The following is a 72,089-nucleotide window of genomic DNA, read 5'->3' on the forward strand; positions in this document are numbered from 1 at the left end:
AACTTTTAAACCCTAAATAGTAAATACAAGCTAAACAAATTACCATGGTGACCACCCCTCTTTTTCTGCGAGAATCAGAGGAGAATGTTAAGGATGGATTGAGCGATGCAGGACGGATTTTCTGACCACAGAAATCTCCAGAAACGCTCCCGCCGACGAAGGGAACAACGAGATTGCTGGTTAGAGATCTGACAGAAACCCCACCTGAGCAATTTAGGGTTCGTTTTGAATTTCTACTCCGTGGATGAGGAGATGACACCATTCTAGTGTGAAGGAAGAAATGTGAAGACACGGTGGCAACTTCCATTGAGAGCAACAGAGAGAGATGGCTATAGGCTATAGCATCAGTTAAAGGAAAGAAGAAGCGGGGAGAAAGTGAAGGATTTGAAACTGCAGAAGCCACGAGCTGTGTGCTGTGTTTGTTCGTGTTCCTCCTCTCTCACTGTTTGTCGATGGGCAACCACACCACTCAGCCACCGACTGACGAGCAAAAATTGAGTTGGAAAATGGAAAAGGAAAATTCCACTTTAGTATCCTGTAGTGTGAAGTAGTACAAGTTGGTCCCTGTTAATAGATCGTCAGTTATGTACAATCAAGTTCTAAATATTTGATACAGGTTTTTGATGTATTGATATCATGTTTTATTTTTTTTTTTTTAAAACTAATTCAGAAGGGTCGATTTAAATGCCAGCTGCCTTCTAAACCACAAAGGCTCCGAATCTCCGATGCAATATGTATTAATTGATACATAAAACTTCATGTACAACTTTAAATTTTTGTAAATATCAAAACTACCCTTAAAAAAAAGATATTATTCATTATTTTTCCGTCTTAAAACTAAACCGGTGAAGGTGATTGAGAACCAAATCAGGCCAATCCCCACCTTACTTTTGTTTCCTGTTATGGTAGTTGGTTCAGTTCATAACAAGCTCATGGACACCCAATGTAGCGCTCCTCTCACCCCTCTCTCTTCTGCAGGTTCTTTTATTTGGCTTCTCCTCAAAAGTCCAGTCTCGTTGATCTTCTCCTCAATTCTCACCAAGATTCATTTCTCGGAGAAGTGGAATTGCAAATGGCATTTATGTCTAGAATAGAGCCAAATCTATGAAATTGAAATGAACTCTTTTCCCGTAAAATATGCGCTAAATAAGACAGACAGAGAATCGGTATAATAAAAAATCACTTTAAAAGATTTAAGATTAATGATAAAAGAATAAATAAATAAAGCAATATAATAATATTGATAAATTAAATTAATTAATCATTTTGTACTGTAGTGGTTGAAGTTTGGGAATTCTCCAATTGAAAAGGTGAGAAAACGTCTCAATAAAAAAAAATCACTCAAATTACGGGGGCTTGGGGCTATCTTCTACGGGTTACGGCCATTCCGCCAATAGCCACCCACCCTGCTCGTCCGTCGTCCCCCCGCCCGACCACACTTGACACTATTATGTTCTGTGTGAAAGAGCGGAGCCACCCACCCTAATCTTTGGCGCAGTTGAGAGCGGAACCTGATCCTGGATTCGTGTTTCAGCTTGATGGAGAGTCGGAGTGCAGTCCTCAGGTTTTCCAGATCCGAGGCAACATTCGACAGCCGTCGATGCCTCTGCAACAGCATTCACTAGCCATTACAATGGCCGGAGAGCTGCTGGAAAATGAACTGCCTCTGCTATCATGTCGTTGGCTAGGGTTTCATATTTTAGAGCTTTTAGAACCCTGCTTTACCGGTGATCTGAGAGCGAGAATTGTTTGATTGACTGGAAGAAAAGATTCTGGGAGAAACTTTTGAATTGTTTCTTTTTCCGGCGGTGTTGGACGGTGATTCTGAGCATGGCTGCAGGAAAAGGGAATTTGGAGAGAACTCGGAGAGGCATTCGGACAATTTTCTTCATGTTGACGATGGTAGCGGCACTTCTGCCCTTCTTGGCGCCTCTTCTCGTCGCAATAAGAGACATCTTAGTGCCATCTATATTGGTTTCAAGTTTTACGCCTGTAAGATGCTATAGCTATATTGATAGAGCATTTGATGGTTACTGGTTAGATACCAATCAAAAGAAAATGAGATAATAGGTAAAGGGCATTTTTGTCTTTTAATATAAATACTTAATGTCAATTAACGGTTTTGGACTAATTTGACATTTTTTGAAAGTTTGGATCCTCAAAGTTCAAGTCCAGGGTACTAAAGTGAAATTTTCCCAGATAGAAAATACCACCAAAACTGTGTTGAGTTTGAGCCGTTTGATTCGTGGACAGGAACGAAATCACCTATTATTGACATCCAATTGGTTCAATCAGGAATCAAAATTGGATTTCAATTGTTGTTGTTTGATTCATTTGAAGTTGGATCAGAATTAACTAAAAATTTTTTATTTTCAATTAGTCTATTTATTATTTTATTAATTTATGATTAATACATTATTACTTTAATAATATTATTATTATATTGTTTTTGTTTTGTTATTTTATAATTAATTTATTATTATTTAATAATAATATCTTTTTATTATTAATTTATTAATATTTTATTGTAGTATTATTATTTTATTAATATTTTAATATTATTTTAATTATCAATATATTCTTATCTTATTATTACTTTCATAATATTTTATTATATAATTGTAAATTTTTATTATTATTTCATGAATTGTTTATTAATATTGCATTTGTTATTTTATTATTGCTTTAACTATATTGTATTAATATTTTATTTATACTTTATTATTATTTAATAATAATATCTTTGTTTGTTATTATTAATTTATTAATTTCTATAGTATTATTATTTTGTTAATAGTTTATTATTATCATTATCTTATTATTATTTTAATAATACTATTATTTTATTAATATTAGGGTTTTGGGGTTTTTTTATTATGAATTCTTTACTTCTTAGCAGACTTTAGAATGGAAATGGCATTCCCCCATTATGTAAGAATCCTATTCCACCAAAAATGGGAATCGAAATCTCATTCCAACCAAACAAACGGTTGTAATTGGAATGAGCCATTCCGGAACTAAACAAACCCTGACTGATAAGTCATTATGATCATAAGGTTTTAACCTTTGGGGTGTGAGGTTGAGGGTTTATCATTTCTAGCCTAACCGGCAATTATAGATATAGAGGTGCATGAGTTTAAAAACCCAGAACATGATGAAGCTATGTTTGGTAAAAATAAAATCCAAAAATTGAAAATAGACTTATACGAGTTGTAAAATCAATTTTTCTAAGCCAACTAAGAACCTTTATCTCCATTTCCTAATTAGCTCAATATATTTTACAAAATCTCTCTTTCTTTACACCTTAAGTTTCTCACTCTCTCTACCCAAATAACTATTCTCCTAAACTCATCTCTCTCTCTCTCTCTCTCTCCTAAGAGCATTCCTGTCCTATTGAGACGTCTCCTTAATAAAAAACAATTCTAAAATTCCTCTTTATCCCCTCTCTCCTAAAACCTCTCCGCACTCCTAATTTATTGTTATTCATAAAGTCCTAATTCCTAAAACCTCTCCTTATTCCTAAAATACTGCTCATAACAAATCCCCACTTCCTCAAAGACATCTCTCTCTCTCTCTCTCGGTTGCCAATAGTCCGGCCCATTTACTTTGAATAGTATACTACCTATTGCTTATAATTAATAATTTCATTTTATTATAACCCATACCAAAATGAATTAATTGTTTTCGTTATTAATTAAAAAATCCCAAAGAATATTACTATTTTTAATAATTAATAATTTTCACTTTAGTAACATTTTTTGGATTAATTACTAATATTGTCAACAATTTAATAATACCTTACCAAAATTAATTAATTCTTTTTAGGATTAATTGAAAAACACTAAAATTCACTTAAAATCTATTATTTATATCCATGATTTATTAAAAATTGCCAAAAATTAATACCAAAATATATTACTATTTTTAATATTTAATATTAGTGATATATTAATAATTCATGATCAATTAATTAGTTATATATTACCAACAAATTAATTAATTACCAATAATAATTATTTTTTTATTAATATTAAAATTTAAAAATTAATAAATATTTCATTAATAATTAAATTAACTATTATTAATGTTAATAATAGTAATATTTTATAAATTAATAATTATAAAATTTATTAATTCATAATTTAGAATTATTAATTATAATTATAAAATTATTAATATTTTTTTAAATATTAATTATAAAAATTAAAAAATATGTATTAACTATTTTTTTGAGTAAATAAAAAATACCATAAAATATTACTTTTATTAGTAATTAATATTACTATTAGTAACTATAAATTAAAATTAATGTTATTAATTACTAGTGGGGACCCTGCGATGCATGAGTTTTGTTAAAAGAATTTGAGGCAAAAGGAGATAGGGGTGTACCTTGGGTTGGGTGGGCCTAATTCGAGCCCAACCTAGTTCAACCCAAGCTTTTGCACAAGCTGAGCTTGAGTTTTTGAACTTCAAGTTGGGTTTAGGCCAAGAAAATTAAGGCTCACCTAAACTCAGGTTGGCTTTGGGTTGAGCCCTCGAGTAATTTAAGTGTGACCCAGTTCAATTTGAGCCTATGCCAACATTTTAAGATATACATATCTGTATATTATCAATATATTCTACTTGTAAATTGGGTTATAAAGCTCAATACACCCAAGCCCAAGTCTAGCCCAAGATGTTAGGTTAAGTTTGGGTTGGGCCTAAGTTGGTAAACTCGGGCCTGGGTTAGTAAATTATCAGTTATTATTGAAAATTATCACTAATTTTTCTCTTACCAATTTAGGCCTAACCCGACCTTTAACCCAACATCTTGAGCTAGCCTTGGGATTGGACCTGTTGAGCTTTGTAGCCAAATTTATAGGCAGAATATATTTATAATATGTAGATATGTATATTACAAAATGTTGGGCAGGTTCAAATTGGTCGAATTAGGCTTGGGCTATTCAAACCCAACCTAAATTTAGGTTAGGCTTGAGTTAAGCCCAACTTGAAGTTGAAAACTCAAACCCAACCTATACAAAATCTTTAATAGAGTTGGATCGGGTTAAGACTACTCAAGCTGCACCCCTAATTTCTTTTCCCTCAAGTTCTTTTAACAAAGCCCATACATCACATGGGTCCCCACTAGTACTAAATATAATGTATTCAATGGCATAGGATGAAAGGCCTAAAACTCGACCCAGCCCAGGTCCAATTAGAGATCACCATGGATGCTTTGTTTATGTGAGAAGAGCTAACTACTCACTCCCAGCTCAGATCTTTGTCGAAGGGCTTCGTTCTAGGACTTCCGTTCCGTCTGGCCTTGTATATAATATCCCCAGTTTTCTATCTAGGAATTTGTAACTGAGTTTGATGGTGAATGGAATTTGCCTTGTAGTGTTTTTAAAATAATTTTTTTAAGGTTGGAAAAATGTTGAATTAAATTGGTTGACATGGTTAAATCATGCTTGGTTTTTGTAGTAGATGATCCTCGTCCATTGGTGCAGTGAGACCCAAAATGTCAACAGATGGAGAGCTAAAAGAGACAACCTTAATCAACCATGTTTAGTTTAAGCCCTCAAAGCCTAAATAACATGGGAAGAGTGAGTGGTAAGTAGAGTCTGGCAGCCAGGTCTGGTCTAGTACATATTTGTTGGCAGTTAGGCACTACTAGGCACCACATAAGTGGACCAGTAAATAAACACTTTTGTGTTAGGGTAATCATTAAAATGAAGCTTCCCCCAACGGTTGATTGGTGTTTATTTATTGCTCCACTTATATGGCGTCTAGCTATCAACAAATACCAGAAAAATGTTTATCAATCATTTTTTCTTAATTTTGAAAACAAATCAAGTACAAATGTTTATTTAATAAATGCCCACAGAATCAAACATATGCTTGGTCTGGCTGGATTGGCGCTGCATAGTCTTACCTAATTGGTAAGGTATCCTACTGATAGTAACCAAGACTTAGGATCAAATCCCGCCTGCACCAAGGTTAGGATGAACACAGGTCTGCCTGAACCAAATCCAAACTCGATCAAACTCCAAAATAGAGACCAGCCCAACCTTAGAGGTCTGGACAGGGAAATTCTGGCCCAATATATACAAGCTACGGTCCAAGCAAGATTGCTAGATATGAACTCTTTGGTTATATGGGTTTAATGGGTTCAATGCTACATAACACAACTAATGTTTTTGTTTAGCAAAACTACATAATTAATGCTTGATTGTGAGTAAAGCAGGCTTTCCTACGTGTCAACTAATTAACAGAATCAGAAACATCAAAATTTGAAGTGAAGTATTTTCTGACGACCCAGAACTAGTTCTCAAACCTTAGCATCTAGAGCACATATATAAAGCTCAATCAGGCCTTCTCATGTGTACTAGCTATGATAAATCACTTTCCCTCAATTTCAGAAGATGTCTCCTCCATTTGTTGATTCAGAGCCCGTCTCCATGTCTCCTCCATTTGTTGTTTTTGGTATGAGCTTTTTGGCCTCCTTTATCCTTCCCCATAGAAAAGCATAGAGCCCAACTATAATCATAAACATGCCAATTAACCTGCAAATTACATCAAATCCTGTGGTCAGAGACTTCAAGTGTTAGAGAAAAGAAACTATAGATGGATTAGGGTTGTATCAAATTGCAGGAGGGAGAGATACTGACGTCCCAATACTAATAGCCTGGCCGAAGAAAAGGAACTCAGAGAAAGCCACAAAGATGAGGCATAACGGACCGAACATGGGGGGATAAGTTGGTCCCTGATTGGTAATTACCCAGGAGACAATGCAGAACTTGGCACCTGTGCCCAGTGCTCCCTGTGGCATTAATCAACATTAGAGTGAGAATTGCATTAAGCATCTTTTAGGTTTAGTTTGGGAAGACTACAAATACATACAAAATAATATAGAATACAAAGTTTTGCGCTTCACATATTTGTATTTGCACTCCTTCCAAACTGAGTCTTAAGAAAAAGAGATTTGTTGCAACTTGAAAGGGTAGATAAAATGGACATGGATTGAAGTAGTAAGAAATGATTTAGAGGGTGTTTGACAACGTGGTCGCTAGGTGTGGATTTGAGCCAAGCCGAGCCGAATACTTGGCTATTCGAGCTTGGCTTGCTGAAACTGTGTTAAATAAAAAAAACATACATATAAAAATTGTTTTTATTTTACATACAAAAAATAAGAATTATAAAAATTATTTACTATTACACATAAAAAATAAAAATATTATATATAAAATGTTATTATATAAAATAAAAATTATATATATATATATATATATATATATATATTATACTAGGCTCGTGAGCCTTACGAACCGAGCTTCACTAGGCTCGAACTCGGTTTAAACCAAGCCAAGCTTTTTACAAGACGAAATTGAATAACTCGTGAAAAGCTCGACTCATGGCCACCCCTAATGGTCGCATAAATCAAACACCCCCTTAAACTCTAATAATTTGATAATGGAAAAACAGTGAACAGAATGGAATGATGAAACAGGATTTATTCCAATTTTAAAACGCGGCCACAAATCATTTATACACACTTGTCATATGAAAATAGGTCATTTCATTGCATGTTTGTTTCAAAGTATCAATTCTCTGGAACTCGCAAAAATCCTGTATCCAGAGTTTTTAACATACAATACTCTTTTCTTTTTTCAGTTTGATAAATTCACAAATATATTAAGATAGATATTAACAATATTTAAACCTATTTAAAGGCCCTAACTTAGTGTCTCAATGACCCTGAAAACCGATATGTATTGATACTTGGAAGCATAATTGCATAATAAAATCCAAAAAGCAAAGTAAATCTGTTAATTCTGAAGAGAATAAATGGAGATTAAGAGGATGCATGCATTTACTTTATCATATCAGAACCAAATAAAGTATTTGATTCTGTGGCTTCCAAAAGCTCCAACATTAGTTGACTATATGATTTTGATCTGGCTTTACCAAAAAAAAATCAAAGGAAGGAATCATATATATACCGAGTAAATTATTGTAAGTAGCTCCAAATTCCATCTTAACTCCCATGCAGCCTTGCTTCTATTTATCAACAATCCTACCACAGTCGATTGCAAGCACCCTACAGCGCAAGTTAGCGTTGTTGCCCAATATTTTGAGGGGTATACTTTGAACAGTCTTACCTGTACAACAAATACAAATTAAACATAAATTATATTAATCTAAATACGATATATCGTTATAAAAATTTGATGTAGGTCATAAAAATTAAATTTAAATATTATATATCGTTAATATTTACTTGTATATATGTATAATACGTACTCTTAGACTAGTTACATTAATGGTGTTTCTAATGCTACAAGTTAATTAAATAACATCTACTAGTGAAACATTTATAGCCTAAACTCATGTTTCAAAAGTATTGATACAGATGATATATGCAAAAAATTCCATGTCACACGGTTCTAAACATCTATATGAGATGAAAACTAAAATCTTTCAGAATGATTTTTTGATTTCTACATTTTATTTTTTTTTTTCAAATATGCAGTATTTCGTGTATCGCCCACCCCGTAAACAATATGTATTTATACTTTGAACCATGGTTCAGAATCAAGAAATTAGCCTTGGAGTGAAGAAGAAAAATAAAAACTAAAGGGATTCAACTAGATGAATTCTTGCAAAAGAATGAAATGGAACAATTGGGAACCATAGTCTCTACTAGACTGAAGAGATCAATATGATAGAGTAGTCTCATACCTGTAATACATACCAAAAAGAGACGCTCAACAAACTGCCAAGGAGCATGAGTGAACCACGAGCCCAACTGTTGCTGTAAGCTTTGATGATGGGGTGGTTCTGGGAAAGAGATGGGCGAATGTGAAATGTCTTTCCCTTGTAAAGACTGAAAACTAATGCTCCACCAACACAAAGTATCACTCCTCCTATCTTCAACCTCCCTTCTTTGCTTCTCAATCCCAATTTCTCTATCCTTTTTGCACCAAACAAGCCATAAAAGAAATTAGCAGTAGATGCTAGATAGTTTCGTCAACATGCGTAACTATGAAAGAGTGGTTTGATCAGCTGAGAACCTTCCATTTTTCTCTTTATTGACCAAAAATACCCTTGACCCAGTTCATGAATTGGTGTGGTTTTTGACTTGTTTTAGGAATTTTGTTTCACATAATAGTGAAAAGGATATCCTTGTTTGCCCCAAAAGAAATTACCAGTAGATAATGACAACATGCATACTGCTAATCAAAATGGCAAATGTAATGGGAAGAGTGGTTTGGTCAGTTGAGAGCTTTCCATTTTTCCCTTTATTGACCAAAATACCCTCGACCCAGTTCCTGAATTCTTGTGGTTTTTGACTTGTTTTGAGAATGAGGTTACGGTTTACTTACCCAGCTGTCACAGACATGGCGAAGGTGACGATAGGAGCCATATTGAGGAAACTAACGCTATATGTGGCCGAGGTAGCTGCCAGCCCATAGTAGTACAACCCCATTCCAATTGTCACCCTATGGAAAAACACAAAATGGGCCCATCGAGATGGCCCTACTACGTAAGAAGGAATGAATTGTGGACATAGGTTAGCACAAAGTAGGCCCATTTGAGGGGGTCTTAAACGTCAAATCGGACCCATTTCATCATTTACCCGCATAAGGCGTTGGTGAAAATCCAAAACGAAGCAGCCCAACTGATCCTTCTTTCCATACCTCTATTCAGAATTTGAAATTAAAACAGTGAAAAGAGAAGAAACAATCACATACTCAGATAGAAAATGAATATATGAAAGAAAGGAATGAAGAAACAAAGAATAAGGGAGGGGACGAGAGTACTTCTCCATGAAGAAGGCAAATGGAGCAACGAAAATGGCTGCAACCAAATGCCTGTAAGCAATCACAGCAAAAACGAAAGACCCTTGACTCAGTATCACACGCGACAACAGTTGCAGCCCCGTCAGCGCCACCTCTACAAACACCATGCCCAGCGCCCACTGTGATTTCTGAAGCCAACCCTTACTACCCATCTTCTCTCTCCCTCTCTCTCCACCGAAACCAAAGGACTTAAATAGCAGAAATGAGAGAGAGAGAGAGAGAGAGAGATGGGCAAAGTTTTAAGCATAAAAATGGCAGAATTTTAAGCAAAGAAGTTAAGAAGGTGAGGGTGAGTTAATGTGGTCATTGAGAAAAGAATCGTGAACTTCTAGTATAGATGTCGACAGCTATGGAATTCAATATCATTCTTTTCCTTTTTCATTTGGAATGCACAAATGGGAATATTATACAACATTCTGAAAGAAGGGTTGTTATTGCAGCAGAAAAGGTATTTACCCAATTGGGTGGATCTACTGTTACTCCACTTTTTGCTGTTGCCACTACTGTGGCCCCATTTTGTTAATAAGATCATTCCACTGACATCCATGGCAGCTCCTAAATTCTATTATTTTTTATCTATTAATTTGGTGGCAGAATTGCAGTCATTTAATGATTTGCCCAACTTAAACAAAGTCAGTATAATCATCACTACTCACTAGGGAAGGGGGTTCAAGTTGATTTGGGTGGAAAGGGATCCAATGTAACATAAAAACCCTTCTCCTTAACCTGATGTGGTGGTGGGCACACTCTCACAAAAGCCCTCCTTCCAAATTTCAAGTGTTCCCCTTGCATCTCCAATGCCAAACACCCCCCATCAACCCACTCAATCTGTGACCGATGGCCATGTAGTTGAGATAGTCACTCCACATCCCTCCCAAAATGGAGGCATGGGACCTAACCTGTATAATGGCAGTCTCATTGTGGTAGGGCTAATAGACCTCATGTGCACCCTTCTCTGCCCCCTCCTGAATCCCCAATTATGTAATACCACAAAAACAAAAAAAGAAAGAAATTCAATCTCTCACTTTGTGTTCATGGATGGGATGGTGTAGAGCATATTATTGGTTGGGCAAACATCCTATTGAGCCAATCCAAATTCAACAAAGTAATCGATGGGTGAAGACAGGAGTGGTAATTCTAATACTTCACTCAGTTACATTTCTGCCATCCTTTTCAAAGGCGCATCATGCATCATGCATTATGATATGCATATATTTGACATTCTTTCTATTGGTATACTATTCAAATCAAAAGTGAAGAGATATAATTATTTTGGGGCCACCAAATAAGATTTCAAGTCAGACCTGATGGATACTCATTAGCGGAATCCATTGTTGGGATCTCAATTGGAGAGTACCTTCGTGTTTGTTTGTAAGTACAGACAACTCTAAATGCAGCATGTGGTCTGTTTTTTTGGTAGAAAGCAAAGCAAAGGCCATACGACATGATAAATATATATGGCTCCCCTCCAACCAAATGCATACATATTAATTTTAAAGTTTCGGGTAGGAGCCAAGTAATGTGAGTTGGGATTTCCTGCACTTGGTTTCGTGTATGCCAGGGAGCACTGTGGTTCACATGAACATCTGGCTCACATGTGTCATAAAAATCCTAGCTCCACCTACTGAACTAAAAAAAACCCCTAAAATTAAATAGAAAATTTGCCGCGTTTTATTTTTGAGAACTAAAAAATATGTGAATTCATCTTCTTCCCCAACTCGACAACTGGAGAGTGATGGCTGGTTTTACACCCACTATTCCTCTCCTCTCTCGCCCTCTTCCTATCTATTGTTTCCGTTTAATTTGGATTCAGCCACGGTGACCGGAGGAGCAGCAGATCCCCCTTCATATTCTAATTTCCCTAATAATCGGCTTAGACTAGGGAGCTAAGACGGTAATGGTAGTAGACTTGCCATTTTGGAGAGCGAAGCGTGTTGTTCTGATGTGCTGCCGGATTGCACCTCCGGCTGTACTGTGAAGTTGCAGTTGTTGATAATAGATAATGTCTTTAATAATACCCCTGTAGAAACTGAAGCAAAATAAAACAAAGAATATAATCCAAATCGAGAAATGAAATATGCGCAGAGTCGTCGTTGACACAGGTTCTTATACTGCATTACTTGAAACAAGCGCAGTAAGAATAACACAAGGCAAGAAAAAACACAAAGAACGTTAAGCTAGGCCAATAGGCTGTTTTAAATTGTCAACAACCATACAAGATTTTGAAACTTAAATGAAGATTCAATCTACCCAAGCGGTTACTTCCCCATTAGGCACTAGCTCTTTTTTTCTTCAGAGTATTTGTCAATGTTGTTTGATGCCATAGTGAATGATCAAATAAGAGAAAGTGATCTTCTGAGTACCAACTTCTGTTACCCAGAGATGGAAAAGAATTGAAGGGTGTATCCGTGAAGCTGGCCACCGCTCTTTGGCACATGTGAGACGGGTGTGCATGTGAACCACGACGACGTGTTAAAATCCGATTGGAAGTACACCCCAGCATACACCAAACCAAGTGCAGGAATTCGTGTGGGGATGCTGCTTTTTCTTATTTGGAATCCAACAAAACATCTCCCCGCCCGTGCATAAAGAGATTAATAACATGTAGGAGGATGAGATGTTCCCCAGGATGTTAATCCCGACTTTCTTATCCCTGCTGTGCTCTTTTATTTTTGAATCAATTATTTCAAAATAAGAAAAAACCAAGATGCTGGTCAAGTAGCCCAATGTAGTAATATAATAATATTTGCTGGTAGCCCATCCAGAGATTGAATAAACCTGTGGTAGCACATCAGTCTTTGTTTCTCCTTTGATGACATGGTAAATTGGTAACATTGTAACACATCAATCAGTCAAGAAACAGGGATAGGGTTTGACACTGACACAACAACAACAACATCAAAATCCAAAAGCTAAACTAGCATCTGATCCGGTTATTCAAAACTTTAACCCGATTCTCTTTCAAAATTCGTTCAGTATGCATATTTATGTATGTTGTGTTATATTTAGTGAAATTAGACTCTTAACCGGATTAAAAAGGTTAGATGCAAACCCAGAAACCCTAGTACCCAACTTTTGTCATCGCACTACCAAAACTAACATTACCCCACGCAATAGAGGAAAACGAAAACCCCTGGGAAAGCAGTACTGTTTACAAATAGCCAAGCTTCACCGGTAAGCTTGCGGTCATCCACACAATTATTGCTCCTATACAGGTCGATACGATACTGTATAGTGTGGAAGTATCGCAAATACGGTACCCAGAATCTCAATAAGAACAACAACATTTACGGAAAGATATCATGTTGAATAACATCGCCTAAAGCTAAACCGCTACTTAATTCCATTTATTTTACTTCATTTTCGTGTTCTAGTCCAATAACAATAACAATTTTTTATTGGACTTCACCTCTACAGTAATGAATTGTTAATTCAATATATTTTACAGAAGTGGCGTTATGCATTTAAAATTTACATGAACTTTTACTAAAGATGACAATGAACCCCATCCCCCTAGTAAGAATGTAATTTTGATCAGAGAAGTTGATACATTTTTACATTGGTCATCATCCATCAATATATTAAAAAAATAAAATAAATATGGGCAACCATACCATTTCCTAGTATGCAAAGCAATCCCTCACAAGGACTTGTACTGCTCAATCAAATGGGAGGCATGGAGACGCGATGTAGGGACTATAGTGCACCCTAAATTCTGAAGATAAGCTATCTGCAATCAAAAATGATAGTTGAAAACACACAAGACTAGAAATGGTGCTAGAAAAAGAGAGGACCACCAATAGTTGGAAACCAAATGCAGACTTAGATAACATGAACACGTCAAAATAATGAATGGATATGGGAATTGAAAGAAAAATCAAGTCCTATTAGCAAACTATGCTATGATCCGCCATATCAACTAATGTCAGGACGATTTGAAAAACAACTTCTTAAATACTCTTTTTCATTAATCTTATTTCATCCGTAACTACTATAAACAAGCATGGCAAAATCCAAAGACTTTCTTGTACTCACAAGACTCATCAAATAAGAAAAATCTTTTCCTTCTCCAACATACAGCATATCCCTCTAGAAAAGATAATCCGTAGTTCTGTATACATTTATGACGATATTGTAGAATGTAGAGATAGTCGTTCACAAAAATGCTTCAGGATAAAAGATCAGATTGAATGCCAGATCAGCAATAATGTCTACAAAGTATAAACCAAATAAGGGATTTGTTATAAATCGTATTTGGTCCTCAAAGCCTTTGCAGCCGAGCATTGGAAACATCTCCTTGTATATATTTTTTTTTCATGGGGAGATATTCTCATTGCACGGTTGCAAGGGACTGCGAGGACTGTGTGAGGACCAGATCCGATTTACATTTCATGATTGCTTTTCAAAAGCAGTGTATTTTAATGAGTAGACAAAAGGAGTACAAGGTTGGAGAAACAAATAAAAGCAGTGCATTGATGGGTAAGTTAAACGAAAGCTTTTTGGACAGAACCATGGATTAGAGATCAACCTCTAAATGAACATTGTCTAAGTCTGTATTTGCTGGCTCAGAACAAGGAAGATCCTATGAACGAGTATTATGCAAGGCTGGGGAATGAAGGAGTTTTAATGTGAAGGAATCTAAAGTGACTAGGAAAGCTCAAGACCTCCAATGAGTCCTGCTCACATTAGGAGTTTTCTTCAAGGGAGACTGCATCCTGAACCAGAAAACAGAATTAAGAGGGGGGGGTGGGTGGGTGGGGGGGCTTCTCTATGATTTCATTACTCCCAACCTTACATTTCAGTTACATTACAAGTACTGCTGTTTGAGAGGACCCTGACTATGCACAAACCCGACGGGCCAGGCTCGGTTTGAACCATCCTTCTTAACAACCTCATATATCTGCTAGAAGTGCTGCAACGGACCAATTGATCCATCTACTCAAGACAGCATGAGATGAAAGTTAGAAACATGAGGAATATTCACTGTGAAATCCTTCTTCAGATTCTTGATTCCATTTAACATAGAGAAAGTCCGATGGTAAGATATTTAGCCTACTGCATATGGTCCCATTTCTTGCAGTTCTTCAGGCAGTTTACAGCATTTCCTCGAGAGTTGGAAAGCCTTATTGCAACCTGACCTGGCTAAGATATTTAGCAGTAGAAGAAACAAGTTGTGGTCCTTGACTCCTGACACCAAATTCTGGGTTATCTGGTTATAAAGGAAAAACAGAATATTCTGCCAGTCAGGTTTAGAGGTTGATAGTTTGACTGCAAAGGTGGACAAATAACTACTTGATTGGGCAAGAGTGAATTCAAGGGCTTGAAGCAGTAACAGTTTCCTAATCAGTGGAATAGAATTCTTTTTGGGGATGATGTAAATGAGCGACCAACAGATGTTTTTTGTTTAGTTAGTAATACTTTTTGTTTATCATTCAACTTTGTACAGTGGCTTGGTACACCAAGGCTCTGATGTGTATCTTGATTCTTCTTCAGTTAATACAATACAATTTGTACTTTTCAAAAAAAAAGTCATCAGTTCATATTCGTAAAGAGAAGAAATGCAAAAATAAGAAGATTGAACTTAAATGCCCAACAAACTGAAGATCCCTAACCTGTTTAGATGTAGCTTCCGACGACCCCATTGCATTCTCAATTCTCAGTTTCTGGAAATGTTCCTAATAGCAAGTAAATACTACATAGAATAAGGATCGTGCAAGAGCATGCATACATTTGACAGGAATTGAAATAAACCTACTTATTTATCTCCGTGTATCTCAAATTCTATACCAGAAGCACCCTGATATTTCCATGTAAAGCATCCAAGCCTATTTGAATCATGTCAAAATGAAACCACCACATCTTATAAGCCAATATATTTGCCATTCTTTAATATATGCCTACAGAACCACTACCCAGTGATGGTCCTGATTATCCAGGGTCCTGGGAGGAATAGACTGGATATAGACCTAAAATTTGGATTTTTTTCCCTTTTTCTTCTTCGTTTGCAGAGTGGCTGTCCTTTAGACAAGAAATGCCTAGATGACAAGGCATCCATGAAAGGTTGTTTCACTTAAGCACCTAACTATTTTATGCACAGTGCTATGAAATATTCTTATATTCTTTTTCTGAGGCTACAATAAAAAATAGGCATTATTAAACTAAGTTATTCATTTTGTGGGATTATCACTAGATTCCTTTTATTATTTTCTTATTTGTTAAGGTTCAATAAACAAAAGTGTTGGTGTAGGCAGTCTTCAACCCTCAAAGATTTCAAAAACTAAACCGATAAGGAAAAACTTAACTATGTTGATTTACTATGTTTCAGATGAAGTTTACACTTTTATGAAGATTATAGATAATTACTTGTGAAAAATGGTCGGTGGTGATATTGAACCTAGGGAATTACCATAGGATTAATTGTTACTAAAAAAAAACATCACCTAGGCGACACCTTGGCACCTTGAATACTATGTTCCCATACTTGTATCCAAGATTTTACCATTTTCAAAGCAGTGGCCCCTATTTGTTTAAACATTTGTGTACACATTGCAAATAAAAGAAATCCTTATCTATATAAATAATAACATCAATCTCTGTGAAAACTTGCTTCCTTCGGTCTGAACACATGGTTGACAAAACAACCACCGCACATTTTCTTTCTTATTGTAATTTATATGACTACAGGATCAATTAGAAATAGAAACTTATATTCATGCAAAAAGGCTACTCTTTCCATCTTACTTTCGCTTTAGAATCAGTGTTTTAAAAGCGCAAGGCACAAAAAATGAGCAGGGGTCAATTTGCGCCTGAGGCACAAGGCGCAAGGTGAGGCACACGCCTTTTGAAGCAAGGCACAAAAATACAAAAAAAAAGCTAAAAAATAAAAAAAAATGTCTGAAAATTCAAAAAAATGTCAAAAATGCCAAAAAATTAAAAATATATATATTAAACATAATATTACTAAAAAATATAAAGTTAAATTTTAAGATAATGTTTTAAAAAACCTATTATCTAAAATTAAAATAAATAAACATAAGATGTAAAGCATATTCAAATGAAAATTTAAAAATAAAATCAAAGATATAAAACATATTACAATCCTGATTCTACGAGCCGCCTTTGTGCCGCTCCCCTTGAGGCAAGCCCAAACAAGTCCACATTAGGTCTTAAATTCTTAGTTTTCACGCAAAAAATAACGATTTTATAGTTTTAACTGCTTTTTAAGAAGACATTTTATTAGGATGAATGAATGAACAACATTACCAAATCGGGGGTTCTCGGACCTTTGGTGAGCGAGCAAAGCGAGTGAATTTCTTTTTATTATTTTATTACAAAATAGACATTATTAAAGAAAAATATTCATTTTAGTGTTTATAAACACATTTCTTCCATAAGGGAAGAACTTAAAATTTTGTCTAATCAACACATTTCTTCCACATCATCATCATCTTCTTCTTTTCCTATAACAAAAATAGGGGTTCAGCCCTATATTTTTTGAATTTTCTTTCCTTCCTTCTTTTTCTTCTTTTTCTTCTCATAAACATGAAGTTTATAATTTTCTTATGAAAATTATGGATAGTCATTAAAGAAAGTTGGTTATGGAACCTAGGGAACTACCCTAGGATATGTGATTTTTACTTAAAACAATCCATCGCTTAGGCAACTAGGCAACAAAGCGCCCCATTGTTGCCTAGCCTCACCTTGGTGCCTTGAAAACTATACACCAAAATTTTCTGTTATAATAAATTGGAAATCTTCAGGCTTCTTCAAAAGTTCAAGAGGCATTCGATAGGGTGATCCCTTGTCTGCTCTCCTCTTCCTTTGTATAATGGAGGTCCTGACCCAATTCATCAATAATGCAGGGCAGGCAGGTCTCTGGGAAGGTTTTGAAATTATTCCAGGGGGGTGAAAGGGTCAATGTACTCCACTTTGTGGATGATACACTTTGTTTCATTAATGCTTTGATCTCTCAATTAGAAACACTAGTGGGAATCTTCTCTTGGTTTGAAGTGGTAACAGGGCTGATGTTGAACTTGGGGAAATCTTCTCACATTCCAATGGACAGGGTTGAGGACAATGATCTATGGGCAGAAACTCTTCGATGTAAGGTGAATAATCTTCTTACCACCTATCTTGGTTTGCCTTTGGGTGCAAAGTTTTTTTCTACAACAATTTGCGAGCCAGTGATGGAAAGACTAGAAAGGAAACTTACATCTTGGAAGGCAAAATATTTATCAAAAGGGGGAAGAATGACCTTTATCAGAAGTACTCTCGCAAATCTACCAACGTACTACCTCTCCTTCTTCCTTAAACCAAGCTCAATAGCTAAGAGAATAGAAAAATTGCAAAAGAACTTCCTATGGAAAGCATGGGAAGATGAGAAGAAAATTCACATGATATCTTGGGATAAAATTTGCACTCCACAGGATTCAGGTGGTCTGGGTCTAAGAAGAATTAAAACTTTCAGCACAGCCTTAAAAGGAGTGGGATTCCAGTTAGGAGATGGGGGTGGAGCTCGTTTTTGGAAGAACAAATGGCAAAACGATGTATCTTTGGAAGAGAGATTCCCCCTTTTGTTCTCAGTGGCTGACTCTTTCAAGTTAGTTCGAGATGAAGTGGTGTGGAAGCCTAAATTCTGAAGGGATTTTCAAGACTGGGAAGTGGCTGAAGTTGTGAACCTGCTGAGTAGCCTAAATAGTTTCTCCTTCCACCCCCAGTCAAGAGACCAATGGACCTGGACCTGGACAGCTGATGGAAATTTCTCAATCAGATCTTTCGCATGAGCTGACTAGGGGTGAGCATTATTCGGTTAAAACCAAATAATTGAACCAAAAATTTCGGTTTCGGCTTTTTGGGTTTGGCTTTTTCGGTTTTTGGTTAAATCGGTTCCGTTTTTCGGCTTTTGGCTATTTCGGTTTTCGGTTTCGGTTTTTGAAATTAGAATTCCAGTTAACTGAATTAACCAAACTTTTTATTATTATATGTAATATGTAACATATTATATATTTATATATTAATATATAATATACTGAAACTTGATTTCATAATATATATTTTATAATATATAATAGAGTATATATTATTAAAATTCGGTTTTAACTGAAATAACCGAACTGAAAATTTTGGTTTCGGTTATTTCGGTTATTCTAAATTTCGGTTCGGTTTTTTATTTTTTTTAATTTTGGTTTATTCGGTTCGGTTTTTAACTGAATAAACCAAATGCTCACCCCTAGAGCTGACTGGCAATAGGAATGCAGACTTCCCTTGTAAGCAAATCTAGATCCCTTCATCTCCATCTAAAATCAATTTCTTGATCTGGACCTCAGCACTAGGAAAATGCCTAACAAGAAGCAGCCTGGCTAAGAAGGGATTCAGTTTAGAGGACCTAAGTTGTGGAATTTGTGGTCTGGTCCAGGAATCCATGGACCACCTCTGCATTCATTGCAAGCTTTCTTGGAAAATATGATCCCATTTCCTCTCTGCTGTGGGTGTTTTCTGGGTAATGCCGAGCACAGTAAAGGATCTGTTACAAAGCTGGCACCTCCTGGGCTATCAAAGAAAGACAATTACATTTGGAGATCTATCCAGCAGCAGTAATCAGCACTTTATGGTCAGAGAGAAATGACAAAATTTATAGAAAATAGAAGAGCCCTAAGTGTTGATGCAATTTATTTTGGGCTGCGCTCTGTAATCAGAACTCAGCTCTTGGTTATCAGTCCTACCCGAGTTCTGTAATCAGAATATGTTTCTGATTCTTCATTTAGTTAATTCAAGGGATCTCTGATCTTTTCCTGAGGGGGGATCTGGTTTATGGTTCTTCCCTCTTTGTATGACTATTTTTCTCATTAGGCTCAGTTTGGAAGGAGTACAAATACAAATATGTAGAGTGCAAAACTATGTATTTTGTATGTATTTGTACTGTACATATTTGTATTTCTACTCCTTCCAAACTGAGCCTTAATAGAATTTACCTTCCAAACTGGGGGACCACACAATAAACGACAAATAAGCACTTTTACGCACTTGGCAAAAAAGGAGTGAATAAGTGCATATTTTCAAAATAAATACTTAAAAGCAACCCAGTGGATGCTTAAGTTAAAAGCACTTATTCCAATTTTTTTGGACAAAACTGTCCCCATCGTTATTTGAAAATCCCATCAAGCATCTTCTCCACTTGAGCTCCAACACAAACCAGGGCTGGCAGCAAGCTACTCCAGGCTGAGATATTGTTCCAGGTGCGTGGATATCCTCTCTTTTTCTCCATTTTGTGCGCCGTTTTGGGCAACTCTTCCTGGCTATAATTGTCAATTCCACAAATATAAGTACTTATTGGTTATGTGGCTCACCAAACACTGTAACCCAAATAAGTACTAATGAACTTATTTCTCAAACCACTTATTTACCAAACATAGCTTGGGTCCACCTGACTGAACCAATTATGTCAGTTCTTGTTCTGTGATTTTGTCCCGAATAATAATTGGATTGGAACTGGTTCTTAAGGTTCTGAACCGATGTGTACCGAAACCAATTATATAGTTAATGATATATAAAGATCTCTTGTTTTTCTTTTTTCAACTTTCTATTATATTTTATATCTAAAAGAGTAAATGTCATAAACGGTAAATATGATGATTGTGGTTAAAAACATATATTTTATCAACATATAAACAGTTTAGTATTTTAGTCTCAGTTTCATTAAGGTTTTTTTTATCAAGGAAAAGTTGTATATCAAGAATTCTTTTTTTTTCAACGAAGGTGGCAATAGCAGGACTGGAAGCCGCATTTCCACTGGGACTACCCAGCTAACATACCAACCGAGTCACCACTCAGTTTTATTAAGGTTATATTATGAAAATGATGTTCTAAACTGTTATTATCATGGGTAATTATAAGTGCCAAGTATAGTTGGGTCCAATCAGGTCAAACCTGATTCTCCTGATTAATAATCAGTTCGGTTCTGGGTCCTTCATACTGTCCCGATTAGTACCTGCAATGGGGCTGGTACACCATGTCCCAAACCAGACACAACCCATTGACAGCCCTACCTAAGAGCGCCCAAAGTGTGCCTTCAAAAAAATTGATTCATCCACTACATTCCAAGAATGAAAGGCATTGCAATCCATGAAATGGAAGACTACCTGTTTTTCTCTCATTAAATGAGCACGCTTATCAGCAGGAATTTGCTCCCAGCTTAAGACCTGTTCAATAAAAGCATGTCAACAAATTGATCAGTAAGTTTACTTCACAACAGATGCAAATATTTGACCCAAAGAAGCAAAGTTACAGCCCCAATTGCAACTAATATGAAGTTGTAAAGAGCTTCACAATCAGATCCGTAACACTTCTTATTGGTAAATAAAACTTAAATTTTGAAAATGTCAATTAGCATACATATTCAGCATAATGAAATGCTTCTTCACACTTCAAGGAAGACTTCAGCGCACGTAAAACATCCTGAAGAAAAACTGCTAGTCAGAATAATACAGGCACTAAAAAGGACAAAAACTAAAAACCGTGGGTAATACAAATTTAATTATATATGTAAAAATTAAAAAAAAAACAATTTAAAAAATGAAGGTAATCTGAAGAAAAACCAGTTATCATTTTTTCTTCAGAGAAGGTCCAAAAGAAGCTACACTAAAACTACAGATTAAATGCAACAACCAGTTATATGGCTTTTGATGCATTATTAAAATCTAAACCCAATGAAACTAAGGCATAAAAATCAAGTACTGAACCTTATGACTTATTCTCAGAGCTGTAGCAACAGTATCTGGCTATTTCCAAAGTAGTGCGACCAAATACAAAGAAGCTGTGAGAGTTTCAGACCAAAAACACAAAAGCTAGACAAAATTGGCCAAAAATATATCCAAATATATCTTGGAAATGCTATTCCCAAAACAGCGAGATAAAATCAGTAAGCAAATTAAGAAACAACCTTCTTGAATATCATCAAATTTTCTCAATAAGAAATAAACAAATAAGTCCTTTGTTCCATTAACCATCTCCCTGTTTTCAAACCATGCATTTCCCTAACCGCCTCAAAGAGATACCCATGTTACAAGATGAAGCAAATAAGGATAATTTAAGATGTTGGTGAAGTTCTTGATCTTCAAATCTTAATTCCACTTAGACAAGGATAGAAATTCACTTGTGTGCATGCTATGGGAGGTTAAGCAATGAATGGCAATTGTTAAAGTAATTACAAGTTAAGAGCACAATGAACTAGTAAATTTGTTGCAAAATGGGGACAAACCTTGTTTTTGCATGTCTTTATTCTAAGCCGTTCATCAATTACAAAGCCAACCTGAACCATACATTAAAAAAGTAAATAATAATCGAAGAAAAGCGTCATCAGATGCATATATCCTAGTATTAAACTAAAAAAATAAGCATGGAAATAATGTCACCATGGCATTATGGCATTTTAACCATATTAGTTTTTTTTTTCAAGTATGATAACGTCATTATGGAATTGTGCATTGGCATTTTAACCCAGACAGTTGACCTGCTGCTAAACCATTAATTTCCAGCTCTAATGGATGTTCATCCACTATTGTATTCTTGATCAGTATTAATGATACTGGTTTCCCAGCATCAATACTGGATTGAAATTTCTATGCCAACCATTTCCAAAAAGGAACAACGATGCAGCAGCTGCACACTTTTGAGGAGATAAAGAGCAGACGTAAGAAATAACAATAAGATTCCTTATCAGTGTGGTCAACTGATAAAGAGCACAGTCCAAAGTACTGTGCTGCACACCACAAATATCAGAGGTTCAACTGTGGTCAAAAAAGAGGTCAAACTGTGCTGGCATATATATGTACATATATATTGCAAGTTACATAAATACTATATCCGATATATTCTACAAATGTTATTGCACTTGAATGTGATGGATAAATGGCTAAAACCTTAGTTTTTTAAAGCAAATGACCAAGATCCAAGACTCAACTCACATTTTCTTTAAAAGAACGTGTGTATTAAAGCAAAATATACATCAAAGAGGCATAAATCAACACAATTTTTTTTCACAATTGAAGAGGAATTTTATTAAGACAATATGAGAACTGTTACAATCACCTTACTGAGAGGCATGAGGTGCGATCTCCCTTAAAGAGTGAAAATGAAAACAAATTAAGAGATGAATTTGTTAGACAATGTATGCCCTTAGGCCTTAGCTCCAATCAGATTGATGTACATAAACATTTACCTGTAAATGAATAAAGTACATTATTGTTTCATGTTAATGATGGTATGTTTTCTGTGAATTACCCCTTAAAATGGACACTTATGAGACTCATGTTAGTTTAGAATGTTCTCAGCCATTGGGTAAACTTGGGGAGTTTATCCTGACAAGGCTAACACTGGCGTGCTCCAAATAGTTAGAGCAGCATGTCTCGGTTGGAAGGGTTAGACCCCAAGCACAAGCAATAACGGGTGTTTGAAAGAAACATTGAACCCAGACCAATTTTCCAGTTATTAAGGGTGGATTCGAACTGAGCTGAGCCGAATACTTGGCTATTCGAGCTCAGCTTGCAAAAACAATGTTAGGCTTGAGCTTGAGCTCGACTTGGTTAAAAAGATCGCAAGTTTGAGCTCAACTACAAGCCAATCTTTTCTAGAAAATAAAAATTATACATATAAAAATATTTTCTATTTTACATACAAAAAATTAAGAATTATAAAAATTATTTACTATTGCACATAAAAAAATAAAAGTATTATTATACATAATAAATTTTTTTTATTATAATATATAATATAAGAACTATTTAATTATTATACTAGGCTCACAAGCCTCACTAGCCAAGCTTCATTGGGCTCGATTAGCAAACAAGCCTATATATCGAGCTTGAGCTCAGCTCGAAGCTTGGTTTCAACCAACCCGAGTCGAGCTCGAATAGCACGCAAGAAGCTCGGCTTGTGGCCACCCCTACCAGTTATACCCTGGATTTGGAGATAGATGGGCAAAAATGAAAAGTTACACATAACCCCAGACTTGATTTTGATACTACACTAAGTAGTGGACCGGGCTGCCTTTGATGTGCCAAGCAGTGAGATCAATCATGTGTCAAAATATTTAGGCATGTTGGGATAGTTTGGGATATTACTTGAGTGGGTGATCATAGTGATAGGATTGACCCATTTGTCAGACAAAGTGAATACAAGGCTTTGACTCTCTCTAATGGAAACCCAAACTGTCAGCAGTGGATTTCATTTGTGTTTGAAATTCGGTTTTGCAAAATACATTTATATATTATTATACCACTATTTTATGAAAAAGGTTTGCAAAAGATTTTACTCCCGGGATCCATTCGAGCAGAGAATGTAACATTATATCTTGCAAGGGAGATGTCCTTCCTTGTGTGTAATGTTTTAATGATTATTGGCTGAGAGATTGTGTAAGAGACCATTACAGGGATGATTACCTGATGGGCTTTATCTCACATAAGTCCATTATCCTTGAGACTTTATAGGGTGGTTGAATCCAATGATCATTTAGGTGTAAATGTTGGGTCTAGACTGAGCCCATGCCGATTGGCTCAAGGGTTCATTGCCCTGAGTAGTGAATTCAGCCTAACCTCTTTCAGAGGTGGGGCCGAACCCTCATGGACTTGTGTGAGCCCTTTGTGGGGTCCCACGCCATACAATATCAGGCTCAAAGTGGTCATGCAAAACCTAACCTAGGGACATGAGTCATTAAAGAAAATGGGCCAAAGGCCATATACGAGGGTTAAGAGGAAGAAGGCGAATAGAACTTGCCTTCCTCCTCTCTTGCTCTCTCCTCTCCAGAAACCTTAGTTCAACCTAAGCATTGATAGAACTGATTTTTATCAGTTTTTCGAGTACATTTTTGCAAGAAAAACGTTGGGGAAATCAGGCTTACAAAACCTCGTCGATCCAAGGAAGTTGGATAGCAGTTTTGCAGAAAATAGTGTCGGTGAAACAGCTTCTCATTCACTGCGCCATCTTCAATCGGAGGCCAATTTTTTGGACTGATTTTGGGTGTGAACTACCACTCTGGGAGCTGCGATTTGTGGACTCGGCATCAGGTACAATTAGTGTTAATTTTGGCTTCAAATCTGGTCTATTTCAGTGCAAAGATCGATCAAGAAATTTCAGATTTCAAAATCTCCCGGAAACTGGTTCCCGGGTTGGGTTAGAACATTTTTGAAATTCAGCCAGCCATTAAACCTAGTTTGGCCATCCATATTCTGGATTCTAACTCATCCAACAGAATTAATAGTAACAAGACAATACACAATTAAAAGGCAATGGGTTCAAGTCCTGCCACCAACATTTTGAAACTTCCATTCATTTGATGGCCATGCGGTTTTATAAAACCGGGTCTGATTCACCTATTTTGTGGTTAAACTAGATGGTTGGCCAGTTTTTCATGAATTAGGGTATTCAGCAAATGACTGAACTAACAAAGGCATCAGGTCACGATTCAACCAGTCTGATGAGCCAGTTCAATCTAGTTTTCTACACAATCATTCTAGGTATAGATTACCTTCCCTCAAATCATGAAAGAAAAGGCTTTACAAAACACGTTAACATCGGCATATGAACTATCTCATGACAATATTTACCATATGAAGCATTGTAAGTGGTAATTGTAAAACAATAGGTCTCGATCATTTTCTACCGTTATAGATACCCATGCATTGTATAATAGAATTCCTCTATGGTACTTGTAGCCCCAAATGGAAAAACTTTTTGAGACCAAAGAGGGCCAATGCAAAGACAAAAAATAACAGTAAGCAGAATCAAGAACAAAAAATCATGACAATGAGGCATCAAGAACACCTTGTCCAGTAACCGCTTAGGATTTTGGAATGCTTGCTTTTTTGCCCATTGATGAAATAAATGGGAAATTATTGATCGGTCCTCCAAATTGAATCTGTCAAATATGGATAGATCAAATGACATTGAGCAGTGGAAGAGCAAAAAAAAACAGAAAATAACAAGAAATGATTGCAGGATTTAGTCAATAATCCTATTTTAAATAAATACCTTCTTAAAAAGTTATTGCCATTTGACCCCAACAACAGTTCTGGTGGAACATTAAAAACTTCACCACCTAGAGTATTGGAAGTGTCAGTTTCCCCCACATCTGCCTTCAGAAACTGTTCATGTTCTGCTGCAGCAACAGAAAATTGAGATTTTCCTTCTGAAAGCTCCCGAGGTATTTTTTGCAAATCTTTTCTAACCAATTCGCCCTGCAAGGAAATAAATTTGGCAACTAAATAAAACCAACAAAGAACAATAAAATTGTAGAGGAAAAGGATAATCCTCAACTACCATGAATGGAACTGCCCAAATCTCTGATATATGTTCACTTCAAAATGTGTATCCCATCTTTGATGAAGCAGGTAATAACTAAAGACCCTCAAACTCTTAAGATAAAAATTGATTATGAACTGATGGTTTGTAATGATAAGTGATATTATATACGGTCAAATAGATATTAATCTCAACTTCTTGTTGTTTGTGTTGAGTTATGGCTCTACAATTAATTTGTTTTGTTACATAGGTACCACTTAACAGCTATTTAATAATGGTAAAATGGAGTAATCCGAGGACTTATCAATTTGTCTTTTAGCAAACAAGTTATCAAGGATGTTGTGATCTCCTTAATGACTGAAGCTAAAATAGGGCTGAATGACGATCTACCTGTAGGGAGAAATCTGGAGCCAAAAGTAGTAAGAAACAATCTAGGGCTGTTAAGATCAATGGCAAAGAACCAAGTAGATATCAACACCAATAGCTTATGTGTGCAGTTTCTCGTCATGTTGTTATTAAAGCCAGGACTAATAGTGATATGCATCATTATTCATGCAACCAGGCTGCAATAAGTATTTCTCACAAATCCAGAAGGCAGGGTCAAAAAACACACAATGGGATTGCAATACATTGTCAAAACTTGAATAGAGAAGTTTTAACATCTCATCAGATCTGACTACCCATACAAACTTCAGTTCACCAACATATTAACTTAGGGAGTTCATATAGTTTGGGCGCAAGATAATTTGACCTAGTCATGAAGGATTGAAACTTTCCTCATAAATGAGGGGAATTGGTGATGAATAGATTGACTATTGTCTGTGCATTACTTACTATATTTGTGGATGGTGAGGACAATATTAAACTTGATAAATGAAGAGAAAAATAAGAAGAAAGCAAAAGATATAGGTTAAGTCAGAAGAGAAAAGAGATTGATCAAAGAGAAAGGTGAGAAGAGAAGAGAAGATTTTAAAAGGAAAAATCCTTTTAATAATTATGCATGTGGAGTGGTCCCAATACAATAACCCAAAAGAAAAAGACCACAATACCCTGCTCTCAGTACACCAATAAAATAACAAGGAAAAAACAAGAAACCAGCAAGACAAAAGACTAAAGACTAAAAATTGCAACTACAGGGCTGTCCAAATACATACATCATCTAAGCCTTATCCCAATTATATGCCAAGTATATGAGGTTGGCTACACGAATTGTGTTTCACCATTCCATTCTGTTTACTGTCATATCCATTGGGCTGTTCCAATACAATTATAACTCAAGAAAAAAGACCATAATACCCCTGTTGCCAGAACAGCAACAAATAACAAGGAAAAAACAATAAAATAACAAGATAAAGGGCAATAAATTGTTACTTAAAACTGTCATCGATTAACATAATTATGCTATCACTTGTGATTTCATATTTACAGGTCAACAATTGACTAATCAGTATGCACTAATTAGTCAATCATATGAAAAAAGCACATATTAGTGGTGGAATTAACACATGCTGCTAAAATTGCTAACTGTGTCCCAATATAATAAGAACAACTTTCAAGTTCTCCAATCAGGACCAAAATTTGGTAATTTCAAAGTCAACGCGATATAGAAGTTTCAGAAAAGAATAGCATATCAAAGAAATAAAAGGCAACACTCCACCCTGCTGCAAGCTAATATTAGATGCAAATATCAAGCAATTATTATAGACATGGCAACCCCAATTAAAAAGACTGCTCATGATATTAATAGCACAACTTTTCTGGCCGGCAGAATCAAAATTACTACACTCACAACTGTACATACCTGTACCTCCAAGAGGTGATCTGGAATTTCTTTTAGAAATCGTGAAGGCCGGAGCAACTGAAAGGCCCAGGTATATCAATTATAAATGAAGTAAGAAATACGGAAGCAAATAATAGATAATAGATAAGTAAAATTGACCTGCCAATTTGAATCCATAACAACATACAAGATGTAAAGTTTCTTTCTTGCACGAGTCATTGCGACATACAATAAACGCCTCTCCTCCTGAGAAAATATGCCAAAATATCAGGATACTATGAAAAACAAACAAATGAAGTAACACACACACACACACATGAAAAACAAACATCTGTTGAAATGCACGCTTACCTCAAGAGAGGTTCCACTTTCATTCACAACACCATTATATTCATGCAACAAAGGGATCTCAGATTCATTTGCCTGTGACAATAGATCAAAGAATCACTAAGCATAATAAATTCAAATGGAAACGAACACCCTCATTTAACATGACCTAGCAAAAGAATTATATGTAATTGTTGAAGTGATCTATTAGGCCCTATGGTTTGTTTTTCTTTTTTCAAATAAGCTGTATTAAGGGGCATGTAGTTAAGGGTAAACTTGTAATTTCCTCATTTCAGTATAAATAACAATTATTAGAGTGTGAGATCCAATTTAGACTAGCAGCCCACTTTCTATTTTCTCTCTTTCTTCCTTTCTTTTCTTCTTTTCTGTTCAAACCAGATTCTAATAACAAGGAACAGTGTTCAAGTCAATAAGCCATATATCAAATGAGCAAACACAAAACTAAAAGCCAAACTATCAAAGGACATAGTATCAAATTCCATCTACATACCTTGACAATGAAAACAGTGTCCCATTCCAATCCTTTTGACTGCACTAGCAACGAATCAAAAAGGGGAAAAGCAAGAAAGAAAATGCCTGTGAGATTCCAAAACCTCAACACAACTGGCTTTAGCAAGAAACTAAAGTTAACTCAGTAAGAATACATTTGCCTGTGAAACACCTGATGAATTGTGGTCAATGTGACAGAATCCTCATTATCTCGTCTCCTAGCCCGAAAGTTTTCTACCTCCCTGGCAGATATATAGTCAACAAATGCCTTGAGTACTTTGATACAGCCTTTCTTTTCTAATACACAGTCTCCTTCCACGTCAGTATTACTAAAATGTGTTGATAAGAAATCAGAGACATCATCCAGTAGGTACTGAAGGACCTGCATTGTGATATGTCCTCTAAACTTAGGTTAAACTTCCAGAGTGCAATCCTATTGTTACAATTGTGAAGATGTTTCCATGCAGATTTAGGGTTACATCATCTAGCTCTTGAGCCCATCTTTAGAGAATATGATGAAACAGATACACCCTCAATAATAGAAACCAGTAAGGAATAATGTTTGATAAGGGTAAAAAAAAAGAGAGGAGAATGGATCAAATACACTTAATACTCTAAATAAATTAATTAGAACTTACAGATCTTATGTCATTATCCTCATTCAATAATTTCCCACTATCAACATCAACAACAGCTCGCTGCTCAAGAAGGTATTTCTACAACATGGAAATGATAATAATTGTGTAGTATCAATTTAAGCAAAAAAGCATGTACTACTCAACATAAGAAATGTTGTCACTAAAGAGAATCCTTCACATCTAAGACATCATATTATTGCATTCTAAGTAATAGCACAAGAGAAGTCACTAGTACTTATGGCATTTTGGACAGGGAAGTAGATGAACATTACCAATGCCACCAAACCATCAACTAGTCAACCAACTAGTCAGTTGAGGGCCAAACTAACTACATCACATCACTAACTAGTTGGTCAAAAGTCATAACGCAGTTCCCTAGAATGACAAATGACAAGCAAACCTAGTCAACCAAACGGTCATTTTGAAGCTTTATTTGTTTGCTTCAATATCTAATTACTTGAAATGATATAGACTATGTTTTTTACATTTTATTAATTCATGATTGCTGCCTTAAAATGTTTTCTTCCAATCAGTAGTTTGTTCATATGGATTTTCCACAAAGAAGGGGCTCATCTAATGGTCAAGATGGCACCCTTCTTTGGAAAATAAAGGCTGCGATTCCCTACCCTACTCTATCCATCCCAGTGATTTAAAAGGCACGCCTAGGCGCTCAGGCGAGGCACATTTTAGGGTAGGCACCTCGCCCAGGTCCTAGGCGCAGCCCATTCAAAAGGCACATGCCTAGTGCGCCTTGCGCCATAGCCCAAGCGTGCGCCTTTTGAAAATTTGCTGCTTTTTCCCTTTTTTGAGTCTGGCCGTTGGGTAATGTTGTCCATTCATTCATTTTTAATAAAATATCTTCTTAAAAGCAATTTAAACTATAAAATTATTATTTTTTGTGTGAAATCTAAGAATTTAAGACCTTAACATGGACTTGTTTGGGCTTGCCTCGAGGGGCGTGGCACAAAGACGGCTCGTAGAATTAGCCCAGTCCTAGGTGCATGCCTGGTGCGCCTTGCGCCTTAGCCCAGACGTGTGCCTTTTGAAAATTTGCCGCTTTTTCCCTTTTAATGAGTCTGGCCGCTGGGTAGTGTTGTCCATTTGGTAATGTTATCCATTCATTCATCTTAATAAAATATCTTCTTAAAAGCAATTTAAACTATAAAATTATTATTTTTTGTGTGAAATCTAAGAATTTAAGACCCTAACATGGACTTGTTTGGGCTTGCCTCGAGGGGCGTGGCACAAAGGCGGCTCGTAGAATTAGGAATGTAATATATCACATTAGCTACTTGATGCAATTGAGAAAAAAAAAAAAGAGATTGTGGGTTTTATATGCTTGAAAATGTTTTATATGTTTGATTTCATTTTTATATTCTCATTTGAATATGCTTTACATATTATATTTATGTATTTTAATTTTAGATAATAGGTTTTTGAAACATTTATTTTAAAACTTAAGTTAATATTTTTATTAATATTATGTTTTATATTTTTTTTTTGAATTTTTTTGCATTTTTTTTAAATTATGTGCCTTGCCTCAAAAAGGCGCACGCCTTGCCTTGCGCCTTGCGCTTTTAAAACACTGATCCATCCTAACTTTTCCTTTATTTGCAAAACAATGACTATAAAAGTAAATGTTCAATATCATTCTTTTCTTGCAATTTAGTCAATACTAAGTTATCTATGAGATTGCATCTATATCTTTTCTATACACTAGCCAGCAACACCTAGGACTGATTATTCATTGACTTGTCGCATCAACTAATGAGACCAAAACAACTAGTCATTACTTTACCACATTGATAAAAGTAACACAGATCATTACTTCAAAAGCTTGAAATGGAAGTAATATGGTTTCATGACAGATGACATTCTCTGCTTCAGTTATCACCTGAATCATAGCCATCTGCTTTTAGTATAAAGGTTGAAATAATTTTAGCTTCAAGCCTTCAAGTAATCATTTGACAAGGAAAATGAAAAGGGGTTATTTTTGGGTCTAATGGTAAAATCTTGAGATGAGAAGCATGAGAACGCAGTTATGAGTTTGATTGCAGCCATTTTGTGTAAAAAGATAACAAAGTAGAGGCCCATATCAAGCCCACCCCTCTCAAGACCCCAGATGGCTAGCACCAACTTTGGGCATTCACCTTTTGGCTATCAAGAAAATGAGAATAGCTAAAAACAGCAGAATACAAATTAATACACATAATACCAAGCATTTAAATAGAAATCAATGTAACACTGCCACAACATTATTTTTCATATATTCATGAATGAGGATGCAAACCTGAGGCAACAAGTTCGCCACTGATGTTATGACAACTGAAATCGATTGTTCCTGTAACCACCAACAGACAATTAGAATCTTTCAAACACAAGAGAAAAATCCTCCAACAATACAAAAGGAAAGAATTTTGTATTAGACCGAGCAAAAAGATGGTGATAAAATCTGGAGCATTCTCATTCAACCCTGTAAAATTGTTGGGATTAAGCAGTGAAGACAAGTAGTATCAGTGGCGACACTAGGCCCCACATTCATTCTCCAACAATAAAGTCTTGAGCATTCCAGCTAGACACTACAGCCCTGGGCCCCACATACAACATACGTCAAATGGCGTAGACCAAGCTATACAAAAATATCTAGACCTAGAACTAGAACTACCTCCGATCATAACATTGCACAAAATTAAGCTAATATTCATAATGTGACAACAAAGAAGTAATAATTCCCGAACATTTTCCACAAACAAGCCTAAGGTTTACCCTCTGAACAAGTTTGGATATCATTTCTAGTGTAAGCAGCACTTTGCGTCCATGGCTAAGTTGTCTCCTACATCAGGAAAAACTAAAATTTAGCACACAGATGTATCAAAAGCATACAAAATAAAAGGAAATAGAAGTGATTTCATAAATCTAAAAAATTAAAAAATAAAGACAAATAGATAAAAAAAGATGCTCTGCTGAGAAATCCTGTAATACGAGCAAACCCCTCAAACAAAAGAATAGATTAAATACATGTATGAACTACGGGCCATTGGGATAAGGCTAAGATAATGACAATGATATGAACTAAGGACCTGTTTGGAGAAGCTACTAAATTAAGTTTCAATAAAAAGCCCTTTTTTTGCTGAACGATAGCAAATTTGGGCTCTCTGCAATTCTCACCAAACATTGCTTACATGCTGTCAAGGGGGGCCCACTTTGCAAAGCCAAAACCTGTCAAACGAACAATGGGCTAAACTAAAACAAAAAATTAAGTGCAGAAATAAAGGGGATTGCAACTACAGCTGTATATTCTCCTTCTCTTTTATCTTCACCTCTTTCCCTTTGGGAGGGACGAGATGCAGTCTCCCCTAAACATTATAAGTAGTCATAGAAAAAAGAATACACAGCTGCAAAAATAACCAACCCCTAGCAGACCCTTTTTTGCAAGATAATCAGCCAAAGCATTTGACTCCCTACCCACCCACTGGTATCTAAACGAAATGTGGCTTGTTAAACATTTGACTTTTTCGATGTCATCCCTATTACTCCAAGAAACTGAGTCTGGATTTGACAACCAACAACCAACCCACAATCACCTTTGAATCCCTTTCAATTAAAAGGTTCTCTACTCCTAGTTCATTAGCAATCCGAATTCCTTGTACTGCATCCAACAACTCAGCTCTTGTGGAATCCCCTATTTCAACTAGGCCTGAGAATAAGGAAATAATATTGCCATTCTCATTCCTCATAACTCCTATGCCAGACAGTCCTGGGTTACCCTGACTGCTTCCATCAAAATTTAGTTTATTAATCCCCTTCTGGAGGAGTTACCCAAAATGTTGCAGCCTGGTTTTCCTAATCAAAGTGTGTGCAACTGCAGCCCAATTCCTCCAAATATCATCAAATGAGAAAAGGCTGAACCCCCTTAAATCAGATGAAAGGATTCGGTTCCCTTCTCTTAAAGGATTAAACCCCCTTTTCAGTTGCTTCTTCTTTCAAAATACTTTGCTCATCCTATCTTTGTACCCTTTCCTGTTAAGAAAGTATGGACTAAGCCTATTCCCCCAAAGGTTTCTGTCTTTTGTTGGGAAATGTTCCTTAGGAAGGTTAATACTTTGGAAAAGGTGCAGAACAAAAGGCCTTACTTCTGCTTGTCCCCAAACTGGTGTTCTCTTTGTAAATCCAATAGTGAGTAATGTTTCCATCGGTTCCTATCTTGCCCCGTTGCTACAGCTATTTGGTGTTGGATTTTTGCCCACTTTGGTTGCAGGTGGTTGCTGCCAGTAGAGAAGTCTCTCAGCTGTTTGAACCCTCAGTTCTTGGCGATCAATCAAAAAGAGGAAGATTAAAGTGGAGGTGCATTAGGGCAGCTTCCCTTGGACTATTTGGGAGGAAAGGACAGTGATTTAAAAGGCATGCCTAGGCGCACAGGCGAAGCGCATTTTAGGGTATGCACCTCACCCTGGTCCTAGGCGCAACACTTTCAAAAGGCACATGCCTTGTACACCCAAGTGTGCGTGTTTTGAAAATTTTATGCTTTTTTTGCTTTTTTTAACCTAGCGGCTAGGTCGGGGCTATGCCCCCGGACCCCTGACGTATGCTTGCTCACCAAAGCTCCGAGAACCCCCTATTTGCTAATGTTGTTCATTCATTCATATTAATAAAATATCTTCTTAAAAAACAATAAAAATTATAAAATCACTATTTTTTGTGTGAAAATTAAGAATTAAGACCCTAGCATGGGCTTGCTTCGAGGAGCGTGGAACAAAGATGGCTCGTAGAATTAGGAATGTAATATGTTTTACATCACATTAGCTACTTGAAGTAATGCAATTGAGGAAAAAAAGAGATTGCAGGTTTTACATACTTGAAAACGTTTTATATGTTTGATTTTATTTTTAAATTTTCATTTGAATACGCTTTACATGTTATGTTTATGTATTTTAATTTTAGATAATAGGTTTTAAAACATTTATTTTAAATTTTAAGTTTATATTTTTTTACTAGCGGGGACCTATGCGATGCACGGGCTTTGTTAAGCAAAAGTTAACCAATAGAAACATATTAAGAGTAGACAATTGTTTTATATTCTGACTTTTTAACTAAATAATTAATATTTATATTTTATATAGTAATTTTAATAATTTTTTTCCAATGCAAAAATAAAAATAATCAATTTCAGCTAGCGTTTCCCATCAAACCAATGAAATGACCCAACTCGACTCGAGTTGGATGGTTTTCTAATATTTCAGGACGACTTTGGTTAAACAATTTTCCAACTCAATTAAGTTGGGTCAAATTTGGTTTGGTCATTTGTAAACTTTCCAAAATCGAATCGACCCGTATATATATATATATATACATATATATATATATATATCTTATTATTTTATATACTAAATATAATTATTCTAATAAGGGAAAGTGGGAAATTTCCCATATTTCTAACTCTAAAAATATTTTATATTGTAAATTTCAAATTTTTAATTTATTTTTTCAAAAGAACCGTTCTATTTTTTTTAATTTAAATTTCTAGTTTATATCTTTTGAACCAACCAACCCAAACTAATACAACCCGAATTGGTTGGTTTTCACAAATGGTCAGTTGATTTCAAGTAACCAACTTCCCAACCTGACCAAGTCCCAAATCTCCTTGGTTGTAACTAAGAACATAAAATTCACACTAATCTTAAGTACCATACTATTCCACAACCATGTCATAATCTGTGCATCTTCTTGTTCCCACTTATTGTAACCTTAGAATCAACTAAGGGTTTCTCCTCTTTCACATGCTTCACCTTATTCTTAGCCCCAACAAAGACTTCTACAGATTTAGCCCAAGGTACATAAATTTCACCATTCAACTTAATAGAGGTCATTCAACTTAAACTTCACCATTCAACTTAATCAGGGGGAATCGTAACACTAGGAGTCTAGATTTATGTTCAATGTTGTCTCCCATTGCTGCCATAAAACCAAAAAAAGCACTCACTATTACTTCACAACGCTTCACTTGCTAACCACCACATTGCACTTTTTTCTTTTTAGCCCTAACTATCACTACAGTCCTGTTGTTTCAGCCAATGTTCTAAAACACAAGGGCGTGTCACAAGGCATTCCACTACCTAGAGTCAGGAGGTGTAATTCAGAACATAAGAGGCATAAGCCTCCTTAAGAGAAGAGGGATGAGGAGGAAAGAGGAGGCATAAGCCTCCTTAAGGGGCAAGCCTTCTTAAGAAGAGGGGGATGAAGAGGAAGGAGGAGGCGTAAGCCTTCACTTTCTTTTCCTTTCCTTTTTTTCTTCTTTTCTTTCTTTTTTCCTTTTTTTCTATCTTTTTATATGAAATGTGCATGAGGTGTACGCCTCTAGCACGCCTCATGAAAAAGGCGTATGAGGCGTATGCCTAAGAGGTATCAACGCCTCTGGCATATGCCTCAGGGCATTTTGGAGCGCCTCACCTAGAGGCACGCCTCCAGGTGTACACCTCCCACGCCTTTTAAAAGACTGGTTTCAACACCACAACAGTCCTACTTTTTAGCCCTAAATGAAGAAGCCTACAGCCACAATCACAACTGCGGCACATTGCACATATGTTTTTTTCTTATTAGCCCTAATTGTCGTTGTAGTCCTGCTGTTTCAGCACCACAGCAGTCCCTTCATTTTAGCCCTAAATGAAGAAGCCTACAACCACAGTCACAACTTCTCCCTCTTGCACTAGATTTTATATGTGAGATTTGGGCTCATGAGTTCAAACTTGCAAGCTCGATTAGTTTTTTAAAGTTTCAAGTCGAAGTCAACTTATTGAATATTTAATCAAACCGAAATCAAACAAGAAAACAAAGTCCAAATCGAACCCATTCAAATATAAGAGTATTTTAGAAGAACCAAGCCAACACATGCTAAAGTTTGACTTGGCTTAGTTCAATTACACCCCTATCTTAGAGCCCTAGATTCTTTGCTTCAATCCAACCTCCAAACTCCAAAGCCTATTACACCAAAGGATGCCACAGTAACATTTTTTATAATAACAAGAAATTTTCATTAAAATAAAAATAAAAGTTACAGAGCATTCTCAAGTTTATATTCTTGAATTTCAAAAACGTCCCAAAAATTAGATGCTAGATCTGAGGCAGTCACTTGAGCAAATACAAGTAAGATGAACACCCAATCAATGACAGCCCTTCCTATAGAGGCCACAATCTTCTGTCTCCCATTGCTTATCTTCAAACACACACCATAGTAACATCACCTTTCATTCCTCTAACATCTACCTCCTCCGCGCATTTCTTCTTTGTTTTGCTATCAAATGTAAAGGAAGGAGAAAATAGAAAAAGAAAAAAATGGGCAAGAGACAGAAAAAACTTAATATAGACTGCAATATTGCTATTGGCCCTCATATCCAAGTTGTGTCTCAAGTTTCAGATGTAAAAATAAGTTCAATGTTTAAGCACAAATTCAAAATTTAAGATGCAACAGTAAACAACAACCAAGCAAGAGCCACTCAATTTACAAAAAGAACAATTTCAATATTAAAGGCTACTAAGAGAGAACATATTATTCCATTGAAATAGAAACTTAAATCCATCCATACTAATATAAGAAACCAACTCAAACGAGAGAAATGTTTAAATCAAGACCTCTTGAAGGTACCAGAGATCTTTGCAGAAAATATGTCGCAAGCAGCTGACATAAAGCTACACTTCCTAACTGTGCATATCTTGTCAATATATTCAATTACCTAAAAGAATCATCCCAATGTAATGAAGTAAGAAGACAAAGTAACAGAAAAAACTAACTTCAGTTTGAAGTAAAAATTAAAGAAGCAACAATACACGATATGTAGAACAGTAGAATAAATAATAAAACAACTACCCTCTTCTTTTCTTCTTTCTCACAGAGCAATAAAGCTTTGAATGCCTGACGAAACGGGCCATCATCACAACCAGGCAATGTAGTTTTAAGCATTGCCATAATGGATTTAATTACCTAAAATAAGATATAACATTAAAGCAATATCAAAAAACTGAAGCCATATCATCAATACTTATGCATATATCCTTTGAAAATGAAACAGAGATTCATGTATCAAATAACTGAATAAGACATGGATAACAATATTGTTGTTGCAACTGTTTCAAACAAAGACAACTTAAAAGGTCATCATTCTTTAAATTTTTGAAATTCCCATTAGTGTCTTTGGGTGTATGTGCTTGATGTAGTGCCAGCTCAGTTATAGTCCTTAGAGAATGTTTAATCGTCTTCTTGATCAGAGTTTTATGGCTGTTGATGGCTGTAATGGAACCTAGAATCACTCGCAGGGTGCCTAGAATCACTCTAGGGCATGGGACTCAATCACCATAGCTAGCATAAGGTGAAGAAAACTCAATAAACTTCATTGCCTTTGTGTAAAACGTCCATACATATTTATAGACTCTAAAACTCATAATAATCCTAGGAGTCAAACTGTTAGACTCATAATGGTCTTAGAAGTCCAACTGTTGGACTCAATAATCCTAGTAGGACTCAAATTAAGTTGTCATATCCTATTTCATATCAAAAGAAGACTCAATAACTCTAATCCTACTTATGCAATGACTCTGAAGTTTTAAATATAAACAAACTATAACTAGACAATAAAACCCTATTATTGGACCCTACAGAAAAATTATAAAATGGCAAAAATACCCTTGGTGTTCAATTCAGTCCAAATCCCAAGTACCATCATTACACCATGTCAGGACCTGTTGTAGGGCCTTCTTCTTTCTAGAATAAGTCTTTAAGGGTGCTGATCAAGTCCTATCAGTGCTTGTTTGTTCTTTATCCAGGTTTTGAGTCCTAAATGTTCAAACTTGATTCAAATCTATTAAGATTGTTTTCCTAGGACACATAAATATGTAGAAAGGTTATTATTGTCTTGATCATATCTCTAGAAAGTGGTATGCATGTATAGTCCTAACTGTTCAAACTTGTTGATGATTTCTTGTACCCATCCTTGTTTTTCTCAAGGGAAACCTTTTCCTAGGTTGCCAAAATGAATAGGTCAAATTCTTTTGCCACTTGTAGCATATTATTACCAGCCTATGTATAGGTTGAACATAAAAAATGCCTACCTAAAAGAAGATTTACAAGAAGTACATATGCAACATCTTCATTGGATGAAAGGGATAGAAAGGAAATTGGTGAGGATTGTCAAAGAGGTGCTGAGGTAAAGGTGATGATGAAGTTGGAGGAGGGAAAGAAGGTGTAGAAATTTCAGGTTCAAATTTTATAAAAGAAAAAGGAAATACAGAACTCATCCATTGCATGAGGTCGAGGACCTTGAAGCTGAGTCTGATGGAAGTAATAGACACAGATGAGAAAGATGTTATTATTGATGGAACTTAAATTAAAAATGCCCAAAAATGACAAGGTGGGCTTGAAGCGACACAATGTTTGGCACATGCATCTCAGCATAAACCTCACTAGAACTCTTCTCCTCACGATCCCCTTGCATTCTGATGATGCGCAATCCGGTCGGTCCTAGCTGCCGGTTACCTCGCCTCTGACAAGATTGGAGGTGCTTGAAACAAGGAAGAAAATGGAGACTTCCGGGGAGGAACCCGGTTGGAACACTCCGAAGCTCAAGTTAGTGCTCTTGAGAAGGCAAGGGAAATGAGGAACTTTAAGACCAGAAAGCGCAAGAATCACATACCTCCTTCCTTGGGAGATTGGGGTCTTTTATAGTCACCCTGTACACTTACTTCCATACCTCTACCAGTTCGGGTATCATTACCTCCGCCAGATCAGGAGTCATAACCTCTACCAATTGCCAGTTGCTAGTTCGGGTGTCATAACCTCCACTGCCAGTTGCCAGTTCGGGTGTCATAACCTCCACCGTTCCTTGTCAGGGCCGTCTCTACTACATCTGAGATGGCGGTGGCAGGTGGCCGTTGGCGGGCGGCTGTCATGTGTCGGACCCCTAATCAGTCAGGTGCGCCGTCTCCACGTACGGGCTTCCTGGGCGTCAGGTACAGTTGTTCAGTCAGGCGACTTGGAGCCGAAGTAGAGTGCGAGGTGGTCTTGAGTTCAGATAGAAGTGTGGCCCAAACTGCCCTTGGGTGGGCAATTCGGGTTTTTTGCCTTTTGTGCTTGTAAGGCTCAAAACCTCGCAAGGAGAGCTCGGGACTCTTTTTCTCGGAGCTCGGATTGTGGGCCCGCTACCGTGCCGAGATGGCGCTTCTGCCAGGTCACTCTCAGTTGCCTCCACGTGTCGCATGGCCAAGGGGTCGGGTCAAATCTCCCTCCATTAATTGCCCCCCACTGCCCATGCCTGGAGTCTTGACCCGGCGTGGGGAGTTCACGGGATGATGGGTGGATTTGCCTCGGGACACTTTGGCCTTGGGTTGGAACTTCTCCGGTTTGACCTGCTTGTGTTCTTGGCTCAACTAGGGTCGGCTTGGTTCGGCCAGAGGTCAATCCCGGGCTGCGTGTAGCTCACGCGCGTAAATGATTTCAAATTTTTGAATGTCAAAGATGCGCACCAAACTGACTTTTCCACGGGGGGTGCGCAGCTGATTTTGTGAGGAGCCGTTGGATGGTTTCGATCTTGGTCGTTGATGCGCAAGTACAGTGGCTATAAAGTGTAGGGGGCCCCTGGTCACTTTCCTTCGCCATCCTTCAGCATTCGTTTCTTGAGCTCGCGTCCAAGGTTGTCACCTCGCATCACTTTTTCGTAGTCCGATAGCTTTTCCTAGTGAGTCCTCAGCCTTCTCTTTGTTTCGATGTCTAGCTCGAGTGATTCAAATAGTCCTCTAGGGGGGGGTCAGATGCTGGTTCTACGAACCGAGCTGCTGCCCCAGACAGCTTTAGTGAGTCCGAGGCGGGGCCCGAGGTAGAGCTCGAGGAGGAGCTCGAGTTCGAGCCCATAGGTCGAGTCACTTCGGGTAGCATGGCATCAACCTCCCGTCGAGGTTGGGTGCCAGATAAGTTCGGGCCTTCCACTATGACACCCAAGAGGCTTTGGTCCCTTATCGCTCAGTACAACCTGCCCGGGGAATATACTTATATTTTACCCTCGGGCGATTTTCCTTGGGAGCATCGTCCCTGACCCCGGTGTCGCTTTAGACAAAGATACGATGAAGGGCCTCCAGGACTGGGCCCGGCTTGGGCTCAAATGCGAAGTTTACCTGACAAAAGACAAGCATATTCAAGTCGATCTGAGTTCGGGTAGGTTTCTTGCTCAGATAAAGATAATTTTGCTTTAGTTTTTATTCTCGTCTTTTGATGCCGAGCTCCTTTTTGCAGGTGTTATGGAGGCAGAGAAGACTCGAGGTGCGAGTTTGTTCAATGGCATGAAAAGGAGGAAGCGAGCTGCTAAGCGGGTCCGCGCCGATCCTTCCCGAGTTGCGGAGCCCGAGGCACCGAGAATGGAGCCTCCTGGGGAGCCCGAGGTGGCCCCTCCAGTTCAGGAAGCGGCAAGGGCTCTCTATGCCAACACTGCCTATACCCAAGCTGTGCCTTCAGGCTCGGGAAGTCACAATGCGGTTGGGAGCATGCTGGCGCCGAGCTACGCTCTCCGAAAAAGCAAGAAGGCCATTTGCCCCGAAGAGGTCGCGGCGTGGGCCGATCTTCCTACAAATCTCATAGGCGCCCGTGCTGCATCTCACGCCATGGTGGTAAGTCAGAGTAGTGTTTTTTTTTTTTTACCGAGCTGATTTTTTCTCGTTCTGGCAGGTGAACTCCTCTATCCACGCTTTGGCAATCCAGGCGGAGAGGGGCTTGAAGCGAGCGCAAGCTGCCAAAGCGGCTTCCCGTGTTGCGCGAGCCGAGCTAACGAGGTCTCGGAGGGACAAAGAGGCCTTAGGAATGGTGGTGAGACACATGGCAGACCTGAAGTTGGATCTGGAGCATCAGGTCGAGTACCTTCAGAAAGATATCAGGGAGAAGACTCAGATCTTCTCTCAGGCCGTCGAAGAGGCAAAGGTGAAAGCTGTCGAGGATTACATCGCTTTGCCGCGTTTTGACGACATGATGGTGGGCTCGTACAGAAGGGGTTTCAAGTTGAGCCAATGGATGATAAGGAACACGTACCCCGAGTTCGACATTAGCGCCATAACCACTTCGCGCATCACTCAAGAGATGGCTGCCGCAGATGATGACGACACGGATTCCGAAGACAAAGCGGGAACTTCGGGTATTATCGAAGTCCCTTCTGAAGGCAAGGAAGATGTACCTCCGGGCTTGTGAGCTCGTTTGTGTTTTTGTTTTTTTTGTTTTTTTTTTTTTGGATGAAGTGTAAACAAGTTCATTTTGCAATGAATACTTCCCCTTTTTTGGCAAAAGTGTTGGGCAGTTATTCTTTTTTCGCCGAGCTGGCTATGTTGCCGAATTGCTAGACTAAGGCCTCGAGGCGAGTTAACATAGTAAGGCTATGTGCCCGATCTGTTCTCCGCTCGGGTTAGTTAACATAGGCTGAATTGGGCCCTGGGCTATGCACCTCGGGATCCATACTTGTGCAGATTGCTTTCGTTGATGAGGTGCCGAGGTCATCTTTAGCTCGGTATTCTGGCCCTTACGGTGTCGAGGTCCTTGTTAGCTCGACATTCTGGGCCTTAGGGTGCCGAGGTCTTTGTTAGCTCGGCATTCTGGCCCTTTGGTTCTGGTAGTGGCTCATGGCCTGCTTACGGTGCCGAGGTCATCTTTAGCTCGGCATTCTGGGCCTTAGGGTGCCGAGGTCTTTGTTAGCTCGGCATTCTGGCCCTTAGGCTCTGGTGGTGGCTCATGGCCTGCTTAGTTTGATAATTTATAGGTAAAATCGTCTTAAGTTGACAATGTTCCATGCCCAGGGTATCTGTTTACCCTCCAAGATCTCGAGCTCGTATGCTCCCCCGAGTACTCTCTTTATTCGTTAGGGTCCTTCCCAGTTCGGCCCGAGTTTGCCAACGCCGGGCTCAGGTACCATGATCTTGCGGAGGACCAGGTCGCCGAAGCGAAAGTTTCGTTTCTTAACTCTGGCGTTGTAGTACTGAGCTACCCTTTGCTGGTACGCTGCGGTTCTGAAGTATGCGAGGTCCCTCACCTCATCAAGTAGGTCGAGGTTGGTACGTAGCTCGTCGTTATTAGTATTGTCACTGTATGCCTCCAACCGAAGTGAGATGATTTCGATTTCGGCTGGGATGACTGCCTCCGTGCCATAGGTGAGGTTGAAGGGGTTTCTCCAGTGGCGGTCTTCTCTGTAGTTCGGTATGCCCATAGGACGCAGGGCAGCTCGTCTGCCCATAACCCTTTAGCTCAGTCTAGCCTGGCTTTTAGTCCGCGGAGGATAGCTCTGTTCGTGACTTTTGCCTGACCGTTTGCTTGTGGGTGCGCAACCGACGTGAAGTTTTGTCGGATCCCCATGCCTTTGCACCACTCTTGGAATTTGATGTCCTCGAACTGCTTGCCATTGTCGAAGATCAGCACCCGAGGTAGCCCGAAGCGGTACACTATGTTCTTCCAGAAGAAGTTTTGGACGTTTCGAGCTGTGATGGTTATGAGAGTTTCAGCTTCAACCCACTTGGTGAAGTAGTCTATTGCCACTACTAGGAACTTCCTTCCTCCTGTTGCTGGCGGGAATGGCCCGAGTAGGTCGATACCCCATTGTGCAAAGGGCCATGGGCTGGTGAGGTAATTGAGGTCGACGGCAGGCTGATGGTGAATATTGGCGTGCTTTTGGCACTTCTCACACTTACTGATTAGCCCGACGGCGTCTGCTTTCATTGTTGGCCAATAGTACCCCTGTCGTAGTGCCTTCTGAGCGACGGCCCTGCCCCCCAGGTGTCTGCCACATAGGCCTTCATGAATGTCACGGAGTACAAGCTCAGCTTCGAGAGGTCGCAAGCAGCACAGGTAGAGGAGCGTGTAGGATCTTCGGTACAGCCGTCTGTCTATCATACGTACTTGGCTGCCTGGCGCTCTACCCTCCTGGCGACGTTGCGTTCTGCGGGGAGGGTTCCATATAGTAGGAAGCTCGCGAGTGAATCAATCCAGCTCGGTTCTGCTTGGGCGAAGGAGCGACCTCCTCTGCCCCCCGGAGAATGCTAGGACAAGGTAACTCCTCTATGTACACAGTTCTCATGGTGTTGTCACTGGTGCTGGCTAGCCGGGACAGGGCGTCGGCCTCAGTGTTCTCTGACCTCGGGATTAGAATGATGAAGTGTGACTGGAAGCTAAGCAGTGCCTCTTTTACCTTTGCCAAGTAGGCGATCATAGCTGGCTCGCGGGCTTCGTATTCCCCTGTAACTTGGTTGACCACGAGCTGGGAATCGTTGCAGATAACTATGTGTTTTGCCTTTACCTCATTGTTGAATGCCGCGAACTCGAAGCTTAGCGCGTACTCCAGTTTCGTGCCACTCGGACCTCGGAGAACTACACCGGCTCCGCTGCCCTGCAGATTTGAGGAGCCATCTACGTGAAGGATCCAAGGCTCCTCATCCCAGTGCGCGCTCGGCCTAACCAGGAGAGACACCGAATTGGATGCGACCTCACAGGGCTCGGACTCAACCGGCCTGGGAGCACCGAGCTCACCCGAACTGGGGGTCTCGTGCTCAACCGGGCTGATGACCTCGGAGTTGAGCGTGCATTCAGCAACAAAATCTGCCAAGGCTTGAGCTTTTATAGCGGTTCGTGGCTTGTACTGGAGGTCGTACTCACCGCGTTCAATGGCCCACTTCGTCAATTGACCGGAGACCTCGGGCCTAAGTAATACTTGCCTCAAGGGTTTGTAGGTGAGGACGATGATGGTATGGGCTTGAAAATACGGACGGAGTTTGCGGGCCGCAATGACCAACGCATAGGCTTGCTTTTCTATCTCCAGATACCTCGTTTCTGCTCCCTGCAATATTTTACTAACATAGTAGAAGGGTCGTTGGACCCGATCTGCTTCCTTTATCAATACCGAACTGACCACTTCGTCGCTTGCCGAGAGGTACAGTTCTAAAACATCACCCTCTTCGGGTCGGGTCAACACTGGAATACTGGCAAGGTATTTTTTGAGCTCGTCGAATGCGAGCTGGCATTTCGGGTTCCACTCGAACCCTTTGCCTTTTATTGCCTTGAAGAAGGGCAGGCAACGGTCTGCTGACTTAGACATGAAACGACTCAAAGCGGCTATTCTGTCGTTCATCCTCTGAACCTCTTTCACTTTTCTGGGTGGTCTCATACCCTAGGAACTTACCTGAGGTGACACCGAAGACACACTTGTTGGGGTTTAATTTCATGCTAAATTGACGTAGGATTTGAAAGACAGAATGCAAGCCATGTCGTCTACATAACATTCTATCTTAGTGCCAATTAAGGATTGAAACAGCTTATTCACAAGCCTTTGAAAGGTTGCCCCAACATTTTTCAGTCCGAAGGGCATAACCTTGTAGCAGTACAGGCCAAACTCGGTTATGAAGGTGGTTTTCTCCTTGTCGGACGGGTCCATCCTGATTTGGTTGTAGCCCGAGTAGGCATCGAGGAAGCTTAGAAACTCGTGTCCCGAGGTCACGTCCACTAGGCGGTCAATCCTGGGGAGGGGGAAGCAATCTTTTGGGCAAGCTCGGTTCAGGTCGGTGTAGTCGACGCACATGGGCCACTTGTCGTTTGCCTTTTTTACTAGAACGGGGTTGGCTACCCAGCTCGGGTAATGAACTTCCTTTAATGAAGTCTGCTGTGAGGAGCTTCTCGACCTCCTCATCGACCGGCCTCCAGCGTTCTGGGGCTAAGTTGCGTTTCTTCTATCTAATGGGTCTAATTACAGGGTCGGTATTGAGTTTGTGAGTTATGAGCACAACGTCTATGTCGGGCATTTCTATCGCGGACCAAGCGAAAACATCTAAGTTACTGAGTAAGAAGCGTACCAGTTTGAATCGCAAGGGTTCTTCCAGGGATGCTCCGACCTGAAGTAATCTGGCGGGGTCTTCTATCGAGACAGAGATGGGAACAGTTTCCTCCGTGGGTGCAGCTCGCTCCTCGTTCTGTTCCACCGGTCACACCAGTTCGAGGTCGCCAGTTACCTTGAACTTTCCCTTGAGGACGGCAACGTAGCACTTACGGGACTCGAACTGGTCGGCCCGCACTACCCCGATGCCGAAGTCCGTTGGGAACTTCATGGCCAAATAGTAAGTGGATACAACGGCCTTTAGAGCGTGGGTGATCGGCCGACCTACTATGGCATTGTAGAGGGAGGGGGTCGCGACCACCAAGAAATCGTGACTGAGTCTTAGCGTGCTAGGCCACGTGCCGACTTCCACAGGTACTGTGACCTTTCCCAGGGGTCTGACCTCTTCTCTGCTGAAGCCGACCAGCGGGGTGTTCGTGGGCTTCAAGTCACTCTCTCAGAACTGGAGCTTGTCGAAGGCCGCTTTAAAAAGGATGTCTGTCGAACTACCGGAGTCAATGACTACCCGCCGGATTTCAAAGTCGTTGATCTTCATCTTTATGACAAGTGCGTTGTCGTGGGGGTAGTGGACCCCGCATGCATCGTCTTTGGTGAAGAATATGGGGTCTTCCGTCCTAGGCCGCTTTGGGGGATTTTGATCTTCTCTGGCAACCTCTCGGGTTGATGCCCGAGCTGCTGCCGAGGTGCATCCTGCTACGATTGATCCTCCAACGATCACGTGGATTGTTCCCCGAACTGGTCTTTCCTCCGGGGACTACTTCTGCGGTTCGGCTGGCCGGCTGCTGGACTCGGGAGCATCTCTGCTGTGCTCTCCCTGCCAACCTGTCTTATTACTATTATTATTATTATTATGCTGTACAAAATTTCGTAGGTACCCGCGACGGATAAGTTCCTCTATCTCGTCGCGGAGATTATTACAATGTTCAGTACAATGACCGTGGTCCCTATGGAAGTTGCAGTACAAGTTTTTATTCCTCTCGTTCGGGTTTCCCTTCAGACGAGGTGGCCACTTCACATACGGGGCGTCTTTGACCGTCATTAAGATCTCAGCCCACTTCGCGTTCAAAGGTGTGTAGTCCGTCCGACCTGCTAAGGAAGCTCGGAACGGCTGGCTTGGCTTCGTTCCCCGAGGTGGGTCTTTCCTCTTGTCATTTGGGTTGGAGGGTTCGTCTTCCCTCTTCCTTTTTTCGATCCCGCTTTCAGTCCTTTGGTTGATTTCCTCCTCTGTTCTTATAAATTTGTCCGCGAGCTTGAGAAATTCAGCTACGGTCGCGGGCTGGTTGACTACTATGTGCCACTTGAACTCCTTGTGTGTCACTCCCCTCTTGGCTGCCGCGAGCTGTACCGCGGGGTCTAGGCGTGGTATCTACAAGCACGCGTCATTGAACCGTTTGACATAGCCCCGGATGGATTGTCCTTCCCTCTGGACTACTCCGAGGAGGCTCTCCTCGGTTCAGGGGCACCGCTTGCTAGTAACGAAGTGCGCAGTGAAGACCTACACGAACTGGGTCCAGCTTCTTATCGACCCGGGGGCCAGGTTCCTGTACCAGGTGCGGGCTACTCCCCTAAAAGTTGTAGTGAACGCCACACACATACAAGACTCACTGGCCCTTGCCAGGTGCATTTGGGACTGGAAAGCATCGACATGGTCATTGGGGTCAAAAGACCTGTCATACTTGTCTAGAGGAGGGAGTTTGAAATCCTTGGGCATGGGGACTGCAAGGAGTTCTGATGACAGGGGGGAAGGGACTGAAAGAATAGGGGCAACTTTTACCTCGTCCGAGCTTGTTTCTTCTTTACCTCGGAGCTCGGGCAGGATGTGGGTGGTAGTTCGGCGACTTCGCCGGCGACTTCGCTGCTGCTTAGAGGGCTTGGTGTTGGCGCTACTTGCCTCGGTGTTGCCGAGGTTGATCGGCCCGGACTGCTGGTAGTTCGTTGCCAGGACGCCGAACTGGTTCTCTGTGAGCGTGAGCTCGAACTTAGAGTGTCGAGGTGCTAACTTGACTGGCAAGGAGGTTCCTGATCCGCCGGCGAGCTGCGAGGCGGGGGTGATTAGCCTTTCCCTCCTGCCCGGGGATGAGGCCTGGCTCTTGGAGGGGTCCTGGAGTTGGGAGGCTCCTCCTTGGTGAAGGCGTCCGCCCTGAGGGGAGGGCTTGACCAGCTTCGAAGCAGGGTGCCGAGGTGGGAGTTGTGGTTGGTTCAGAAGCAGTTGGGGGAACTGCTGTTGATAGTGATACTGAGAAATGTGGTGTAGTACTTGCTGCTGATGGAGTTGATGTTGCTGGAATTGCTGCATTTGGGCTTGCATTGCCCGCATGCACTGCATCAAGTCATTGAACTGGTTTTGGCTAGTCGCCAGAGGGACAGCAATAGGTACGGCGAAAGTTGTCTCGATAGGGAGGGGAAGGGGAACATTCACAGGTGCCACCATGCTTGGTGCATTGAGGCTAGGGATTCCGTCCGTCGAGAGGGGGACGGTGAATTGTCTGATGCATACAGTGGCGGGCTGAGGGTGTTCCCCTACAGCATTCAAGTCGGCGTTGTGCCTGTTGCTGCTGGAGAAAGCCATGGAAGCTAAGGTTTCTTTGAGAGAGAGAGTTAAAGGATAGGGGAGGCTTTTTGAAAGTTTCCCACAGACGGCGCCAAATGATGATGCGCAATTCGGTCGGTCCTAGCTGCCGGTTACCTCGCCTCTGACGAGATTGGAGGTGCCTGAAACAAAGAAGAAAATGGAGACTTTCGGGGAGGAACCCGGTTGGAAGGAAGGGAAATGAGGAACTTTAAGACTAGAAAGCGCAAGAATCACATACCTCCTTCCTTGGGAGATGGGGGTCTTTTATAGTCACCCTGTACACTTACTTCCATACCTCTGCCAGTTCGGGTGTCATTACCTCTGCCAGATCGGGTGTCATTTCCTCTGCCAGATCGGGTGTCATAACCTCCACTGCCAGTTGCCAGTTCGGGTGTCATAACCTCCACCGTTCCTTGTCAGGGCCGTCTCTACTACATCTGAGATGGCGGTGGCAGGTGGCCGTTGGCGGGCGGCTGTCATGTGTCGGACCCCTAATCAGTCAGGTGCGCCGTCTCCACGTACGGGCTTCCTGGGCGTCAGGTACAGTTGTTCAGTCAGGCGACTTGGAGCCGAAGTAGAGTGCGAGGTGGTCTTGAGTTCAGATAGAAGTGTGGCCCAAACTGCCCTTGGGTGGGCAATTCGGGTTTTTTGCCTTTTGTGCTTGTAAGGCTCAGGACCTCGAAGAGAGAGCTCGGGTTCATCCTTGGGGAGCTCGGGACTCCTTAGCTCAAAGCTCGGGTTGTAGGTTCCTCCTTTGGGGGAGCTCAGGACTCTTTTTCTCGGAGCTCGGGTTGTGGGCCCACTACCGTGCCGAGCTGGCGCTTCTGCAGGTCACTCTCGGTTGCCTCCACGTGTCGCATGGCCAAGGGGTCAGGTCAAATCTCCCTCCATCACATTCCAAGACATTAATTTCATTTTCACCATCAAACACCCCACTCCTCCCTTATTAGCTTTCAGGTGAGTCCATTCACTCTTCCTAGGCAAATTCCTCTTCCCGCCCTTCTCCTTCGTTCACACCTCTCCTACCATCTCCCACTGCTTTCCTTTATTACATTCTTCCCTCTTATTCCTTTTGAATTGTTCAATTGCCTTTCTAACCACCCTCTCCCCATCCAAGAAGAATAATCCAAGTGATTTTCCTACCTCCACTTGTCTTTCCATGAATTATTCAATCTCCGCCCTCCCTTCAGCAGTATTTTCTTTGCCAAAAAAAAATCCCCTCTTCCGAAACCTTCTGTCACCTCACCACCCTCCTTTATTTCCTCTGCCCCCTTCCTGCTAACATCCACTTCTCCCCTTGCAGCCCCAATCCCTACACTTCCCTGTTAATGAAAATCTTCTCTTTCGACTATGCACTCTAGCGTTGTTCATTTTTCAGAATGTCAATTGCCCAAGTAAATGTTTCCTAGGAAACACTTACCCAGGTAAGTTCACTTACTTATCTTCTTTTAATTCCCAGGCAAGTTGTATAATGACTTATTAAACCATAAAAAGCCAATGTTAGATTGGGCAAACATGTCCCATTATGTTTTGCAAACTTTCCCCGCATGTTGGAATTTTACTTACCCACTTGGGAAATGGAAATCACTTACTTGAAAACAACTTTACCGTGGGGCCCAAAGCTTACCAAAAAAGAGCATTGTAAAGATGGTCGATGGAAATCACTTCCCCATTGACCAATTGTCCCCCTCCTATTTCCTGAAAAACAAACAATTTCCCCAATATCCTCAAGTCCGTCACACTCCCCATGTGGCCTCCTCTTCAAATAGTTTCCCCAACTAGCCCTTTCAACTCCCCTTCTCCGAATATCCTCTTTAATATTGGAGACTATCAACCCAGACAAAGAGGGAAGAGGAATCAAACTTACTCGGTGTTTAGTTGTTCAACTGTCTCAAAGGTCTTCAATCCAGGAGGGTATCTTTCCACACCCTGCACCTTAGCCTCCAAACTTCCGTTAGTGACACCGGCTAAGATATCATCACCACATGAAGAAATGTTCTCAACTTCAACATGATTTTCTAGCGATTGGGCTTCGACCAGTGATCCTCCTTGTGGTCTGAAAACGCCTTTTATCTAGATTGCCTTTCAAGCCACCTGAACATTCTCTTGTTGAGCATCTTCTATCTAATAAGAATCATTCACTGTCGCCTTCATCTTCCTTCCTTAAGTTTGTGAGATTTTCTTATCTTTTTCGAACATTGTTACAACCAACACCCATTCATCCTTCACAATCCCCAACCTTCTACAATTATTATCCCCTTTTGGACCCTCAGTCTCAACATAACTCGACTTATTTCCCAAAAATGCCCCTCATAAATTACAACTTATTTCTCTAGTCCTTGTTCTTTAACCTCCTTGTTCTTTTGAAAAAGTGAATCCACAATCCCCCAAAATGCCCCTTTAAGCTCCTTGTTCTTTTGAAAAAGTGGATCCACCCCTTAAATCCCTCTTACTTTCACCAACTAACAATTATTGCTTCCCCCTTCTCCCCCACATCTTGCCCAACTGTTGGTCTTCCACCACTTTGCATGACTCACCCACCACCTATCTTCCATAAAAACCGCCCAACTCCACTCCCACCAAATCATCCTCTCTCTCCCCTCTAATATTGCCACCTCAACTTCTTCCTCCATACAACTCTCCAAATACCTCTCTTCCTCCAACTTTTGCTTAGCTGATTAGCTCTGAAGCCAATGTGACCTTCAACACCCACCCTTCACGATGTTTCCTTCCTCACCCCTTTACCAACATTGTCTCTTGCTCCACTCGTTCACATTCTCCTCTACTCTAAGAAAGGTCCCATCTTCCCCTCAACCAGAATCATCAATGAATACCTTTCCCAAGCAAAAATAAGGCCAAGACTATATGGAATGGCTGAATGGCTACCACCTCAATCATCCTTGCCAGGTCCAACTTCTCCCACAATCTATTCTTATCATTAATCTTCAAAAATTTGTCACAATGATTTCCCACTTCTTCGGAACTCAGAAGTTAATAAGCTCCAAGCATGCAAAGGAATACTTGCCACCCCAATCCAAATCATGTGTCTTCTCCTATTTGCATAGACTTCCCTTACCGCCAAGTACCACCAATCTAATCTCAACTCAAAATCTCTCTTCTTTGAACTTTTAGTCTCTAAAACCCACTCCACATACTGTTTGTTATGGAACATAAACAATAACTAACCAAACTCACCTGTAAAACTCTCATTATTCCCTCCATTTTCCCTACCTATCTAACATCCACAAATTGTAGTGAGGTGTTGTGTTGGAGTATAGTGTCCACTTGTTGCAAGGTTTTAATCAAATTTTTTGGGGTTTGAGGTTTTTGGTTGTTGGGATGAGTAGGTTACTGGTCTTTCAATTTGGAGGTCAGGAAATGGTTGTGCAATTATGGTTATTTGTAAGGTCTATTTGGTGACTAGTGACTACTTCTCAGTTTGGATTTGGTGAGTTTTGTTTGTTGGGGTTTTTCTTTGGTTGTAAAGGTCTGAGATTCATGTTGGAATGCAGTAGGGTGTAGTAGTCTTCTTTTTTCTTCAGGGTGACCTCTGGTCACCTTTTTATGTAATCTATTTTTTCCCAAGTTGATAGGATTTTACATTCCAAGAAATAAAGTGATGTTGTTGAAAAGGTCCATTTATGTGCTGAAATAGTCACCAAGATCTTGGTCCAAGAGGTTCAGAAATGTTGTTCAATCCCAAGTTGATCAACCCTTTTACCAAAAAATAAGAGTAACCGATTGCTGCACATATTATTTTTTTGTAAGTAGATAGCCTCACATATTGTTTATGTAGATGGTATTGTAGTTATGGGTAATCATCCTTAGGAAATAACAAAATGAATTTGTTTCTTTTTTGCAGTTCACCTTAAAAACTCATTCTAGGGAACTTTTCATTTCCAAACAGAAATGTCCTTAGTTTGTTAATACAAGCAAGTTCAGAGTTAAGATTGTGGAAACTCCTATTAACCATAACCACAATTTTTTATCAGTAACTCAGAAGGAATATCATTAAACTTATGAGCAAACATAAGAACAAGAAGTTGTGGAGTAAACAAATAGACTTGACAATGTCTAAATCCCCCCACAGAATTCAAACGAGCCCAAAACATAGGTTGTCTCTGAACCCCTTGCTTAGCTAGACCATCTGCCAAGTTGTTTGCAAACTTTCTAACCCAATTAACTTGAATGAGCATGTCCTTTGAGAGCCAGTTGAACCGTCTGAGATCATTCCTTAGATGTCAAGACACCCCTTCCCCTTTCTTTAACCAGTCCACAACTATTCTGGAATCACCTTCAACAATTAACCTTTTGAAACCCAATTCTTTGGCTTTATCTACCCCAAAAACAGCTGCAAAGAATTCTGTTGTAGCAACATCATCACCTTGCTCAATTGGACCTGAGAAAAAGGCATGCATCTTTCCTTCTTCATCCCTTATTACCCCTCCAATTCCGGATCAGCCTGGATTGCCCACACAACTCCCATCAAAGTTCAGGTTCATGAGGAGATCATTCCACTGCTATCATCTGTCTTCTAGAGGATGAGTCAGCAATAGACCCACAAGACCTAAAGAAACCATCAACCTTAAAATCAGAGAAGAGTTTAACCTAATCACAATTGATGACTAGGAAAAAAGCTACCTGAAGATAAGGATAGTGATTAACTGAGCATTACACTTTGTATAATTTCACATTTTGACTATACGCATCTTATATAGTTAGCATAGTCAACCAATAAACACATCAAGCAGCGGTTCCATATATAAAAGTCACTAAAAGGATTTTAGCCAATCTGAAAGATACTCTAGGTATGGGAATTTTATATCCAATCATGAGCATCTAAAAGTGGAAGCTTTATGGATGCTAACTAGGCAAGCAAACTGATTATACATGCACAATATCTAGAAATTGCACCTTTATTGGAGGTAGTGTTCTAGCACACAAGGTACAAGGTGAGGTGTAGGCCCAGATGAAGCAAGGCAATTTTTTAAAATATTCAAAAAAAAAGCATTAATATATGAAAGGAGTGGAAAACCTTAATTTTAAAAGAAATTAAATGTTTTAAACAGCATATTAGCTCAAATTAAAATGGGTGAGAACAACATATAAGACAAATTCAAGGTACAAACAAAACCAAAAAGATGTACCAAGGTGCCTCAAGCACTCAACAATTCAATCATGTGAACTCTAGCATGTTTGTCGATATCCTATTTGCACTGCTTCTATAAGCATGTTTGTATGTGTGTATTTTTTTTCTTGAGGAATTTGTTGCTCTTTGGTGAAAATTTTGCTATCTAAGATCCTATCAGCAATGACTAAAGTTCCAGGTATTCAAAAGGTTTGTTTTCCATTCTTTTAAAAGTTAATAGACCATTACAAGGCTGTAAAACACATAAAGAATGTGGGGAAAAAAAAACTTATAAAAGGGGAATGCACAGGCCAAGGCACAAGGCACGTTCTCATGCTTGTCAACCCAAGATTTTGCCATTGCAAAAAGAAATGGCCCCTAGGTTGTTCCTGAGTCCAAAACTAAGATGGACCAGACCACCCCGACTAACCAGATCAGCTTTTGGCCCAGGTCTTAACTTTTAAGGTTTTGGCTTTCTCATTAGAAGATAAAAAATACAGTACAACCCCAACTCAACAGCGAACTGAGAAATTTAATAATCATGAAAAAATGGCATAGAAAATATGTGACCAGCATATGTAACTAATACAGACAAGTTCATATGTATAATCATTTTCATTAAGATTTCCCACAGCCAGAAAATATGCAAATAGGTTCTTCTAATGTGTGAACGCTTGCTTAATGCAACCACGTCAAGGTAAGAAATCCCCACAAACTGAAAAATAAGGATGCCTTAAACCTTTTTCCTATAGAAGGCAACACCATGAACATTAAATGGTATTTTCCTATTGCGGAAGGCTATTTGGAATGCTTTCCCAGAGACCTGCAGAAGATGAGAAGGTAGATTGGTCATTAGACATCCCATTAGTAATTCATGAATATTAGGAATTCGTTAACACCTTACCTGCCTCCGATAAAGAATTGCTATACTCCCGAAGGAACACTTAGCATCTGAACCATTAGAGACAATTTCCATGATTTTATCAACGACAAATGCACACTGTGCATCTTCATTGTGGCATTCCTTGACAATTACCTGAACATTGTCAAGCAGACCATGCATTTACATAAGCAGTTAAAACTTAAAAGTAGAAAGTTAAAAATAAACCTCATTAGCAAAAATACCTTACAACCAGAAGAATTATCAGTAGTAACTTGTTTTAGTTGGCACCGTTTTACATTATTGCGGATAAGCGATGATGCAGCCTCAACAATATATTGTGTGGAGCGATAGTTTTTAGTTAACCGAATCTGAAACCATCAGGACAAAAAATTGAAAATATATGGGCCAAACATGATGGAGTCAAATAGTTAGTTGATAGAGTCATCACTGTTAAATATCTACATCTACATCTACATCTATATCTATATCTATATCTATATCTATATCTATATCTATATCTATATCTATATCTATATCTATATCTATATCTATATCTATATCTATATCTATATCTATATCTATATCTATATCTATATCTATCTATATTTATCTATCATAAGAAATAAATACCTCTTTGTGTCCAGGGAAATCCTTACGAAATGAATCAAAGCCAGAAACATCAGCCCCATTGAAACTGAAAATGGACTGCAATAAGATACACAACTAATTGGACTTCAGAATACTCCTTAAGTAAATAACAAATGATGCCAAAAGAAAAAAAAAATAAAATAAGATTATGCCAAAAGATTTCTTCCATTCAATATTCAACAAGAAAAAGGAAGCACCTGATCCTCATCACCAACAATTGTAATGCAGTTATGAGATGCAAGAATCCTCAAGAGTTTATATTGCATTGCACTTGTATCCTGAAACTCATCTATTACCAGGGCTTTCCATGTATTTTGGCACTCACAGTAAACTGAAATTTGCAAAATATTTGTCAAGACAACAGACAATTATGAAGTAGAATGGTCCAATAAATCTACAGACTATAATAACCTTCAGGAAAATCAGTAAGCAGCTCCACTGAACAGATGATTAAGTCATGGTAGTCCAAAGCATTACAGGATTTCAAGATGTCACTGTAGTTCCCAAGAATTGCTGCCTGATTCAAATGTAGAGATATGAAATTTTGAAAATATTAAGAAAGTCAGTATACATTCTAGCGATATAATATCAACTTACTCCAATCTCATCACCCAGTTTTCGGCACTCTGAAGGAGTTCTACCAGAAGCTTTAGCCTGAAATGAAGTTCATTTACCAGATTTAGCAATAAAACAGTATAGATATGCAGAACCTCCACGACCAGACACCTTCAGTACACTACCAGGAGGTATAAATAGAAATAGAAAAGAAGAAAAGAAAAGATGACTCTTCATTACTTCCTATCTGCAACATTGGCATATTGAAATGTTTTTGGCCTATTACGAGTCTAATGTATTTAACACTTTTTGAATATCCTGTACGATAAGGAACTTGAGAAAACATGGAACTACATCGTTAACAAACATGCCCTACAAATTAACAAAGTTTGCCATAAATGAATCTTATTTGTATTGGATCTTACAACTTAGAAACTTAAAGAGTGTTTGGCAAATATTATGGATATTCATTAAGGCTTTATTTAGTTTGTAGGAAGATTTTGGTGGGATGGAAAAGGAAAAGTGGGTGCAAAGATTTCGTGTTCCATTGTTTGGTTGCACAGGGGAAAACAGTGGGAGTGTCAGCACCAAAAAGAAAGTGTTCTTCTTTCTATTTAATCAATAGAAAGCATTCTTCTGTTTACGGGCATAGTTTGTGTTAGACAAGCCTTCCCCTCCTTTCCTACTTTTCTCGCACTAAAATGGTGTTACTCCACTTCCTAAAAATTGAAAACTACAAGCCAACTATTTCCTAGCCATGTAATAACATCTCAGAAGCAACAAAAGGGAAGAAAATAATATTAGAAAATAGTCCTTTTATACCATCCCCTCCTGCAAACTAAACACAGCCCAAGGAAATGGTGAAAAGTTCATAACTTTAGAAAAATGTTGAATTCAGTGCCTTAGTTTAATTTCACAGATGTGCACATACTAAATCAGGAAGATAATTTGAAGAACTATGCCCCCTTTAATTGTTTAACCTATCATAGCGCAGGATTCTAACATGGTTACATGCTTCAAGTCCACACAACCAAACACTTAAAATGGACGAAAACAATGATCACAAGGAGAAGTTCAGTAAGATTAACAGTCCAGGGGAAGGAAAAAAGTCTTATCATAAGTACTTAAAAGGGAGTCTGAACTAGTATAAATCCACATAATTTCCATCCAGGCATAAATAGCAATAAGAAGTATAGAAGTAACATTACATACCTGAATCAAAAACTTCTGCCATTTTTTTGACCTACCCTTACAATATTCTAAACCACTTGAATCTTCATTAAGTTCCCAAGAAACAAGATTTTGTTCATTTTGTTCATTCTTTCGTGCATTTTCCAATAATCGCACCGCCTCAATGATTGCTCGCCTCTGTTGCCCATGGCCATATACTAGGAACTCGGATGTGCGTCCCAACCTGCACATAAGTTAACAAATTAGTAGTTGTGTAATTACCATATCAGCTGAGAAAAGCAAAGTTAAACAGCATTAGAGCAGTTGGAGAGAAGTTTTTTTACAGTACAAAAAATAACCATAAAATATTCTTCTAAGGGCAACAGAATCTAAGAAAATAGCATATATAACTGTAACCACTCATGTTAATGTTGAACAAAAGAACATTATTAAAAATTTAAAGATTCAAGTTTTTCGTGCGTAAAAAATTTAGAACTCTCAATTATCATTGACAAAATATGCATACTTCTCTGCATGTGAACGACAAAGTTGCAAACAGAACGAATGGAACGTGCTGATCATAAGCTCCTTTGCAACTAACTTCCCAGTCACTGCTCCAATCCGATCCCTCATCTCAGATGCAGCTGCCGTTGTAAAAGTCATGGCGAGAATATGTGATGCTCCAATACCCTGAAAATACAGGAAGGGGTGGGAAGTAATGCCCAGTGTGTTATGTGCCTTAGGAGAACTGCCCCTAAAAGCTAGCTGTTAGAGGGAGGGAACCCAAGCATATATATACCACAGAACAGTATCCCATACTACCGATGTGGAATATCTCACATTAGCATCCCATACTACCAATATGGGACAAAGGGAATGTAACACAGTGGATCAAATTTATAATAAAATCCAAGGAGTTTAATGTGTCGTTACCTCATTTAGCAGTGTCAACACTCGCCCAACCATAGTTGAAGTCTGAAACCAAAAACAAGAAATGAAGTCCATGCTTACATGCAATAGAAAATTAAAAAAAAAAAAAAAAAAAAAAAAAAAAACAGAAATTAACAGATGTTAGAAATGGATCTCGTCCCATTAAAACGCGTACCTTTCCACTTCCTGGACCTGCAATGATCATTAAAGGAACTGAAACATCACTTAGAGCAGCTTCCTGTTGTTTGTCATTAAGACCCCGCAAATACTCGGAATATGTTTGCGGCAAGCCCTCACTCTCGACGTCCGGAGAAGCATTTATCCCATCTGCTTCTGCTTCTGCTTCTGCTTCAACCCTTAACACTCCCTTAGTTTCATCACTGGAAGTGTTCTCATTGGATTGCCTCCCCACAAGATGATCGCTACAAGCATCCTGTTTTTCTTTCTCTATTGTAGCAGACTCTAAACTGCTTTGATAACCCGCTCTATTCTCATTGGACTGACTTTCCACGGGAATATTGTTACATAGGTGCTGCTTCTGTAATTTTTCCGCTGACCTCTGCTCGCATAATGCATCAATCTCCTTCAAGACAAGCTCGTCGATATCATCATCAAGAACACTAGTCGAACAGAAAGCATCGCTTAAATTACAGCTTTCGAGTTGCTTATCCGGGGTGATAACAGATATCATCACAACCCCATCTTCCTTGGAAACCTCCTGGACCCCGGTACCAAATTGCGCATGTTCAATAGCGCTCTTGATGGATATCCTTTCAGGGCATGATCTAATGAACTTGTCGTTTGTTAATCGGGCTCCCTTTATCGGAATTGGGGAAGGGGTGTTTACGGGTATCTCTGCAAGAGGAAGTCTGGAGTTGCTAGACGCCGGAGCCATCGGATACAAACTGTGCGCCTCCCTATTGATGAAAGCAGAAATTAATCAAAACATTCAAATGTAGATTAGAACTAAGGATTGAGAAATGAGAGAGTAGGTTGACTAACTTTCCAGGTGTTCGGAATGGGATAGTTGCGACATCGCGGGGCCTCTTGCGAGCGAGAAGTGCCTTGGCGGCCCTGAAATTCTGCGATATTCGAGTTTTTTGTTCAGCTGTAAGTCCTTCGCTGGGCAGTGGCAGCGTCTCGGACGCATTTTCCTTGCTCATTCTTTGTTCCAGAGTGATGGTGAGGTCCGCAAATCCACCCAGATGAGACGAACCATCCCTTTCGTGCTTGATTTAAAGCAGCCTGTTACCATTTCTAGCCCTAGGCGACGCGGAAGAAGCCATTCCTCGTTGTTTCGAGCGGAGCGACTTAACATTTTCTCTCTTCGCGCCCTTTCTTCTACTTTTAAATGAAGCGTCTTGAACACGTTTCAATCCATGAGGTTACTGACAATTATAAAAACCTCCCCTTAAATTACAAAGACCCCTGTACTATGGTTCTGTGACAAAAACCCCCATTTACTTTGTTTTACGACAAAGACCCTCCTATACTATGACCGTGAGACAAAGACCCCCTTCTGTTAGCCTTCTGTTCAAAAAGGCTGTTATAATATTTTTTAATTCCCACATTACCCTTGTAATAACTATTCAAGTAAGGGAGAAAAACACTGTTCATCCTCCCCGACCTTACGATACACGAACAACAGCGGCGGTAATCCCCTCTACCTCTGATTCCTTCACATTTCTCTCTCCCTCTCTCTCCTCTCTCTCTCTCCCCCGATCTCTCTTCTTCCCCTTCTTCATCATCTACCACCACAACAATGTCACCATTCTGCATGTCATTTGCATCAATAATATCCAAGTCCTCACCCCAATCACCATCAGCAGCCTCTTCATCATCTTCCTCTGCACCCATTCATGCATTATCCAGTCCACCCTCAAAGACACCTTTCATAACCCTCAACAAGGGCCAATCTCCTCCACAAAGAATAGGTGATGGAGGCATCAGAAGCAATAGTACTCTCCCCTCTGGCAAGGTTGGAACATTATCTCCCAATTCAGCTGCAAGACGTTCAACAACATCTTGGAGACCATGGACAACAACAGTAACATATGCAAGGGGCAAATGGCCAGCATTCTCCAAAATCTTGGCACACTCCTTGACATCACCCAAGTACAAGGCATTATGAAATTGGCCCATAACATCATTTACGTTTTCCTTTTCCGACTTGTTTCTTTATATTACCTTTTTTCACCTCCATCTCACTCTGTCCTTGGTTGAAGTCTTGAAGACATAATCAAAGGGTACCGGTAAACCCACTTTCCTACATTTCTTTTGATGTAGTGCGATCTGATTACTCCCTGCTGGAGGATGATCTGGCTTCTTGTTGGGCGGCGAGCTAGGTGATTCTGCAAGAAAGGATCAGAGAACCTGGGGTGGCTAACCCGGCGAGGTCGCTCCGATGCTTAAGTTAGTAAACTAATGCGAGCTGAAAAGCTTAGAGAGCTAGAGAGTAGAAAAATCACGCGTACCTTGCACCATTGGGGTTGGTGCCTTTATATACTAAAATAGTCGTAGAGCTCACGAAAGAGCTCCGGGATATCCGAGGTGTGGAGATAGAGTTCGTTCCGCTTCCGAATGAGCAATATACAGGTAAGGCTTATCGTTCCACTTCCGACTCTGGCGAAGTCAGGATGAGTCCTCATCGTAATCTCAGAAAAGTCGGGATCTATTAGCTCATCGTGATCTCGAGAGATTCGGGATCCGTTGGAGAGACCTCTGGAGTTAGTTACGCGGGAGTCAGTTACATGGCGATTCGAGTTGTTGGTCCCGAGCTGGTACTTCAGTCTTTTAGTTCCGAACTGGATTGAATGCCAAGGTGCCTCAAAGCCGAAGTGAGCCTTATGCCGAGGTGACTGAATACCCGAGCTCAATTGTTGCGAACTAAACTTGGTAGGCTAAGTTGTCATCTCTTGGTCAGGTCGTGTCCACGTGTCCCCTTTTCGCTAGGTCAGGCCAAATCACCCTTCATCATCTTTCACTGTGTTTTAGAATGTTAAAGGTGAATCTGGATTGTGCTGTTGTTTTGATTTTAATTTTTAGGTGTTTTTGGGCAATTTAGTCTTGAAAAGCTATTCTACACTGAGTTCCTGAATCTCTAGTGGAATATTTGAAGTTTGAAGGAGAAACTTGATAATTTGATATATAAACTTTAGATTGAGTTATGCCTTTACTTGTTTTCTTGCAGGATTCGTGAGAATTTTGGATGAACAAGAAGCTGATTGGTAATGACTTTTTTTGAACTTTTTTTGCTTTGGCGTGCTTGATCTTTGTTGTTGGTGTTTCTTTAATGGATGATATTCATTTCATTTATTTGTTATATTTTTATCTCTGAATGAGATTGTCAGACTAGTTAGTTGGATGACAAAAGGGCAAAAAAAAGGTTAAATAGGTTTTAAGAGAAAAAACGCAAAAAAATAAAATAGAAAAAGTTTAGTGAGGTATTTTGGTAATTTAACGCATTTCGTCATCTGAGTTAACGGTCAAGGGGGGTCTTTGTCTCACGGTCATAGTACATGGGGGTCTTTGTCACAAACCCCATAGTACAAGGGGTCTTTGTAATTCACCCTATCTTTTATTTCTAAAATACCCTTCCATAAAATTTTGAAAAAAAAAAAGAAAAACTGTAAGTCTACAACTGCGTCCGTTCCATAGTTCCATTATTGTCACAGTTCATTAAAAAAAAGGAAAAATTCCCAATTAATACATTGTACTTTGGGCTAGTGCCACTTTGGTATCCAAATTTTAAAATGTGATAATTCAATACCCGAACTTTCAAAACATGACAATCCAGAATCTGTTGTTAACTAATTGTTAACCAGTTGTTAAGTGACATTTAAAAAAGGCACAAATGTCCTTCAAATGTCATCTATTTTTTTTTATCAACTAATAGTCTAAAATTTTTGCCTCTTCTATTCAAGAAAATTGGGGTCACCAAAATGCCCACTCAAACGTGACCCAAACTTTCTTGAATGAAAAAGGCAAACATTTAGGACCGTTAATTTTTTGTCAACGTTTAGATGGTTTATAAAGAAAATTAATAGCAATGACCAGTTAACAACTAGTTAACGATAGATATTGGATTGCCACGTTTTAAAAGTTTGAGTATTGAATTGTTGTATTTTAAAATCCGGGGACCAAAATGGCACTAGGCCCAAAGTACAGGATATTAATCGGGGATTTTCCCTAAACAAAATGATTGTTTCAATAACAGAGACTTAAAAGTTACTACTCGTTAGGGCATCTTTCAATATAATCTAGATTTTTCCCTTTTAGGTTTCAATCAATCATAATGATCTTACAAAATGAAATTACTCTTTTTTAATCTGACTTAAGGAACTTTTTAGTTAAAAATTAAAAGTCTGTTTTTTTTTGAATATTTTAGTAAATCTCCACCTCAATTGATAAACATAAGATTAAATTGGGCATTTAAAAAAAAAAAAAAAACTAATGCATTAAGCAAATGTTTTTTATAGGGAGATGATTGGATGGAGGTAATTGCAGGATAAACTTCAAGCGATGTTTTTATGATTATCAAAAACTTTTGGGAGGTTTAGGTTTTTATATTTTACCCAAATAATTAAACCACCCTTAAGTTTTGGTAAATCGACTAAGACTTATCCTATTGTTAAAAAATTACTTAAATACCACTAAATTTTCGAATAATAAACAAAATCCTCCTTGCCATTAACACACCATTATAGTTTGCTTGCATGTAATGCCACATGATTATCAGTGATTGCGCATATGGATAGTATTCATAGTTGGTAGGAATACTTTTAAGTGATTTTTAAACAATATGGTAAATTTTAGTCTGTTTGCTAAAACACAAGGGGTAGTTTAAGTATTTTACCCTTTTGAGTCCAATCATCTAGAACTTTGATGTTAGAAGCTACATCTGATTGTCCAAGTGTAGGTTTATAACTACAAGCTTGGATATCAGAGTCCATATTTGCTAACTACAACACATAGTTGGTTGGGTGAGCATGGCCGTCAATGTGTAGTGGTCAGTAGATCCAAATTCTAAATATTATTTTTTTTAAAAAAAAAACATTGTGAAAATGCATTCTTTTACCATTCAAGTTTATTAATAATAAATGTGCATTTTATGATATTCATGTATTTTCTTTTTACATGAAGTCATTGAATTCTATGTCAATATGGTATATTTTTAATTATGTTAAGAATTGAGATATGCTTTTCTTGGCATAAGATCCTTAATCAATTTGTGGTTCAATGATTATCAAGAGGATTTCGATGATCCAAACAAATTAACACATGTTATGCTTGTATTCAAGGACGACGAATCTCAAGTCACTTGTATGGAGACACTAGAGCAAATATGTGGGTGCTTGTTAGAGAACAAGTTAACTTAATTTGACCCATTAATAGAATGATTATATATAATCTCATGTCAATAGTTGTCTTTATCGTCGCAACCATGTAAATGATCCTTAGTCTCGAGGCGTCAGGCCTCTATAGTTTAATTGTGCAAACACTTATACCCTAAAAAGGGAATTTAAACATATACAAATTGGTTATAGTGACTTGTACATGGAAGTATGTGAATGCACAAAATGAAGTATGTCACCCTCCATGATGAGGGAGAATGCCCTATGCAAATGAGATTGATGTGATTCAAGAAATCATTGGCCAAAGTAGCATGATTTATGGAAATACTTCAAAGTGTCACAATACAAGTCATCATCGATTTAGTGGACATATGGTTGAACCAATAGGATTTATAGTTTCAACATTACCATTTTTTTTATGCATTGTATAATAGAAGGATCTAACTACATTGTAACTATAGATGGAAAGGTTGAAGCTACCAATTCAAAATATTAAGATGGTAACGACATATTGCTATGCCTCTCTTATGATAAGTGCCTTCCAATGAAAAATTAATAGAGTTTTAATTCAATTCAAGTGGAAGGAGTTCCACCTTGAATGCTGAAAGAGCTTGGCATTAGTTGCCACTACCCAATAGTGTTAAACCTAAGAGGTCACACACATTAAGGGGCAAAAATCAGACAAAGTATTAGCAAATAGTCTAATCACTAAAAGGGTTTTGGTGGAAGGACCTAATTGCAATTATCAAAAAATTAAGGGTTAAGTTTTGTTAACTGCAACTAGGTCAGACTCCATATTAACTATAAAATAGGAGTGGATTCGAGCTCGAGCCTCGCCGAGCTCAACTTGCCAAGGTAGTACAAGGCTCGAGCTCGGTTTGAGCTAGAACCTTGAGCTCTAATTCGGCTTGAGTTAAAAACTCGTAAGCTCGAGCTCGACTTGAGAAATAATGTTTTATAAAAAAAATTATATATATATATATAATATTTTTTACTTGATATTAAAAAATTAAGAATTATAATAATTAGTTATTTTTATTATTATTATATATATATATGTAATTGTTCAAGCTCAGCTTGATTATAAAACAAGCCTGTAAATTAGGCTCGAGCTCGGCTCGATTATTAAACGAGCCTGTAAATTGGGCTCAAGCTCGATTGAAACCGAACTGAACCAAGTTTTTTACGAACCGAGCTATAATAGCTTGTAAATAGCTTGTAAATAGCTCAGCTTGTGACCACCTTTACTATAAAGAAAGCATTTTATAGTGGATTTCAAAAAAAGTCAAAACCCCTATTGACAGAGAACGCTATCACAATTATTTGGAGTCGCCCCCTTCTTCCTCTTTCCTTTATTTTTCTTGGTTCAAATTAAAGAAAGGTGAATTTGGGGCATTGATTTACTGATAATGTTAATTACTGATCTCAGTAATTTTAATATTATTTAATGACTGGAAATTACAGATTATGAAAATTAATTACAGTTTTTGCTAGAAGATTTATTTTTCTGAAAATCACTGATTTTGGTATTTTTAATTAATTTCAAAATAAATTTACATTTAATTATATTATAGGATATGTTAAGTAATTTTTGGTAATTTATCTTTGTTTTTGGTATATTGGGAAATATTAAATTATTGATTTCCATAAACTAACTTTCATGAATTTGGTAATTATTCTGAAATTACTGAAATTAAATATTCAAAAAAAATTTGAAAATTAAATTTGGTAATTTTCATTGGTTTTCGGTAAATTGGAAAGTCATTAAATTATTGATATTATTTTCAAAAACGATTCCAGTTCCAGTAATTTCGAAAAATTATTTGCAATATTGGGATTGATACTTAATGAAGATTTAAATTGAAGAAAATTAATACTATTCTCTTTGAAGATTATTACATGTTGTTAGTTAAAAATATTATTATCTGAATATATATATTTTTTAATTTGAATACTACTATACCTAAATTGTCAAATAAAGAAATAATTATAAAAATGATATAAAAAGAAACCACAAAAAATTATTAATAAATAAATTACCAAATAGTAATAAAAAATAGTAAAAATTTACCAATAATCTATCACATAATAAGTATAAAAAGAATTATATATTTACCAAAAATATACTGTTCGTAATTAAATATTTAATAATAAAAATTAGCAAAAACAATGTTTGAATTTTGCTGATTGAATTGGTTTGGTTTAAATTTTTGGGTTTTGTACTTTGAATGTTACATAATGTTAGTTAAAAATGCTGTCATTTGAATTCTGCTTAACGAATTACTTTGGTTTAGATTTATAGATTTTGTGCTTTGAATATTGTTACATATTGTTAGTTAAAAATTTTGTTACTCGATTTTTTTTTTATTTGATAACTGTTATAATTGAAATTATCAAAAAATGTAACCATAAAATTTATCAAATAAATTATCAAAAAATGAGTAGAGATTATGACGACAATTACTTGAAATTATCAATAAATTACATATAATTATGATGATAATTACTTGAAATTACATGAAACTATCAAATCATTTACCAAGAATTATCAACTATTAGTAAATAAACATAGTGAAAAAATTAGAACTCTCCAGAATTTAGTACAAATAGTATAAATATCAAAAACCATGAATTATCAAAAATAGTTTACCAAAATTTAAAATAAATTAGTAGAAATGTGCAAAAAAACCACTAAACTCCCCAAAATACAATAAATTACCATATCTTACCAATAACCCATCATATAATAAATAGTAAAAATTAGTATATAATACCACTAAAAATTATAAATTTCCATAAATTAATACAAATTAACAGAAAATAGTTAAAAAATAAAAAAATGAATTATCATAAAATATAGCCAATAATAAATTACCATTAATCAACATAAATGATCAGTAATTATAAAAATTACTAAAAATAAATTAAAAGAAAATAGTACAAATTATATATTATTTAAATATTTAAATAACTAAATATTTTAATTAATGAAATATAACATAACTATATTTTAAACAGTTAAAATAATGAAATTATGTAATAACAATTTAATAGTTTACAAATTTAATTAAAAATATGTAAAAATACTATAAATTATAATTTTAAGGATTATTTAATTCAATAAATAATTAATATTTTCAAGTTTAAATAATGAGATTATGTAAATAACTAATTTCACTTACATTAATTAACAATTCTATAAAATAACTATCAAAAAATATTATTTATTAATAATAATTTTAAAATCATAATCTATATTTATTGTATTTTAATATATACTAAAATTAATATTTATTGTGTTTTAATTAATTTTTTATTGTTTTTTATAAATATATTTTCGATAATTATGTATAAATCTATTTTTGTTTTTTATTTAATAGTAATTTTTCAATAATTATTGGAGATTTAACTACTCTTGTTTAACTTTTAAAGTTTAATTTGTTGTACTTATTGTATTTATTGTACTTTTGTTATAATTTATTGATTAATATTCATTAGAGATTAAACTATTATTTATACTACACTATTTATTGACTAATTTAATATATTTTTTAGTATTTATTGTATTTTTATTATCTACATATTTTCAATATTTGTGTATTTTCGCAATAAATCTTCAATAATTATTGAAGATTAAACTATTATTATTTACTAGAGACATATTTAACTATTAATTTAGTTGAAATTAGGAGTGTTCATGGATTGGTTCTGTTTGGTTGTAAGCTATTTGGCCAACCAAATCAACCCAGTCAAGTTGGGGAGTTGGTCACTCGAACTTGACTAACCATAGTGAAAACTGGACAACTTGGGTTGTATCAGTTTGGCTCGTTTAAACTTAAAATTTTAAATTTAAATTTAAAAATTGTTGTAGCATTATTAAAAAATAAAACTTTAAAATTAAATTTATGATATAAAATATTTTAGAATAAGAAATATGAGAAATTTTCCACTTTCCCGTATTAAAAGAATTATACTAAAAATAATATATATATATATATATATATATATACACACACACACACGCCAAGTCGTTTGGTTTTGGTTGATTTACAAATGACCAAAGCGAAACTAATCCAACCTAGTGAAGTTGGGAAATTATATATTGAACCAAAGCTGACCAAAAATAATAGAAAACTGACCAACTCAGTTTAGGTTGGTCAAGTTGGTCGGTTTCATAAGTTTGATGAACAACCCTAGCTAAAATTAATTATTATTATTTTTGTATTGTAAAAAATGATTAAAAGTAGTATATAAAATATAAGGGAAAATCTATAATGCGGGAAAGATATGGCATCGGATGAGTTTTGATCGATCAAAATCCCCCATGAATTTTTATAAATAACACCTGATTGGCACATTTATGATACCAGTTGATTGGTCAAAAAATTTTCAGATATCATATCTTTCCCATATCGTAGTCAAATCCAAAAAAAAATATAAATAACTATTAATTGTTTAAAAATTAAAAATATAAAATAATTATATACTCTTATGTGTTTCTATTGTTTAGCCTTCGTTTAATAAATCACATGCATCACACGGGTCCCTACTAGTAAATATATATAGCAAGATGGTCCATGGCATCATGCCTCTCATTGTTCCAAGCCCCCATTCTAATTTCCAATTTTTTGATTTTTTTTTTAATTCCACATAATTTCCCATTAAACTAATAAGGAGGTACCACATTCCCCCACTTTCTCCTAAATTGTCTCTAATTCTTATTTATCTCCTTAATTATCTCAACTCCTATTTATCTCTTAAATTATCCCTAATTTAGTAGAGAAATTCTCTCCTAAACTATCTCTAATTCCTATTTATCCTCTCCCCCACTTTTTATCAACATCTATCTAAATAAAGTGTCAATTAAAATTTTCCAGAATTATTTTTATATTATATACTAACTTTAAAATATTTATTAAAACTTAAAAATTAAGTATAATAGATTTAAAAATATTCATATTATTAATAATTCAATATTTTTACAAATTTCACCATGAAATTATGTAGTAACAATATAAATTATAATTTTAAGAATTATTCAATTTAAATGCTTTCAAGTAATAAAAATTTAATATTAAAAAAATAAAACATTATTTAAATATTTCATCAAGTAAAAAAATTAAAATAGCTAAATAATTATATAACAAAACATTTAATATTACAAAATAACATTAAAATAAATAAAATTCAAACAATGTAAAAATTTTAATATTTTACATATTATTTAAATATTTAAATAACAAAATATTTAATGTGACTAAATTTTAAATAGTTAAAATAACGAAATTATGTAATAAATTAAAAAAAATTCTTAAAAGTAGAAAAATAATTATAATATATGTATAAATAATAATTTATTATTTTACAAAATTAATAATGAGTTATGTAATAATAGTACTAATTATAATTTTATGGATTATGAAATCCAATAAGTAATTAATATTTTAAAATTTTAAATAACAATATTATTTAAATAACTAAATAATATTGTAAATAACTAATTTCACTTATATCAATTAATAATTATAGAAAATAACTTTCTAAAAAATAATATATCTTAGTAATAATTTTACAATAATAGTGTATATTCATTATATATTTATATATACTAAAATTAATATTGATTTTTTATTCAGTAATTATATATTATATTTTTATAAATATGTTTTCAATAATTATTTATAAATCTATTTTGTTTTGTTATTTAACAAAACAATTGCCAATGATTATTGGAGATTAATCAACTATTATTTAACTTTCAAAATTTAACTTATCGTATTTATTGTATTTTTTATAAATTTATTTTTAGTAATTATGTATTTTTATAATTTATTGATTAATATTTGTTAGAGACTAACCATTTTTTAGATTACACTATTTATTGACTGATTTAATATATTTTCAATATTTATTGTATTTTTATTAGATATATATTGTATTTTCATTATAAATTTATTTTCAATAATTGTGTATTTTTCTATAAATTTTTAATAGTTATTGGAGATTAAATTATTATTATTTATTATAGATTAGACTATTAATTTAACTAAAATTAGGAGTATTCAAGGATTGGTTCATTTCGGTTGTAGGCTGTTTTGCCGACCAAATTGACCTAGTTAAGTGGGGAGTTTGTCATCGAAACCAATTGACCATTAGTGAAAACCCGCCAACTCGGGTTGTATTGGTTTTGGTCTATTTTCGATTTAGTTTGTTTCTAGAAAATATTTAAACTTAAAAATTGAATTTAAATATAATAATTTATAGTGGTATTATTAAAAATAAATTAAAAAAAATTAAATTTATGATATAAAATATTTTAGACTAAAAAACATGGGAGTTTTCCCACTTTCCTAAATTAAAAAATTATATTTAAAATATAAAATGTTAATATATATCTATGGTAAGGCCTTACAAATGGCTAAACCGAAACTTACCAAACTTGGTTGAGTCAGAAAATTGCTAAACCAATGTTGAACAAAAATACTGTGTGCAGATGGTTATTCTGTCTTCTTTAGTAATACGATTACTATTAAAAGAAATAACAGATTCATCGCATACAGGGAACTGGAGAACGGTCTCTATGTTCTAAATCCTTCTCTACAAACTAACATAACCGAAACTACGTCGGCTGAAATCCCCAAGAAGAGAACCTGTGATACAGTTAATCCCACGTGCCTGTGGCATTACCGACTTGGCACATCGGTGTTGACCGAATCACAAGGTTAGTAAAGGATGGTCCTTTGGATTTTCTAACTATAGAAGATCTTCCTACTTGTGAGCCTTGCCTGCAAGGCAAGATGACTAAACGACCATTTAACGGTAAGCCTGAAAGATGTACAGGCACACTTGACCTTATACATAGTGATGTGTGTGGTCCCCTGAGTGTCAGGACATGGAATCAACACGTGTATTTCATCACCTTCACCGATGATTTTTCACGATATGGTTACGTGTACTTAATGAGACATAAGTCTAAATCCTTTGAAAAGTTCAAAGAGTTCAAACAAGAGGTCGAGAAACAGTTAGGGAGAGAAATTCAAACCCTTCGATCAGATCGAGGTGGTGAGTATCTCTCTAACGAAAATGGAATTCTTTTCTTCCATGGGCTGAATTTTGGTACAACACTACATACCACTCCTCTATTGAGATGACACCCTTTCAAGCTCTCTATGGGATACCCCCACCAAGTATTCCGAATTATCAAGTGGGGGCATCGTCTGTGGAGGAGGTGGACTAGACCATGGTGTGTCGAAATGACATTCTACAGCAGCTCAAAATCAATTTACATGCACCAGTTAATCAAATGAAACAATTGGCCAATTCCAAAAGAAGGGGCGTGGAATTCCAAGTGGGGGATTTGGTCTTCCTTAAACTCCACCCTTATCGACAACAAACTGTCTACAGGAGAGCATATCAAAAGCTGGCTAGTCGCTTTTATGGTCCGTACCAAATTGAAGATCGGGTTGGAAAGGTAGCTTACAAACTTAAATTGCCCGAAGGCTCTCGAATTCACCCTGTTTTTCATGTTTCACTGCTTAAAAAGCAAGTAGGGGAGACTACTGCCACTAGCACTGAGTTGCCACCCAATAACTGATGATGGTGAACTTATTATGGAACCTGACGCCATTTTGGACACTCGATGGGTTAAAAAAGGGTCAAGTTTTGTTGAGAAAAGCCTTGTCCAGTGGAAAAAACTTCCAAAAGAAGATGCTACGTGTGAAAATACACAGAAGCTGTGAAACAAGTATATCAACTTGAACCTTGAGGACAAGGTTCCACTGAAAGAGGGGAGCAATGATAAGCCAAGAAGATCAACTCGGGTGCCTATCAGGAATCCAAGGTACGGGGCTTGAGTATGCGTCACCTTGCATGGAACATGCAAAGCAACGAGTGACCTGGACCATGGGCTTACTGATTGCGACTTAAAGATTTACATTAGTTGTTATTTCTGTTAGTTTGTTGCATAGGATTCAGTCAATCAGTTAGAGAGGATAACCTTGTTATTTTTGTTAGTTTGTTGCATAGGAATCCGATCAATCAGTTAGAGAGGATAATCTTGTTATTTCTGTTAGTTTGTTGCATAGGAATCGGTCAATCAGTTAGAGGGGATAATCCCATTATTAGTGGCTATTTTATTGTCAAGTAGTTGAGAGGATAATCTTGTTATCTCTGTCAGTTTGTTGCATAGGAATCGGTCAATCACTTATGTTGTTTCGGCGTCACTATGCGCTGCTCCATTAGATACTTGAGACTGCGTTGGTCAGTTTGGATGTAGAACTTTCGGCCCAACAAGTAAGGGCGCCAAGTCCGAATAGCATGAACAATGGCAAGCATTTCTTTGGCATAGGTAGACCATGATTGCTTAGTGACTCCCAAGGCTCGGCTCATGAATGCTATGGGTCTCCCTTGTTGAGTTAACACTGCTCCAATGCCAGCACAAGAAGCATCTGATTTTATGACAAAGGGTTCATTAAAATTTGGCATAGCAAGTGTGGGAGTAGAAGTCATTGCTTGCTTCAAAGCTGTGAATGCATTCTCTGCTTCTTCTATCCATCTAAATTGTCCCTTTTTTAAGAGGTTGGTGAGTGGCCGAGCTACAACTTCATAGTTGCGGACGAACTTTCTGTAATAACCAGTAAGGCCTAAGAATCCTCGCAAGTCAGAAACATTAGTGGGTCTAGGCCAATTAAGCATAGCCTTAATTTTCCCTCGGTCCACCTTGACACCTTGTGGAGTTACAATGTGTCCCAAATATTCAACTTCTTGCTGGACGAATGCACACTTGCTAAGTTTAATGAAAAACATGTGATGCCTTAATACTTCAAAAGCTTTTTTAACATGTTCAAGATGCATGATCCAATTGGGGCTATAAATGAGAATGTCATAAAAAAAGACTAACACAAATTTTCGAAGATATGGGCGAAATACGGAATTCATGATGGCCTGAAAAGTGGAAGGAGCATTACACAAGCCGAAGGGCATAACAAAATATTCATAATGACCATTGTGTGTACAAAAGGCAATTTTGTAAATGTCTGATGGGTGTATCCGTACCTGATGGTAACCTGATCGTAAATCAAGTTTAGTAAAGAAGGTTGTCCCATATAGTTCATCTAGCATATCATCAACGGTTGGAATAGGAAACCTATCCTTGATGGTTACAGCATGAAGAGCCCTATAGTCAGTACAGAAACGCCAAGTCCCATCTTTCTTTTTGACTAATAAAACAGGAGAAGAGAAGGGACTTGTGCTAGACCTTATTAGCCCCAATTTTAACATGTCATGAACTTGTTTTTCCATTTTAGCCTTTTGAAAATAGGCGTACCTATATGGCTGGACATTAATTGGCTCAGTCCCCTCTTTGAGATTGATGTGGTGATCTATCTCCCTTTTTGGTGGAAGCTGCTTTGGTTCCTAGTAGATGTCCCTGAATTCTTGTAACAATTGTTGCATGTCCGGCGGAGTTCTTTGAGGCACTTCCTCCATGGCTGCTTGTAGACATACGACAAATATGAAATTTTCTTGCTTCATCTCTTTTGAAATCGTTTTGAATTCCGTAGGCTGAATCGGCT

The 72,089-nt window shown here is 37.6% G+C and overlaps 3 protein-coding genes across 7 annotated transcripts in view; all 3 read right to left on the bottom strand.

Moving 5' to 3' along the window:
- Positions 1–724, bottom strand: part of LOC104589444 (ATP-dependent Clp protease proteolytic subunit-related protein 4, chloroplastic-like) — a 15,865-nt gene extending 15,141 nt beyond the window's left edge. For both annotated transcript variants that reach the window (XR_733949.3, XM_010247780.3), the window contains exon 1: positions 44–724. Coding sequence is in view for 1 of the 2 variants with exons in the window: in XM_010247780.3 (XP_010246082.1) it covers positions 44–307 (264 nt within the window). In the remaining variant the exon portion in view is untranslated. The remainder of the gene's footprint in view (positions 1–43) is intronic.
- Positions 725–6,107: 5,383 nt separating this feature from the next.
- LOC104589443 (WAT1-related protein At5g64700-like) lies at positions 6,108–10,169 on the bottom strand. Its single transcript, XM_010247778.3, has 7 exons — positions 9,801–10,169; positions 9,617–9,679; positions 9,363–9,479; positions 8,719–8,950; positions 7,980–8,138; positions 6,648–6,799; positions 6,108–6,542 (listed from the first exon to the last, which is right to left on the bottom strand). The coding sequence occupies exons 1-7, from the start codon at positions 9,989–9,991 to the stop codon at positions 6,395–6,397; spliced, it is 1,062 nt and encodes a 353-aa protein (XP_010246080.1). The 5' UTR covers positions 9,992–10,169; the 3' UTR covers positions 6,108–6,394.
- A 2,973-nt stretch (positions 10,170–13,142) lies between these two features.
- Positions 13,143–58,495, bottom strand: SRS2 (P-loop containing nucleoside triphosphate hydrolases superfamily protein). Of its 4 annotated transcripts, none has more exons than XM_088895883.1 (29): positions 58,166–58,495; positions 57,339–58,080; positions 57,167–57,208; positions 56,760–56,923; positions 56,276–56,477; positions 55,106–55,162; positions 54,920–55,025; positions 54,706–54,839; positions 54,491–54,583; positions 54,103–54,228; positions 53,882–54,013; positions 53,717–53,800; positions 37,249–37,362; positions 37,014–37,114; positions 32,154–32,220; positions 31,678–31,728; positions 29,388–29,465; positions 28,922–29,131; positions 28,751–28,789; positions 28,264–28,335; positions 28,072–28,158; positions 27,934–27,990; positions 25,863–26,068; positions 25,656–25,749; positions 22,096–22,146; positions 21,231–21,293; positions 20,978–21,037; positions 15,452–15,514; positions 13,143–13,569 (listed from the first exon to the last, which is right to left on the bottom strand). In XM_088895883.1, the coding sequence occupies exons 1-29, from the start codon at positions 58,324–58,326 to the stop codon at positions 13,480–13,482; spliced, it is 3,546 nt and encodes a 1,181-aa protein (XP_088752009.1). In that variant the 5' UTR covers positions 58,327–58,495; the 3' UTR covers positions 13,143–13,479. The 4 variants fall into 4 exon arrangements, with proteins under 4 accessions (XP_088752009.1, XP_010246077.1, XP_088752010.1 ...); XM_010247775.3 differs by having other exon boundaries at positions 54,491–54,565; positions 58,166–58,494; XM_088895884.1 differs by lacking the exon at positions 13,143–13,569 and adding an exon at positions 20,032–20,134 and having other exon boundaries at positions 15,456–15,514.
- Between the last annotated feature and the right edge of the window lie 13,594 nt (positions 58,496–72,089).

This window comes from Nelumbo nucifera, chromosome 1 (genome assembly GCF_055504915.1).
Source record: "Nelumbo nucifera cultivar China Antique chromosome 1, China Antique-T2T, whole genome shotgun sequence".
NCBI lineage: Eukaryota > Viridiplantae > Streptophyta > Magnoliopsida > Proteales > Nelumbonaceae > Nelumbo > Nelumbo nucifera.

Bases quoted from the DNA above. Each gene is read 5' to 3' on its own strand.
- LOC104589443 (XM_010247778.3), bottom strand. From the start codon at position 9,991: ATGGGTAGTAAGGGTTGGCTTCAGAAATCACAGTGGGCGCTGGGCATG. The intron at 8,139-8,718 runs GTATGAGACTAC...TTTGTTGTACAG, and splicing joins CTTTTTGGTATGTATTACAG to GTAAGACTGTTCAAAGTATA. The intron at 6,800-7,979 runs GTATATATATGA...TTAATGCCACAG, and splicing joins TACTTACAATAATTTACTCG to GGAGCACTGGGCACAGGTGC.
- SRS2 (XM_088895883.1), bottom strand. From the start codon at position 58,326: ATGAGCAAGGAAAATGCGTCCGAGACGCTGCCACTGCCCAGCGAAGGA. The intron at 54,229-54,490 runs GTATTTATTTCT...TGATGGTTTCAG, and splicing joins ATTTCCCTGGACACAAAGAG to ATTCGGTTAACTAAAAACTA. The intron at 15,515-20,977 runs GTAGTCTTCCAT...ACTTGCTATTAG, and splicing joins ATTTAATGAGAGAAAAACAG to GAACATTTCCAGAAACTGAG.